The sequence below is a fragment of the Rhinolophus hipposideros genome (genome assembly GCF_964194185.1).
Source record: "Rhinolophus hipposideros genome assembly, chromosome: 17".
Taxonomy (NCBI): Eukaryota; Metazoa; Chordata; class Mammalia; order Chiroptera; family Rhinolophidae; genus Rhinolophus; species Rhinolophus hipposideros.
Genome location: NC_138063.1, coordinates 261446 through 331789, shown reverse-complemented (window position 1 = coordinate 331789; position 70344 = coordinate 261446). Strand labels below are relative to the sequence as shown.

At 53.6% G+C, this 70344-nt stretch overlaps 1 protein-coding gene across 3 annotated transcripts; it reads left to right on the top strand.

The window, feature by feature from the left end:
* The first annotated feature begins 21301 nt into the window (after nucleotides 1-21301).
* Nucleotides 21302-61691, top strand: CTDP1 (CTD phosphatase subunit 1). 3 transcript variants are annotated; one of them, XM_081078275.1, is made up of 13 exons: nucleotides 21302-21532; nucleotides 25887-25970; nucleotides 26641-26734; nucleotides 28040-28168; nucleotides 29884-30034; nucleotides 32528-32618; nucleotides 34445-34611; nucleotides 35416-36393; nucleotides 36665-36806; nucleotides 37648-37851; nucleotides 44056-44215; nucleotides 54185-54372; nucleotides 61018-61691. In XM_081078275.1, exons 2-13 carry the CDS (start codon nucleotides 25930-25932, stop codon nucleotides 61151-61153), a joined length of 2481 nt encoding a protein of 826 aa, XP_080934401.1. In that variant the 5' UTR covers nucleotides 21302-21532; nucleotides 25887-25929; the 3' UTR covers nucleotides 61154-61691. The 3 variants fall into 3 exon arrangements, 2 of the variants coding, with proteins under 2 accessions (XP_080934401.1, XP_080934400.1); XM_081078274.1 differs by having other exon boundaries at nucleotides 21308-21774; XR_013995252.1 differs by lacking the exon at nucleotides 44056-44215 and having other exon boundaries at nucleotides 21322-21774.
* Nucleotides 61692-70344: the final 8653 nt, after the last annotated feature.

Here is a 70344-nt window from a genome sequence, read left to right as displayed (position 1 = left end):
CTCAGGGCGTCCACGCATGTGTCAGCACAGAGCCCTCTGTGGGCCAGCCCACCACGGCTCAGGGCGTCCACGCATGTGTCAGCACAGAGCCCTCTGTGGGCCAGCCCACCACGGCTCAGGGCGTCCACGCATGTGTCAGCACAGAGCCCTCTGTGGGCCAGCCCACCCCGGCTCAGGGCGTCCACGCATGTGTCAGCACAGAGCCCTCTGTGGGCCAGCCCACCCCGGCTCAGGGCGTCCACGCATGTGTCAGCACAGAGCCCTCTGTGGGCCAGCCCACCACGGCTCAGGGCGTCCACGCATGTGTCAGCACAGAGCCCTCTGTGGGCCAGCCCACCACGGCTCAGGGCGTCCACGCATGTGTCAGCACAGAGCGCTCTGTGGGCCAGCCCACCACGGCTCAGGGCGTCCACGCATGTGTCAGCACAGAGCCCTCTGTGGGCCAGCCCACCACGGCTCAGGGCGTCCACGCATGTGTCAGCACAGAGCCCTCTGTGGGCCAGCCCACCACGGCTCAGGGCGTCCACGCATGTGTCAGCACAGAGCGCTCTGTGGGCCAGCCCACCACGGCTCAGGGCGTCCACGCATGTGTCAGCACAGAGCCCTCTGTGGGCCAGCCCACCACGGCTCAGGGCGTCCACGCATGTGTCAGCACAGAGCCCTCTGTGGGCCAGCCCACCACGGCTCAGGGCGTCCACGCATGTGTCAGCACAGAGCCCTCTGTGGGCCAGCCCACCACGGCTCAGGGCGTCCACGCATGTGTCAGCACAGAGCCCTCTGTGGGCCAGCCCACCACGGCTCAGGGCGTCCACGCATGTGTCAGCACAGAGCCCTCTGTGGGCCAGCCCACCACGGCTCAGGGCGTCCACGCATGTGTCAGCACAGAGCGCTCTGTGGGCCAGCCCACCACGGCTCAGGGCGCCCACGCCTGGCACCAGGCAGGACCAGGCTGTGCAGCAAGTTCACTGACGGAATGTCTCCATCTAGTGGCTGACACTCGGTACACGGAGAAGCAAGCTCCTGCTCCGGTGATGGGTGTGGGTTTCCTTTAGGGGATGGAATGTTCTGGAAAGACAGTGGTGATAGTGGCATGACTCTGTGAATGTACTAAAAACCACCCAGTTGCACACTTTAAAGGAATGAATTATATGGTAGAAGCTGTATCTCAATTTTTAAAAAGAACTATTGTGAAAAGACTCAAAATGAACAGAAAGCGAGCACACTCACACCCTCTTATGGCAACACTGAACCTTGTAAGCATAGTGGGTGTCCTTCTTTTTGCTTTGTCTTTGGGGGCATGAAGTTTACATGCAGGAACCGGAAGTCTTAAAACAGAAACTCTCATTCGTGGGTTTGTAAACCAAGCTACAGTTCCTCTTAAGCGGTTTCCCCAGGATTCATTTATCTGGTATTCTTTACAGTTGCTGCTCTTTATCTTTAAGGCCCGTTCTCCCTGAAAAGTGCTTTCGAGCTGCAATTACAGCATCTGAGCCAGCGGCATGTGCCTGCTCTCCCTTCTCGGCTGCTTGTGGGTGTGGCCAGATTACGATGCGCGATTCCAGGGGAGGCCAGGGGACATCTGCTGCTTGATGGAAACCATGTGTTATTACAAGACACTACGTCAGGCGTGTTAACACGATCTATTCCTCACAATTACACTCACTAACAGAGCACATTACAGAATCCCACAATGTTCCCATCACACACCAACTCGGCTCTTCCCCTGGAACTCAGAGGGGATTGATCAGTGCAATTATTTCGTAACGGTCTTTGTCAGTGATGCACAATCACCAGAAACAGTAATTATGATGACTTAGGGTTCGAGCATTCATTTTCCGGCAGAGACGCGGCCTTCGCACACACACCCACAGGTGTGGGCGACGTGCTGAACAAGCTGTGTGCACGGAGCAGAGCCCACAAGGAGTGTGCTCCCTTGCAGCGCACTGGAAACGTGGCCCCGAGACCTGCAGAGAATCTGGACACCCCTTAGGCCTGCCCCTGCCACTGCCCGGGTCTCCAAAGCACTAAACTCGCCTCCCTGTTTGTGAGCTTCAGGGGACGTGCCTTCCTTCATGGAGGGAAGGGGGGACAGAAGTGCCAGCCCCCGCCCTCGGCTGCAGGGGCCACACTCCAGTCTGGGCAGGCAGCCCCACAGCGCTACTCCCCTGTCGGGCCTGCGTTCTCTGCTCTCCTCTCACAGCTCTTGGGCCGGGACTCCCCTCACACCTCACACCTTGAAATCCACCTGCATGTCAGCCCCAGTCCACAACGCACTGCGCAGCCCGCCACACAATTTCTGAGCCCGAAACATCAACAGTGGTGAGCTTGAGGTACCCTGAGATCGACTAACTAAGGAAGCTAAAGTAGGGTTTCCAGGCAGGAATTCCTGTCCGTTCTCAGGAATTCTTTTTTGCTTCCCCATTCCTGAATCCCAAGAAAAGTTGGTGGGGAAATCGGGGAAATCGGCTCCTTGAACCCAGGTGGTTGGTAGTGTCGAGTATCACTTTGTGGAAACCATTCATCGTGGAAAACAGAAAAGTTCGTATCTCGGGATTCAGGAATCGGAAAGTGAAAAAACTTCCTGAGAATGAGCAGAAATTCCTGCTTGGAAACCCTAGGCTAAAGAATTAGCCACATTGGCAATGAGAGAGGGACTACCCACCACCACAGTGAAAATAAAAGGATTAGAGGGGAATATTATGAACAACTGTATGCCAATGCAGAGGAAAGGAACAAATTCCTAGAAAGATACAAATGATCAAAACTGACTCCAGAAGAAATAGAAAATCTGAAAGGACCTATAACAAGTAAAGAAATTCAACTGGTGATTTAAAATCATCTCAAAGAAAAGCAGAGTCCCGCCGGGCTTCACTGGTGAATTCCATCGAATTATTTAAAGAAAAAGTGATACCAATCCAAGCAACTCTTTCAGAAAAAAAGGTGGTAACACTTTCCAACTCATTCTGTGAGACCAGATCACAGATACCAAAGCCGGACAAAGCATTACAAGAAAACTTCACACCAACATCTCTCATGAACATCGACACAAAACATTAGCAACTAGATCCAACAGCATATTAAAAGGATCATAAACCATGACCAATGGAATTTACCCCAGGAGTGCAGGTTAAGTGACATCTGAAAATCAATCAATGATACATGTGGAAAAATATAATTGGCAAAATCCAACCCCTATTCATGATTTTAAAAACTCTCAATAAACAAGAAATAGAAATGAACAAGAAATGTGCGAGTGGACATGTCAACACCCCGCAGCCCACGTCACAGCCAGTGGGGCCTGAGAGCTCACTGCCTATACACAAGGCGGAGGTCTGCTCCCTCCTCGTCAGCTCCACACCGTGCTGGGGGCTCCACCAGGGCCAGCTCCACCATCCAGAAAGGAAGCAAGGAAAGAATGAGAGAAAGGAAAACAAATTAAACCATCGATATTGAAAAGCAGAAATATAACTATTTACAGATAGCCTAATCCTGTATGTAGAAAAATTCTAAGAAATCTGCAAACAACCTACTAGAACTAATAAATAAATTTGTCAAGATTGCAGGATACAATATCATTATGCAAAAATCAATTCTATTTTCATACACTATCAATAAACAACCTGAAAATGAAATCAAGAAAACAATTACATTTACAATATCATCAAAGAGAATAAAATGCTTAGTATTAAATGTAACAAAAAAGTGCAAGCATGTTTTCCCTGAAAACTATAAAATATTGCTGAGGGAAATTATAGAAGATCTAAATAAATGGAGAGACACCCCATGCTCGCAGGTTGAAAGGTTCAGTGTCGTTTACAAGTCAGTCCTCCGCAGATTGCAATAGGTTCAATGTGGTCACTATCGGAATCCCAGCATATTTTTGTAGAAATTGACAAACTGATCCTATTATTTATATGGACATGAAATGGACCTAAAATACCCCAAACAATTTTCAGAAAAACACAAAGTTGGAGAATTGACACTCTGGGATTTCAAACTTCCTCCAAGCCACCGTAACCAAGATTGCCGGGTGTTAGCAGAAGGACAGACATAAAGATCAATGGAACGGAACTTGAAATTCTAGAACAGTCTTGTCTATATCGTAAACTGTAACACAAAGTAACAATTTAAAGAGTCACTGGAGAGAGATTTCTTTCTATTAAGGACTCTTAAACCCCATGGTATATTCTCATGTCTGTTTTCTGCTGGATTCAAAACAGAGAAGGAATTGACAGGCAATCACTCCAACCCATTCTCTGTTTTGAATTACATAAAGATGGTCATCTTGGGACTTGCTTTTTGTAAACTCTCTCTCCAGTGGCTGTAATGGAAACTTGGCAGCCATGAGATGAGAAGCAAATTAGAAGGTAATTCATACATAAATTACACATGGAATTTACACAAATTATTTCCTCTCACACAACATTTAAAATGTTTTTACTATGAAAGTTTTTAAATACATGCAAAAATCCTGATGTTCCTATGACCCCTCTCCAACCATTACCAGTACAGAACCTACCTTGCTTCAATCATACCCATGATTCCCTAAACCAGATTATTGAGAAATAAATCTCAGGTGTCCTATCATTTCATCTGTAAATACTTCAGTATACACATCTAAATAGCCAACAGCCTGCTGCCGTTCTTGTGCCAGTGTGAGCATGCCAGATGAAATCCGTGAGTGAGAGTTGACCGTTGGCTCATGCCAGTGAAATGCAGTCAGTGTGTCTTAGGTGCTAGAAAAACTGCAAGGGGCCTAGAAGCTCTCAGTCGAGGACAAAGGCTTACTCTCTAGTTCTGAACTTGATCAAGTGAGTTTGAAGTGCAAAAAGATGGCCTGGAGATGTGAGTCAGATTCACTCTGAAATAGTCTCTTAACACCTGACTTGAAATAATAAAACTAAACCCGAGCCACGTGGGACGTCTCAAACAGTAAAACGTTTCAATGCCATCTCTACTCTGCTATTATAAACAATATGCCTGGGGAAAATTCTGGGACAAGATCGCATCTTCCTAACTCTGTGGCCTGCCCGAGAATCATAATCCTATGGGATATTCCAGTAACCACGAATTTTATAGCATTTCCCTTTACTAGGAAGTATAGCAATAAAAAGAAAGAGGAGGAGAATTACAGCCTGTCTATTCTCCTCTCATGATTACCTAGTTGGTTCAAAGGACCAGAAAATCTTCCTGGGAAAGTCACTGTCAGGATAGCATGCCTCCTACAGGGTTCTAAGGTGGCGGAGGGAGGGTTCTGCTGTGGATTCCATCCTAGCCCACTTGTGAGATGATTTAAAAGGAATGTTTCTGACAATGGTTAGAAATCAGCACGTTCTATCCTTTACTCCAATCAGCCCGCACAGCACGCAGTTGCTCTCGTGAGTAACAAACCACAGACGCTGGGACCCTGCCGTTTGCCAGACAGCAGACGGACCACTTCAGTGCTCCCAGGCGTCTCTCCCTTTCCATATCCACACAGTGTACTACTGCCTCCTTTGAAAAAAAAGGAGCGTTGTTCCTTTTAGCCAAAATACCTTTGTTTTCATCAATCCTATCTTCTCTAAGAGCCATTTTACTGAAAGCACAGTGCTGTGCAGCCAAGCCCATGGGGCTGAAAACAGGCAGTAAGTAGCTGATTAAGCTAGAATGGCCCTGGAGCTACACGCTTGTAGAATAGCTGTAATTGGTCTGTCTGGTGGTGTTCAGTGCAGCTGTTGTAAAGTTAACCTATCATGAAGTAACATCCTACACGTACACGTATTGTGTGTTTGCAGACACCCCGTCTCAGGGGGCCCTCTCCTCCAAGTGACTTGAAATTCTTATGTCAAAAGTATCTCTTTCTCCAGACACGGCAATGGGGCCCTTCCTCTACCAGGACTTTCTCTATTTCCACCGTTCCCTCTGCCCCATGCATCAAAATAAAAAGGACTGTGAGCACATCAGTCCTCAGGATCAGTGCTATATCCTGAAAAACAGGCCCAAGGAAAAGAAGAGAGAGGAGAAGGGGGCTGGCGGGAGAGGGGACGGGGGAGGGGAGAAGAATGGTTTCTCCTTTGGTCTATTTGACCCACTTAAAAACAGACAAGAAAATCAAAGAGAAGAACTTCCACTTTGGGCAACATGGCAGCCTAGATACTCTGAAGAGCCTTCCCACTACAAAAGAAGTAGGCTCTCAGACTTCCTTTTCCATGCCAGTATGGGCTTGAAGGAAGGCTCCCAAACCAAGGAAACCCTTGAGCTGAATCTGGGGCAGGAAACTCCCGTCAGAAAGTCTAAAAGCGGGGTTGTCTCAGAGAACATTCCGTATCAGAACTGCTGAAGGCTGGAAAGGCAGGAGGGAAGCCTCGGGCTCGGCAGCAGAGGTGAGTTCCAGGCTCCTACCCTGGAAGGATTCAAAAGTGCCCCACCTCGGGCCACACAAATGTCACCAGGATGCCCACAGATTAACATCAAGCAAATACAAGGTCACAGTCCAAGGCACCAGCCACGAAGGGAAAACACTTCTACGAATACAAACACAATACAAACACAAGACAGATTTTAATCCCACAAAGATGTCAATTATTCGGTGATCAGATTCAGAATCTTAAAAATTAGGTACGAACAAGTAAGGAAAAAAGATAAAACTACAAAGACTGAGCAAGTAAAAAGAGACTGTAAATGAACAGACATATTTGAAAAATATCCAAATATAACCTTAATAAATGAAAATTACAATTTTTGAAGAAAAGCCTCAAAAGATGAGTTATCAGATTACACATAGGTAAAGATTAATAAACTAGAGGCTACATCTGAAGAAATTTCCCAGAATGCTGAGCAGAGAAATAAGAAGAAAACATAACAAGGATGACAGAGATGAATTATAAAATAAGAAGATTTAATAAATATCTTACTCAGAGGGCCAGCCTGGTGGTTCAGGTGGTTAGAGCTCCATGCTCCTAACTCCGAAGGCTGCCCGTTCCATTCCCATATGGGCCAGTGGGCTCTCAACCACAAGGTTGCTGGTTCAACTCCTCGAATCCCACAAGGAATGATGGGCTGCACCCCCTGCAACTAGCAACGGCAACTGGACCTGGAGCTGAGCTGCGCCCTCCACAACTAAGATTGAAAGAACAACAACTTGACTTGGAAAAAAGTCCTGGAAGTACACACTGTTCCCCAATAAAGTCCTGTTCCCTTTCCCCAATAAAATCTTTTAAAAAAAAAAAGATATATATATATATATATATATATATATATATATATATATCTTACTCAAAGCTCCAGAGAGACTAAAAAGGAAGAAGAAATGTTTAGAGAGAGAATGCTTGAGAATTAAGAACTAATGAAATTCATGAATCCACAATGTATTCCAAACACAATAAACAGAAAGAAATCCACCCTTAGACAAATTGCAATGAAATTATGGAACACCAGAAACAAAGACAAAGAGAGGACAGATCACCTGCAAAGCCACAACAATGAGACCAACGTATTTCAATAACCAGGAAACAAGAATCCAATGGAGTATGTATTCTAAATGAAGAAGAAATGCAGAACAAGAATTTGGACAACAGTGTGTAAGTCTGCAGGAGAGCAGAGGCATAGTATTTTAAGGTCTATATACTGTTTGGAAGGAAATTGGAATATTAACTTTAAATATATTAAGTTAGGAATACAAGGTAAAATTTCAATGGTGATCACCAAAAGCATAAAAATGGAATAAGAGAAAATAAGAAAATAAACAGAAAAGCAGATCTCAGTATATCCCCAAGGCAGAGAAAAGGATGATACAGGAGAAAAAATATCCATAGAAAAATTGGAAGGTTAAATATAAATGTTTTGGCCTTACCAGCTAAAAGATAGAGATTGTCAAAATGAATAATAAAAGTCTTGCTATGTGTATAAGAAAAATATCTAAACTTAAAGTATAAAAAAGACTAAAAGTGAAGAATACACCAGGCAAACATTTATGAAAAGAAAGCTAAAGTAGTCATTCTAATAGATAAGCGTTATTTAGGATACAGAGGACTTTACATGATGAGAAAAGGTTCAATTTGTCAGGGATATAAAAGATCTAAACACGTATACCTTTAATAACAGCCTCTCTCTCTGTTTCTCTCCCTATTTGTGTATATGTGTGTGCACCACGTGTGTACATACATTATAAAACTATACTTGTATGTATGTATAGTTTTATATATATACACACATATATAGTTTACATATATGTATATATATGTATAGTTTTACATATGCATACTGGGGGTGCCAAAACAATGTATACAAGTGGACACTTTGGTCAGCGTTGCTCAAGCGGTAGTTTGCTGTAATCAGAAGTGTCTGGACGCTGATGGGAACCACTTTGAGCACCTCTTGTCATTGCAGAAGTCAAACGTGACTTATATTCATCTTTTGTTATCAGAATATAGAGTATTACAATTTTAATAGTTTTCTCCTTTCTTAAAATATATATACATTTTTTTGGCACCCTCTGGATACATGTATTAAACTACAGGGAGAAATTGTCAAGTCACTATCATAATGAGAGACTTCAGTATCTCTCTCAATCATTGCTGGTCAATCAAAAAAAGCAAAACACAAGAAATTTGAATAACACATTCAATAAGCTTGATTTATTGGGTAGATATAGAATCCTGAATCAAAGAAGGAAAAAGTACACATTATTTTGGAGCACATACTAACCATATACTGTAATTACACTGACTGCATTAAATTTCAAAGAAATAATATTATATACATTATGTTATCTAACCATAATGCAATTAACTTAAAAATCAACAATAAAAGATGGAGAAAAAGTCCCATGCATTTTGACATTTTAAAATGTACTTCTAGAGAGATCCAAGACGGCATAGTAGATACACGCTGTGCTTGCCTCATTAAACGAACACATCAAAATCACAACTAAATTATAGAACAATCAACCTGGAGAACCATCTGAAGTCTGGCTGAACAGAAGTTTTATAACTAAGGATACAAAGAAGCCACATCGAGACAGGTAGGAGGGGCAGAGATGTGAAACGGGCGGGCCCAAACCTGAGTGGCAGATGAAAACTGGGAGGGATATCTCGCCCACAGAGGTTTCCCACGGAGGAGGGAGGGACCTCAGCTCCACTCCAGGCTCCCCAGCCCAGAGTACTGGTGCCAGAAAGAGGAGTCCCCATAATATCTGACTGTGAAAAACAGTGGGGATTCCAACCATCCAGGTGGGATGGAAGGTGGCAGGAAACCCAGGTGTCTTCTTAAAGGTCCAGCGCACAGACTCACTCACAGGCACTCACTTTGGGCTCCCACAGAGGAACGGTGACTTGGGGGGTGTCAGAGGCATATGGGGGGGGGGCAGGAGGCAGACTGATGAGTGGCTTCAGAGTGTGGATTGAAAGACACTCACTTTCCCTGTGAAGGGTCCTTCTCCACTGCAGCCAGCAGGTGGATGCCATCTTTCCTGCGTTGAGCCCTTTCCCCATGGCAATGGCCAAATCTGAATCTGATTGGCCTGGTAACTCCGCAGGTCTGCCCTGCTGACTCCCTGGGACCCCACCACCCAACTCCATGCTGCAGGAGACCCCATCGGCAGCTGAACCATATGAAAGCCTGCAGGTGGCAGCAGGCCTCCAGGTCCCCTGGCATGTTGCAGAGCGACCCCAGGCCTGGTACTGGTGGCAGCCATCCTCAGTTCACAGCATGGCTTCTCCCACATGCCTCCAGGTTTAGCACAGGCGCAACCAACTTCAGATTGCTTTATAGCTCCTACCAAGTAGTCCCCAGCCCGTCACAGGCAGTGGGTGACTGTGGCCTGCACTAGAGCCCCTCACAAGAGGCCCCAGAACCAACATAGTTGGAGGTTGGCTTCAGACCACAGCAGAACACCACCCAATTAGCCCCACAAGCAGCACACACAAAGGGTGGTCTCAACAGGCACCAGAGCTCAATGGGGTGAATCCCACTCAGTGGAGTAAACACCCCCCCACAGCAGCCTGTAAGCTGTGGACGTGGCCAAACCCCACAGCCAAACAGCCTGAGGGTCATTCCCACTCTCTGATGTGCCGATAGCAATTAAAGATCAACTGTAGCAGGAGGGCACACACAAGGGACACTCCTGGAGCACCCAGCACAGGTGACATGGCCACACTGTGCCACTGGGCCACACAGGGTACCTACTACACATGAGGTCTAACAATTAAGTTCAGAAACCCATCCTAGAAAAACTGCTACACACCTCATTGCTGAATATCGCTACAGTCACCTTCAACATCCTCCCCTTGGGAATCTATGAATCAATACCAGCTCCTACTCCACCCTTTAAAGCAATTTTAGAACTCTTTTTCTGGAATGGCCATCAGAGCCGTCGTTGTATTACCGTTGATGTCCTGAATGTCATCAAAATGTCTTCCTTTCAATATTTCCTGTGTCTTTGGGTAAAGAAAGAAGTCATTGGGGGCCAGATCAGGTGAGTAGGGAGGATGTTCCAATACAGTTATTTGATTCCTGGCTAAAAACTCCCTCACAGACAGTGCCTTGTGAGCTGGTGCATTGTCGTGATGCAAGAGCCATGAATTGTTGATGAAAAGTTCAGGTCATCTAACTTTTTCATGCAGTCTCTTCAGCACTTCCAAATAGTAAACTTGGTAAACTGTTTGTCCAGTTGGTACAAATTCATGGTAAATAATCCCTCTGACATCAAAAAAGGTTAGCAACATCATTGCAACAAGTTAACAAACTAATTGTTAGACCTCATAAGGCCACCTGGCCAAGACTAGGAGAGGTAGAAGATGTCCCTAATACATAAAAACAACACAGGGAGGCAGCCAAAATGAGGCAACAAAAAAATCCATCCCAAATGAAAGAACAGGAGAAAACTCCAGAAAAAGAACTAAATGAAATGGAGGCAAGCAAGCTACCAGAGACAGACTTCAGAACGATGGTTATAACAGTGCTTGAGGAACTTAGTGAGAACTTCAACAAAGAGATAGAAGCACACACACACACACACAAAGACATCGAATCCATAAAAAAGAACCAGTCAGAAGTGAACAATACAATAGCTGAAATGAAGAATGCACTAGAAGGAATCACCAGCAGACTAGATGAAGCAGAGGATCGAATCAGCAATTTGGAAGACAAGGTAGCAGAAACCACCCAATCGGAACAGCAAAAGGAAAAAAGAATTTTAAAAGATGAGGACAGTTTAAGAGACCTCTGGGACAACATCAAGTGTAACAACATTTGCACCATAGGTGTACCAGCAGGAGAGAAAGCAAGAGATTTAGAACCTATTTGAAGAAATAATGACTGAAAACCCTTCTACCCTGGCAAAGGAAACAGACATACAAGTCCAGAAAGCGCAGAGAGTCCCAAAGAAGATGAACTCAAACAGGCCCACACCAGGACACATCATAATTAAAATGGCAAAGGTAAAAGACAAAGAGAGAATCCTAAAGGCAGCAAGAGAAAGGCAGCTAGTAACTTATAAGGGAGCTCCCATAAAACTGTCAGCTGATTTCTCAACAGAAACTTTGCAGGCCAGGAGGGACTGGCAGGAAATATTCAATGTGATGAAAAGCTGGGAACTACAACCAAGGATACTCTACCCAGCACGGCTAACATTTAAAATCAAAGGACAAATAAAGATCTTCCCAGACAAGAAAAGCTAAAGGAGTTCATCACCACCGAACCAGTATTACAAGGAATCTTAAAGGGACTTCAAGATGGAAAAAAAATCAAAATTATGAATAATAAAACGAATAGCTAGATATCTATCAACAATTACTTTCAATAGATTAAATGCTCTGATCAAAAACATAGGATGGCTGAATGGATAAGAAAACAAAACCCTTACATATGCTGCCTACTAGAGACTCACTTCAGATCAAAAGATACGCACAAAGTAAAGGAATGGGAAAAGTTATTTCACGAAAATGGAAATGGAAAAAAAAAAGCTGTGGCAACAATACTTATTCCAAATAAAATAAACTTCAAAACAAAAGCTATAACAAGAGACAACGAAGGACCCAATAATTCCATTTCTGGGTATTTATCCAAAGAAACCTAAAACACTACTTCGAGGGGACATGTGCACCCATATGTTCACTGCAGTACTGTTTACAACGGCCAAGATGTGGAGGCAGCCTGCATGTCCATTCATCGATGGATGAATGGATAAAGAGGAGGTGGTACATGTATCCTATGGAATATTGCTCGGCCATGGAAGGAAATGGGTTCTTGCCATCTGTGGTGGCCTAAGTGGACCTGGAGGGTGTTGTGCTGAGTGGAGTGTCAGACAGAGAAAGACAGATGCAATGTGATTTCACTTACTCGTATATGTGGAATCTAAAGAACAAAGTAAACAAAGAAAACAGAGACAAGCTCATAGATACATTTTGATGGTTGCCAGATTGGAGGGGGGTTGGAGATGTGTAAAAAGGGGGAAGGGATTAAGAAGCACAAATTGGTTGTTACACAGTTGTCAGGGGGATGTAGGGTATAGCATAAGGAATATAGTCCATAATACTGTAATAACTATTTATGTGTCAGATGGGTGATAGATGGGAGGGGTCTTGGGGGCAGGGTGAAAAAGGTGAAGGGATTAAGAAGTATAAATTGGTAGTTATAAAATGGGGATGTAAAGTATAGGGAACATAGTCAATAATATGGTAATAACTATGTATCGTGCCAGTAGGGTACAAGACTAGTCAGGAGGATCACTTCTGAAATTATACAAATGTCTATCAACTGTATTGTATATCTGAAATTAATGTAAAATAATATTGAATGTTAACTGTAATTGAAAAATTTTAAAAGGGGAAGAAAGTTGAAGGGGAATAAGAAGTTCAAATTTCCAGGCATAAAACAAATAAGTCATGGGGTTGTAATCTACAGCATAGGAATACAGTCAATAATATTGTGATACCTGGTACGGTGTCAGAGGGTTGCTGGACTTACATTGATCACTTCTCTAAGTTTATAAATGCTGAATAACTATGTTGAATAACCCTGAAGCTGGTATAATGTTGAATAACCCTGAAGCTGGTATAATGTTGTATGTTAACTATATTTTTAAATAAAAAACTTTAAAAATTAAAATAAAATTGTAATCTAAATAACTCATTTTTGAAAGAAAAAGATCATAGTGGATTCAAATAATTGAATGATTGATAATGAAAAGACCACATCAAAATAAGTGAGACGAAGCAAAAGCGATACTTCATAGCACACTTATAGCATTGAAGTTTTACTTTAAAAGAAGAAAGGATGTATTAAGCGTCCAATTTACGATGGTACAAAGAAACAGAAATGGATCCAAAGAAACTGATAAATTCCTAGAAAATGGTTTCCAAAAATGACTCAAGATGAAATAGAAGGTCTGGAAAGATCTATAACTAGGAAATAAATCCAACCACGATGGTAAAATCCTCCCGCAAAGAAATATCAAGACTGAAAGGTTGTAAAGGCCAGTTACACCAAACATTCAAGAAATAGATCATTCCACACTTAAAAACCCTTCCAAAAATCAAACTAGAAACAGAACAAAGGGAAAGCTCCCCAGCTCATCCCATGAGCCTAATATGGCCTTGGTAATAAATTCAGCAAAGATGACAGAAGAAGGCTACTTTTCACTCATGAACATGGATGTAAAAATATTAAATAAAATATTAGCTAAGTAAAACCTAGTGACTGAATAGGTTTATCCCAGGAATGCATAACTTAAATTAGTTTTATAAACAGAATTCATCTGTGTGTATGCATGTATAATGTGTATGTACATTTTTCACTATATTAACAAAAGAGAAAAACCCTATGATTACCTCAGTAGATGCAGGTAAACATTTGATAATATCCTAAAATAGTCATAAAAATCTTTTAAGCGACTAAAAGTAGATTGAAATTGCTCTAACCTGATAAAGAACACACCAAAAAACAAAACAAACAAACAAAATAACGCAGTAAGCATCTTCCCTAATGGGAAATGTTAGAAACAGTCCCCTTAGAACAAGAAAACAGTCAAGCAGAGCCATGGAGACTGGTCCTACCCATCACTGCAGTGTAGGGATAAACTAGCACAAAGGCAAGAAAAGAAATGAAACTGGAAAGGAAGTAATAAAATAGTCATTATTTGTACATGGTATGACTTCTACATAGAAAACACCAAAGAATCTACTGACTGCCATTCAAAACAAAAGAACTTGGTAAGGTAAATGGGTATAACATCAGTTCAGAAAAACCTATTGCATTTTTATATACCAGCATCAATTAGAAATGCTATTTTTTAAAAATTATCAAGTACAACAGCAACAGAAAATATAAGGTAACCAGGAATAAATCTAGCAAAAAACGTGTAAGTCCTATATTGAGAAAATTATAGCATCTTACTGGAGGCCTTGAAAGAGGATGTAACTGGATGGGTGACATGCGGTGTTTACGGATGGGAAGATTGAGGTCACAAGATGTCACTTCTCGCCAAATTGACCTACAGATTCCATACAGTTCTGATCAAAACTCTAACAGCTTTTATCAATAAACTTGACACTCTAATTTTAAAATTGATGAAACAACAAAGGCCAAGAATACCCACACAAAACTTCTTACGGAACTGGTTAGAGGAGGAGCCATTGTGGGCACCTGCCCTCTCAGATAGCGTGACCTATTATGAAGCCATAGTAATTGAGACAACTCAAGAATAAACCAGATTAGAAAGTCCAAAACAGGCTCATAGATTTATGGAGACTTAATGTGCATCAGACACGGCATCCCAGACCTATGAGGACAGGATAGGCTGTTAAATACATAGCACTAGGGCCACTGGTCACCCCCACGGGCAAGTTCCCTGCCTGTACCACATATAAGATACCCATTTCCTGTTATTGAAAGACTTACCTGTGAAAGGCAAACTTTTGCAAATTTTAGAAGTGAAAAAAGAAGCTATCTATATGACCTTAGGTTAGGGAATGCATTCCTAAATTTAAGAACTTCTATTCATCAAAAGATCTCATAAGAAAATGAGAAAGACAAACCAAAGCTTGGCAGATGAGGGGGTAACAACAACAAAGGGTTTGGATTCCGAAACCATAAAAAACTACTACAAACCAATAATTTCTATCACAAATCAACCCAATATAAAAATGACCAACAAGCATGAGTTGTCATTTCACAGAAAACACAAAAGGAAAAAAAAAAGGAAAAGATACTAAGCCAAATGGTTATTGAAAGAATACAAATTAAAACCACAAATTTTGATTTTTAACACATTTTCACCTCCACTGGCAGATTAAGAAGGCCTGATACCAAGTTGTTGAGAATGTGCTGTGACTATAGAGATGACCATTCTGGAAAATAAAGTGACATCACCTCATAAATCGGCACATCTGCATTCTCCATGATTCAGCAACTCCACTCCTAGGCACGTGCCCTCCATACCTGAACATGCATGCACCTGTGCCCCGAAACTCGAGCCAAGGGGACTCCCTGCAACCCTTTGCATGTGCCAAAAAGCAGAAACCATCCAGGGTGCACCTACAAGACAATGGACAGATGGCATCCCGTTACATTCACACAAGGGGCTACCACACAGCAGTCACAGTAAAAAGACCATCACCACATAAAATAATATGAATTTTGGATCCATAGTGATGAACAAAAAAGCCATTCACAGATTTAACAAAACAACAACACATACGTGATGCATTTTTATAAACCTTGAAAACAATCAAAACTAAGCAATATATCTGTGTCAACAGCAGGTCCTCGAACAGCATCATTTCACTCCACGTCATCTCCTGATAACACTGAACCAGATGCCGGAAGAACCTAACTCCTGTTTGTATCAATTAGCCTGCGGTAAAATTGGTTTCATTATATGTCATGTCACTCAGTCGCAGAACCCGTCGACGACACTGAAAACTTACCGTGGGCACATACACATGCGGGAGAGCACCGCGTGAAAGGAGCATGACCAACGTGAGACTGAGGATGGCGGACCTCTCTGCTGGGGAGCCCAGGGACGGGTGGGATGGTAGGGAGTGCACAGCAGCTGTAGGGACACTGGTAATGTTCTAGATTTTAGGTTGGCTGAGGGATTACACATACTCATAGCCTTGGGTATGTATATAATTTTCGTAAGTTTTAAATGGGGGACAGAAGAAACAAAGGAGACAGATCAAGATTGAGACACAGCTGACGGCCATTAGGTGTCACTACTGGGTGGCGATGTGTCTGTGGTCCTCACCTGTGCTCCCCACACTTGTGTTTCACACAAAAAATGGCCCTGACTCCCTCCAAGACAAGCCTTGCTCTTGCCAGTGTTCCCACCCAGCCTGGATCTCCCACTACAGCTCCGTCCCGACTGGGAAACAGCCCTTGGCCCTAGTTGAACTCTCCACAACGGCTGATGCCACTGACCCCTCCCTGCTCACTCACTGCCTAGGAGATCCCTGGAGTCCCCTTTCCCACACAAGATGCTCCCATCACTTAATGTCATTTACACAGGAAAATGCGACATTGGTCCTGCTTTCCCACACACTGGTGATTCTGATACAGGATAGTTAGCATGTCCCTAGGTAGACAGGGAGGTCCCTGGTGCAATAAACAAGACATCCATATTCTAAAACTCCAGGTTTTGAAATCACTCTTTTGCTCCAGGACAAAATATAACAAGGCCTTGAGGTTAATCACAAAATTCCTTTTGGCCTGACAAACGGTGCAGATCTGATAGATAAGAGTGGGTTACTTTGCTAATTCCTTTAGGATGGGCAAGCAGAACAAACCTGGTAGACGAATTTCATTAGGAGGCGTCAGTTCCGTTCTTCAAACAGCTCCCCTTCCCCAAGCAGGCAAAGGAAAGTATAAAAGTAAGAGATTTTGCCTCAGTCACGGGGCACCCCCATTCGGGAGCCCCTCCCGCTCGGGAGCTCTAACTCTTTGCGTTCAATAAACTACCCTCTTTTTAAAACTCTTTGGGGGCCGGGCCCTGTGGCTCGGGCGGTTAGAGCTCCATGCTCCTAACTCCGAAGGCTGCCGGTTCTAGTCCCACATGGGCCAGTGGGCTCTCAACCACAAGGTTGCCGGTTCGATTCCTCAAATCCCACAAGGGATGGTGAGCTCTGCCCCTGCAACTAAGACTGAACACAGTACCTTGAAGCTGAGCTGCCACTGAGCTCCTGGATGGCTCAGTTGGTTGGAGCGCGTCCTCTCAACCACAAGGTTGTGGGTTCGACTCCCGCAAGGGATGGTGGGCTGCGCCCCCTGCAACTAACAACGGTCAGGTCAGGACCTGGACCTGAGCTGCACCCTCCACAACTAAGACTGAAAGGACAGCAACTTGACTTGGAAAAAGTCCTGGAAGTACACACTGTTCCCCAATAATGTCCTGTTCCCCTTCCCCAATAAAAAAATTAATTAAAAAATAATATCTTTGCCTCTCCTGCGTTCTTGTTTCCATTCTTCGGTCTCACAAGACCCAGAAACTGCCTGCAGATCCAACATCATCGACATCGTTTGGGGACTCACAGGAAAAATATTCCTCCATCAATTCTATCACAGGCTCAGGAAACTCAGACGTAAGGACCCCAAGGGCACTCACAAGCTCTCTTCCCCACATGCCGTTCCCCGCTGTTTCTCTTGTTAATGTGTCCTCTTCCAGAGCCATTTTTCATTCCTTCTCACTAACCTGACAAACAAGTGACAAAACCTGCTGGCTGTAACTCAGCAGCTCTCCCTGCAAACACTCCCCTCTGATCAGACAACCTCAGAAGTGGGGTCTTTATCTCCAGGTTCTCTCAGCCCTTAGCTGCCAGCGTTGTCTTAAGCACAGATCAGATAAGCTCATACATCTGCTCAAAAACTTTTCATGACAACCCACTGCCTACCTTGCTACACATTCAAATAACCTGGTAAGCAAAACTCTCGATACTCAGATCCCATCCCAAACTAATTAAGTCAGAATTTTGAGGGATGGGACTGTGGCATGTGTCATTTTTCACATTCCAGTTCTTTGGGTTCTGGCCACAAAGGACTCTTATTAAAGGAACCCCCACCCAGAACCTCACCCATGATGGGTCTTATGCCCGGAATGCCCATTTCCTCTTTACCTCGTGTCAAAACCCCACTCGCTGTCTTCTTCCTCAGGTATCCTGCAATAACATTTTCCTGCAATAACACGGGAAAATGAATAATTGCAGATATCATGTTTTAGAAGACATCAAGGCGCTCTGGAGAATAAGAGGATGAAAAGAAAGAAAATCCCAGAGAGAGAAGAGCTGTCCCTGGGTAAACTGCCATCAGTGGACCTTTTCTTCTCCCAGCCATTCGCTGAGTATGGGCAGAGTCTGAGCTCCAGCTTGACACAGATGGAGAGATTTGGCCAAAGGGGAGATAAGTCCTCTGTGTTGGCTTGTGTGATGGGCTGGAGAAAAGGAGCCCCATATACACAGGTGGTTTTCCTCCCAGGACATTTGCTTAGTGCTGAGGAAGCATGTGGGGGTAAGGTTGTGGCCAGGCTTTCGAGACAGTGTGAAACGTACAGTTTGGGGTAACTATGAATGAATAAATTCCCACCAGCAAAAGGGCCTGCTATTACACACAGGAAGTCTCGCTTTTGAGATATTTGATGCCAAAACTGGACTGAGTCAAACCTTAGACTCCAGCACAGCCCTGACAAAATCAATTCTTGATTGTATTGAGGTGATCAGCCCTTCAACGTGTGTGCCCATAGGAGAAAGGTCGAGGTGTTCTCTGTCTATGCTTCTTCTATGCATGAAGTCTGGCATACTAATAATACAAACCATCTTAATAGCTGTATTTTGTGTTTTTGTGTAAGTTCTGGTGAGGGCACTGGGCCTGGCGGGCCTGTGCAGAAGAGAAGGAGGGACACCAAGGAGTGAGTCCTGAGACGCTCCTTGGCACAGCACTCGAGAGGCGGCAAGAAGGCTTTTTGGAGCACAGCAGAATGGCCTCCTGAGGCTTCCATGACTGTTCAGGGTAAGTTTCGGGAGGGCAGCAGCTGAGAACTTGCAACTGCCGCTAAATCTGAAAAAAAGCATGTTTTGTGACAGCTCGAGTGACCTGGGGGTGGTGACAGGGACTGAGGTCATCTCCTTTTGTCAGGAAAAGGATTCAAGCATCACAAAAAAATGAAATGCCACCACTGCAAGGTAGGTAACATTATAGTCACCGTGTGGCTCAAGCATACAGGGGTTGGAAAGCGCCAACCACCTCGTGGCAAAAACATGAAAATTGTGGTGCTGTTTTCTAAGGAACAGGGTCAAAATCACTTTAACAGAAAATATGCTTTCACCAGAAGGGATAGACTGTATTAATTCCAGAAAAAGGAAGCTCCTTTAAGTGAGGTGGACTTGCTTCTTGGATAACCAGAGGAAGAATCAGCAATAGCTCCATCTAGCTGGGGAGTGTGCCTTCCTTTAACACCAGCCAGGCCTGAAGACCTGGGCTTGGAAAGGAGCTTCTGGAGAAGGCTGTACGGGAGGACCGCAGGTAAAGCCCCCGGTAACGCAGGTGGGGAAAAAACAGTGTTGATGTTGAACACCCTCTTCGGAAGCTCTGAAGTCCATGAGGCCTTTTTTTAACACTCACAGAAAATAAGTGAGATTAGTTCTATTCACATGTTGTAGGCTTACTCCTATTTTCTATTTCTTCCATTTCTGTATGTTTGTTTTTCTAGGAATTTTTTATGCATTTCACCTAAGTTATCTAACTTGTTGGCATACAGTTGTTCATATTATTCCCTTAGAATCTTTTTTGTTTTTTGCGAGGTCGGTAGTGCTATTTCCTGATCAATCCAGCTAAAACTTTGTCAATTTTTTTTTAATCTTTTCAAAGAACCAACTTTTGGTTTTGTAGATTTCCTCTACTGTTTTTCTATTTATTTTATTTCTGCTTTAATCATTTCTTCTCTGTTTGTTTTGGGTTTCGCTTGTTCTTTTTCTGATTTCTTATGGACAAAGGCTAGATTATGAATATTTGTTCTCTTTAATATATTAGCTATTTTAGCCACGTATTTCTAAGCATTGCATTAGGGGTAGCACACAAGGCGTAGTACACTTCTGATTACTTTCAATCATAAACGTTTTGCTGCTCCGATTTCCTGATACATCGGTTACTTAGGACTACTGTTTAGCTTCCACCGGCTGTAACGCTCCCACGCGGGTTTCTCACTTAATTCCACGGTGCTCCGAGACAGGCTTGGTGCGGTTTCAGCCTTTTCCACCTCCGAGGACTGTTTCCTGCGCCGGCGCTCGGCCGCCCTGGACAGAGTCGCACCGGAGGCCGGGCGCAGGGGCGCGTGCCGCTCGGAGGACCGCGGCGTCCCGGCCCCGGCGTCCCGGCCCCGGCGTCCCGGCCCCGGCGTCCCGGCCCCGGCGTCCCGGCCGGCAGTGCGCCCCGTCCTGGCCGACCTTCCACCCGGCGGCGGTGCCGACGCCGACGCTGGGCGTGAAGGGCACCAGGCCCACTGTGCGCGTGCCCGCCTCCCTGTCACTGTCGCCCTGTGCCTCCTGCGTCTGACGCTCTGTCGCTGGGGCAGGTGCTCCGTCCACACTGCCCGGGGGCGGGGGCAAGGGGGCGTGCGGGTCTTCACTGGTCGTGAGGAAGGCCCTTCGAGGAACCAAGGACGCCACTTCCAGAAACTGCCCCGCACTCGGAGGCGGCGACAGCGCCGAGGTATCGCCGCGCGCGGCCCCCGCAGGACTGCGGCTCAGGGCGAGAGGCAGGGCCCGATCCGAGAACACCGCCAAACACACAACCTGGGCGAGGCGCAGGGCCCGGCGAGCATCGCCCTCTGACCCCGCCTGGGCACCCGCAGGCGGGGACCGCCGCTCCGCGACGCCCGCTGGGCAAACCAATGACACCGGGTCTCAACACGTGACGGGACTGCCGCTCAGCGTCCCGAGTTGCATGCCGGGACTCGTAGTTCTCGTGACGACCGCCTTCGCGCGCGAGGGGAATGTCGGCCGGCGGCCCGCGTTGTATGCCGGGAGTCGCAGAGCCTGACGGGGATTCCTGGTGTGGCAGCGCGCGGTGCATGGCGGGACTCATAATTTAACAACGTCCGGGCCTCAGCGCATAAACGGGGTGGTGGGACATTAGCGAGCGTTGCGTGCCGGTAACCTGTACTCACGGGGTAAACGGCGTAGGGACACTGTCCCCGCGGGCCCAGCCCCGCGGGCTTGGTACTATGGCGCCTACGGCACCTGCGGCGGGCGCAGCCACTCTCGAGCACGGTGCGGACTTGTTTACACGCGGGCCGCACGGCGCACGCACGCTCGCGACGTACGTGACGTCACGCGTCGTCCCGGAAGTCGGCGCGGACCGGGGCGGCGGGTGGAAGCCGGTGTCGGAGTGGGAGTCGTCGCGCAGCCGCCGCCTCCGCCTGGGCCGGGGTCGCCCGCCCGCCGGCCATGGGCCCCGGTGCCTGAGCGCCCGCCCGCCGCGCTTCCCCAGCGACTCCCTGGCCGGGATGGAGGCGCCGCCCGCCGGCCGCGTTCCCGCCGAGGGCGTCCCGCCGGCGGCCGTGGCCGAGGTGCGCTGCCCGGGCCCCGGGCCGCTGCGTCTGCTCGAATGGAGGGTGGCGGCGGGCGCAACCGTGCGCATCGGCTCGGTGCTGGCCGTGTGCGAGGCCGCCGCCTCCGCGCAGCCCTCCGGACCAGCCCCTCCGCGCGCCGGCTCGGGCGGCTGCGTGCGCGCCGAGCGCCGGCTGAGGTCGGAGCGCGCCGGCGTGGTGCGGGAGCTGTGCGCGCCCCCGGGCCAGGTGGTGGCTCCCGGGTGAGTGGGGCGGCGGGGCGGCGGGGGCAGGGCCGGGGCGGGGCCGGGGCCTTGCACGGAGGACGCCCGCAGCCGCGCCGCTGCCCGTGAGCCGTCTCCCGGGGTGGGGTGTCGAGTCCCGGGTGTCACCGCGCCCCTCCCCGGGGCTCTGCCTTGGCGCCCGGGCCGGCGCGCTCGGAACACGGCGGGGGGCGGCGCAGCGCGGGACGCCGTCAGCGGGGCGGGCGCTGCCTGCGGTCCTTCCAGGCCTCTCCGGCCCCGGTGCTCGCTTCCCGTCCGAGTTCGCCGGGCTGCTGCTCTGGCGTCGGCGTGTCCCGTGTCGGGAGCAGGCAGCCAGCGCCGGCAGCGTCCCTGCGCGCCCGCCGAGCCCGGCGTTCCTGTGCCGGTGCCGCCGGCTGGTCCCGGCTCCTCTCCGTGGCCCGCTCTCACCCTCCATCCCTCGAGCGTCTCCCCGCCCGGAAGCCCATGACCAGGGCAGGATGGCATAGGACCGGCCTCCGGCCCGGCCCGGGGAGCCCCACCCTGCGTCCACGCTCCCACTCATCCCTCGGAGGACGGTCCCTGGCCGTCAGCTCAGGCGCCCACGCCCGCCCAGTGGATGCGGTGGGTGCGATGGGTGCCGCCTGGGTGCTGCACCCACGGCAGCCGTCTGCCTGGCTTCCTTTAGAAGGGAGGGGCCCTGTGCTCTGGGTGACACACGCGTGCTGTCATCATGACTTCGAAGTCACGTCTTACCTGACCTTCTTGGGCGCTAAGCGGCCTGTAAACCCGCCAGCCTGTGAATGGTGGACATGAAGCCCGTGCTGCTGTATCAGCGTGTAGAAAACCCCACAGGTGAAGAGGCTTCTCTGTGCCGCTCTGCCCCTCTGGTTGTACAGAGAAGGCCACCGGGGCCCAGACAAGCTAGTCCATGGGCAGCTCCACACGCAGTGCTGCGAGCGCATCAGCCGGCCAAGCACATGCAGGTGACCAGTCAGTCCATTGTCTGCCAGTCCGCTGGGTACCCAGTGTGATGACAGGTTCCCAGCTGGGAGTCACTGCTGCTTTCGGTGTTTCAGAGTCTGAGCCTTGGGGTGCCCACTGCAGGGGCCCATCACGGGCTCTTTGAGAGTTTGGTGACTGACAGCGTTTCTCCTAGAAGGTAGGTGTGAGCGAGCATGTGCTGCTCCCACGCAGAGCCCGGCACCCCTGGCGGAGTTGTTCGTGGTCACTGCCATCAGCAGGAGGCATCCTGGCCACCCGGGCGGGGCTCACTTTCAGCAGTGGACAGTTCTAGAAACTTAGGAATGGTGGCTTTCTACTGTACAGTTTCTCAGTGAGGACTTACGGGCTTTTATTCAGCGGGGTATGTTACTATTATTTGGTTTAATGTTCACATTATCCCACCATTGTTCAGTGGGAGCCCCTTCAAGCTGCCTCCTCCGACAAGGCCCCGTGTCGGAGCACCACCCTGCTTTCTGACTCAGTAGTATTTAGTTAGGCTCTAGCTCTCGCAGTCTCCACCCTGGAACCAGCCATTAGACCTAGAAGTGCTGTTTCCTTGTGGTGGAGAATGGCGTTTAGAGACAGCCGTGTGCGCTGAGTTCCTTTTCCCAGTACGCCCCTATCCGCAGACACTTCACGGTCAGCACAGATCCCTGATATGTTCGAGGAAGAGGGAGGTGGGGCCCACCCGGCCTACTGTTTAACAGTGACCGCTCCCTAGCAGAGTTCAGGGTACCCAGCCCCAACACTTCCCTTACTGCTGTGGCCCTCAGACCTCCCCATTACAGCAGACACGAAAGCTAGTGAAGACAGACATAGCGGGACAGTTTGGTACTTGTGTATTTGGGGGGAAATAACTTGTTTGAAAAGCTCATTTCATGATTTGCCTATGGATTTCCTTCAAGGACCAAGCATAAAAGTTAACATTTATTGGTGACTGACTCGATGTCCGGGCTGGTCTCCTTGGCTAAAGCGAGGTATTTTTGGGCTCGGGGCACCACTCCCTTTCAGGTGTGGTGATGCTGTCTGGTGGGTTGACAGAAGAGGCACTGAGATCCTCTGGGTACCTGAACCCCTCTGTCAGTATCTGCAGAGAGGAAGCTGAAACAGCACACTCAGAAAGGACGTGGCTCTCATGTCTTTTCTGATTACCTTTTCTCTCTTGGCCATTCCATCTTTTCTCTTTTTGAGAATGTTTTTAGCCTGCGCGAAGCTGCAGAAGAAGTGTGCTGGGATCGTGTGGCAGTCAGCTCTGTCCTTGCAAGGCATTCTGAATCATACTTGAATTGAGATAGAACGTACAAGCTTTTTCCCCCTTTTTAAATGTGGTCTGGATAGTTATGGGTGCTGTGCCCAGGACCTCACAAGTGTCAGTGAGTGGGGGTGGAGGGCGCACATGGCTGAGTCTGGTGACGTCACTACGTCACGGCTGTGCTTGGGCAGGGCCATCTGTGTGCCTGCGCGTCCCAGTCCAGCTCTGGGCCCCAGGCCCCTCCTGCCATCCTCCCCGAGCTGCTCCAGGAACTGGCTCGGTGGGCCGTGCAGAAAAGGTCTCTCTGGTTCTTTTGCTAACAGCCCATGTATTCGCAATTTCTTTCGCCTTTCGGTGCGGGAGGGCAAGACAGGCAAGGGAGGTACCCCAGTGTCGATGGAGCCTGAGTGACACAGTGTCCGTAAGGGGCTCTGGAAAGGCAGGTGGGGCCCATGGACGGTGAGCTGTGCACAGAGCTGTGGGGTGTCCGTGGGAGGGCCAGCTGCAGGGCCTGGGCGTGGAGGGTGGCGTGGGGTTGGAGGATTGTGTGCAGGCGTTCCTGTGGGCTGGGCGAGCATGGGTGACTGGGAGGACGGCACTGCATGGGAGGTCCCAGGGCCCCGTGGCTGCAGCGTGGAGCCACGCGAAAGGAGAGGGCAGCTGGGCCAGGGTCCCAACGCCGGACCCGCCAGCTCTGGAAAGCAAAGGCACAGGACTCAGCAGTGAGGAGCGGGAGCGATGCCGGGTGCCCGGGTGGGCAGCAAACCGGGGCAGGCGGGAGCCCAAGCAAGAAGGCGTCCTTGGCCAGGCTTCACGCGCAGGTCATTCCGAGCAGCCATGCGGGGTCCAGTGCAGGCTGGGCCGTTCCTCTTGTTGTTTATTTAAGACGGGAAATTGGGGCAGACTTCTGGGTGGAGGTTTGGGGCTGCAGACATACAGTGGGTCGTTAGGCCTGGGCCCAGTCAGGGCGCCCCGATTGACTGGTTGTGAGCAGTAAGGACAGAAGGGAGGGGAAGAGAGAGGCCCTTGTGAGAAGGGGCCTGTTGCCCCTGTCCACTTTGGGGTACCCAGTTGGTAGCTCTGTCCACCATGAAAATCAGTGGCTGTCCAGAGCCTCTAGGATAGAAATGGGTAAGGAAGGGGGTGCGAGACCTCCCCTGTGCATGGAGCACTGACTGGTGGACTGGCTCTCTGACCTCAGCGAGGGTCCCTGTGTTTCGCGCCTTGTGTTGCGAGGAGGGGCCCCAGCTCACAGACACTGGGGGGCTGACTCACGGTGCTCGGATCGCCCAGCCAGCAGTTCACACGCTGATCGGCCCCCTTCTCAGGCTGCTGCCAGGCGGCCAGGCTTTGATGCGAATGCACAAAAAAAGCAATAATTTCTGTGTTTATAAAACTTGAACGTTCACGATACTCTGTCGGGAAAATTGAGATTGAATCATAGCGTCTCCCTGGACTGGGGCTGGGGGGAGATAGTCACTTATCACCTGTTGGTGTTATACCAAGTCTTTCCTTAGCGTGTGAACTAAGTTTCCATTTTTATATGTACACTGTTTATCTGGAATTTGAGACGGATTCCGTTACTCCCAAATCTCCTCTTCTGACGACCTCCTCAGTTCTCTCAGCTGACCCGTGTGGAGTGGGGTGTGTTTTACGGGCGGGGCTGTAGGTGAGGCAGCCCTTTGTCCACTTGGCAGCCAGAGAGATGGGGGCCTGGAGGGGTGCTGTGACCTGCCTGACGTTAGGCAGGGTGCCGGGGGAGTGATACAGAAGCCGGGGGTCTTCACCCCCACACACGGGCTCTTCCTAGGGTGCTGTGAGCAGCCCAGAGGCTTCATGCTCTTCCTAACTTGTGACTCTTTGATGCCCTTTCTAGAGCGGTCCTGGTGCGGCTGGAAGGATGTAGCCACCCTGTTGTTATGAAAGGTCTGTGCGCTGAGTGTGGCCAAGACCTGACCCAGTAAGTACCAGAGCTCGGGAGTGAAAACGGTGCCTCTGGGTTTGAGGAGTGACCAGTGGGGACAGAGACATGAGATGCTAAGGGACACGGCGAGAGGGGGACCTGACTGTGATTGCAGGTGGCAGACAGCCTTCCCCAGACCCAGCCATTCTTAGGTCAGCTCGCCTGCCTGGGAGGCCGCCCGCCTGGCTTTAGTCGCTAAGTTCTGCAAGCACTGACTTCTGCCTGACACTCACCCCAGCGAAGGGAGGAAAGTGCTGGCAGGCTGAGATGGATTTCTCGCTCCGCCCAGCGGACTCGCCTCCCTAGTGTCAGGAGCGGCCCCCGTGAAGACAGCCTGGACGTACGTGTCAGCCCCGGTGCCCCGCGGTGTCACCCTGGGCCAGCACCCCACCCGCAGCAAGTGGCCACCCGACGGGATACATGCAGAGCTCTGTGCACTATTCTGTGTTGTCAAGTTCGAGAGGCCGTTTCTGTGTGGCCATCCGTTTGTTTTCAACAAGAGCTTTGAGCATGACAGCACTTGACTTTTTTCACCAGTTTTCCTCTGTTTGCAGCACTTTCCAGCAGCGTGAGCTTCTGCACTGGCAGCAGCAGCACATGCCAGCACAGATCCCGCTGACCGTGCTTTCTGTGTGCGGTGAGCTCAGCAGCCCTTTCGCCTCCGCAGGTTGCAGAGCAAGAATGGGAAGCAGCAGGTGCCACTGTCCACAGCCACCGTGTCCATGGTGCACAGCGTCCCGGAGCTGATGGTCAGCTCCGAGGTGAGTCCGCCACTGGGCGGAGCGGCTGGGAAACACCCGCTGAAAGCAGTGTACAGAGCGCGGGGACATGCCCGCTCTGTGGTCGCCATTGCTTCTGAAGTAACCACCGGTGGGACGGCGCTGGTGCAGAGTGTGTACCTGTCCTGTCCCAGCGTCCCCCCGGCCTGTGCTCCATGGGGTGCTGTGCCTGCCGCCCTGGCCCCTGGAGCAACACAGACATGGGCTGGGACCCCATGAGCAGTGGTCTGTGAAGAACAGATCTGGTCTGGGGGCAGGGATGGGCAGCTGTGGGGCGCGTGAGCTGCTGCTGGCGGCGTGGACGTGGGCGCAGGGAGGGCTGTCGCTGCATGGGGACTCAGGGACTCGGACGGTGGCTGAGCAGAGGATAGGCTTGGCCTTCCACCTACCCGTGCGTGCCCACTGCTTCTGAGCGCCAGGAGTCCCCGGGCAGTGCCATCAGAGGCTCCCTGACCTTGCCGGCTTGCACAGGTCGGGGCCTAGGTGTGGGGGAGAGTGAGGCTAGAGCCCAGAGGCAAAAGCTGTCTCAGCTGTGCATTGTTGTAAGCCGGTGATACACCTGCAGCGTTACCATTTTGTTAGAGTTGTGCCTTTAAGTCATAGGTGTCTACTTTTTGTGAGAAAGATGAAATACCAAATATGTGATTCTGATTTTTCTGAATTACTGGACTATAAACAGAGGTAAATACTTGCTAAAGATAGAGAACTAGGAATTTTGAGGATAAGAAAGGAAGTCGGTATCCCCTCCCCCACAGCCCCTGCCGTGACAGGGTAACTGTTGGCCTTGGTCCCTCTCAGGAACAGACAGTGGACTTCTCCCATCCAACCTCATCAGGCCAGGAGTTTGTTCACAGTAGTGAGTGATGACAGTTCAGTGAGACGTCACGGGCTGCAGGCTCCCGAGCCTTTGTATCGGCTGAGAGTGGGAGGGCCGGGCGTTCCCTGGAAGGGCGCCCCGGCTGCCCCTGCCTGCCCAGCAGCGTCTCCCGGCTGTCCTGCTCCAGGAACCTGCAGCTCACTGCTATGGAGCTGCTGTGTCGCAGTCAGCTGCCTTTCACCCCCTTTTCCATTGCTTTACGTACCGGACTACACTGCGGGGTTAGGACCCCAAGGCAGAGTGCCCTGGGGCGGGCGGGCCTGTGGCCCCGTGCCCTGCACAGCACAGCAGTGGGGGGGGGTGGAGAGCATCACTGAGCTTCCTCCGCCTGTTTCTCAGTAAAACCGAGGTATGTTTTGGATGCAGATGTATGTGTGTCGTGGCCTGTCCTTTTGTCTTTCCAACCTCAGCAAGCTGAGCTGCTCGGAAGGGAGGACCAGCACCGGCTGCATCGGAACCGAAAGCTGGTCCTCATGGTCGACTTGGACCAGACCCTGATCCACACCACGGAGCAGCACTGCCAGCAGATGTCCAACCGGGTGAGTGTGGCGGCTGCCCCCCCCAGCCCAGAGCAGGCGCCGCGCCCTCCGCGCCCGTGCTGTGCCAGGCCCGGCCCTGGCCGTGCTAGTTACTTAGCAGGGCCTAGGGTTCGGCACTGGGAAGGCCCAGGGGCCAGCAGTAGCGTGCACAGCGAAGCAGGGCGGTCGGGGGTTGGGAGGGATGAGCAGGTTGGCTTGTCCTCAGGAGTGTGCAATCCTGGGCCAGTACAGGCCAGAGGGCACCTGGGCTACAGGTAGAGGCTGGGCGCCGCCACGTGAGTTCTCTGGGAAACACAGAGGACGGAACCCTCCTTCAACTCAGTCCGCAGTTTGGAGCCCGACAAGTTGAATTTCTGGCCCTTCCAGAAGGCTTTTAATGCCGGCTCCATGCAGGTGGCTCTCCAAAGGCTGGTGCCAGCTTAAGCTGTCATTACCTGTAGAGCCTCGGCAACACTGAGCTTATCACCTCTGGACTTCCTTGCTGTTAGACGGGTTGTGGGCTCCTGTGGGAGCTCGGGGTCTTGGCGTCTGCAGCTCCCATCATCCCTGGTTGGGACAGCACACAGAGAGAGACGCTGCTCACAGGCAGCGTGGGTGCTGGTGTGCCTGGGGGGGTGGGGGTGGGGCTGAGTCCCTTCACAGGGCAGTTGGACTGGGTGCAGCGTGCCTGTCTCAGCCTGTGTGGTCTGGAACGCGAGGGCGTCCTCGTGTCTGCATGGCCAGTCCTCAGCTCCTGCTGGTGGCTTCACTGTACCTCCACCCACTGGCCCCATTCCTGGCCTGGGCTTGGGGACAGCGTGACGAGCCAGCTCCGCCCAACTCTCAAGGAGCGACACCCACGGCTAAGCCTGGGCGCTGCTGGCAGGTTCAGGAAGGTGCACCTAATTCTTAACTTTGCAGATCCGGGCGCGTGTTTTTAAGGGTGTTTATGTCACAGTTCACAGACTGTTTTAACTGTTGAGCGGGCAGAAGGTTGTTTATACAACTTGACGAGAGCCTCGTCATGAGAGTTTTGACTAATTCAGAGCGAGTGAAAAATTAGCTACGCCTGGGGTTGTTTGCCTTTCCTTGTTGGTAGTTGTTTAGAGTATATTTACTGAGAAAGTTAATAAACAGGATTAAAAGGATCCAAGTTTAACTTCCTAAGGAGGGAACGACGTGCATGTCGCTCATGCGTCAGCAGGCGGTGCTACTGCTTCAGGTTCTGGGCTGTGTGTGTAAGTGACGAAAACTGTCTGAAAATGGCCTGTGAGTTCGGCTGGGGGGGACGTCCAGTTTCCTTTCATCGATAGCTGAGGGGGACACTGCTACCTGGCAGATGACTGCGGTCTGTCCAAAGCCACCGGCTCTGCTGTTGACAGACACTAGTTTTTGAAGAAACTGACGCGGATGACATCCTTGGGGACACACCTTTGTGTCTATGATCAGAAGTGGGGATGAAACAGGAAGTACGAGGCTCTGCTGATGTCCTCATAGCCCTTTCCTGACGCCCATAGTAACCAGTAGTTAGCTTAGTTGCCATAGGTGGGGACGTGGTTGTCATCGCTAGTTCCCTGCTGTCGTTGCTAGTGGCCACAGCAGGGAAGGCCGAGTTCACGCCCATCGCTTAGCTGCACAAAGCATTTGTGCCAAGTGGGGCTGCCCGCCATGGGCCCCGGTGCTGACTGGAGCGTGCTGCCGCCCAGGCCTCCCCTGACGGCACTCGCTCTGTGCAGGGTGTCCTCCACTTCCAGCTGGGCCGAGGCGAGCCAATGCTGCACACGCGCCTGCGCCCACACTGCAGGGACTTCCTGGAGAAGGTCTCCAGGCTGTACGAGCTGCACGTCTTCACCTTCGGGAGCCGGCTCTACGCACACACTATCGCAGGTGAGTGGGAGGCTCTACCCGGGCCCAGCATGCGCTGGGCCTGAAACACTCACACTGGTTTGGTTCTCATTTCCTTGACTTTTTCTTGAAGATGAAGGAAGCTCGGTGCCAGCCTTACTTAGAACCGGCCTCCTGGGGCAGCTAGGCAGCAGCGTTGAGTAAGTCTGCGGGTTCAGCCCCTTGTCTCCTGGGGGCACAGGAGGGGCTCCCTGCTCTGCTGGGACCCCACGGGCCAGCCCAGATGGGCCGGCCACGCAGCACCGCAGGCCAGTTTGGAAGTCAGTCAGGACCACAGCCACGTGGGAAGGAAACTGTCTGTGTATGCTTACTGAAGATGGTGTGTGTGGGTTGTCAGGAAACAGCCCTGGGGCCACGCTGTTTCTGTTGGTTACACTCACACTGCAGGTGCAGACGCAGAACGTTCTCTCCCTTGGAAACAAGCACCGTGACAGTCGTCCTGGCACAGACGCCGAGGCTGTGCCAGCCCAGCTCTTCTGGTGCATAGAGGCAGAAGCCCACGATTGGCAGCCCCGCTGGGGACAAAGTTAGGGTGTGTCACCAGCTAGGGACAGCTGGGCTCCAGCCCCTCTGACCCATTGGTGGATGTTGGTACCTGCAGTGTAACATGGTCACAGCTCCGTAATGTTAGACACTGGTCGTTAAATTCAGTCGTCCTTACAGCCTGGTCTTGGTCTTTGGTTTTTGATGGAGACGTGATTTCACATCCCCCATTAACACTGCCTGTTAGTACCTGCGTGGGAAGTTTTAACCACGACCACGAAAGTGACATACTCAGGTTAATTCATTTTGTAACCAAAACTCAGCATATTTGCCTTGAGCGTGTGGCTGCCCGCGAGACAGGATTACACTGGATGAATGTGACTACTTTGGGATTCTCACACCCCAGGTGAAAAGAGTGTGTCCAGTCCTTCAGGTGCAGACCTCGGGGACTTGGGGCTTCCCCTGTGGACCCTTGGCATCTCTCGGTGTCAACACGTAAGGCACTAGAGGAACAATACCGGCTTCAGCAAGCGCCTGCGGGCATCCCGGTCAGCGCGTCTGCAGGACTGTCTCCTGGTCCTGAGGTCCTCGACAGCGAGGCCCGCAGGCAGCCTGAGCCTTCTCCGTTCCAAGCTCTGCCTTGTACCTTAGAATTCCCACGTTCCAACACATGCAAAGACGCCACAAGGAGGCCAGTGTCCCAGTGGAGGTGGGTGCAGCAACCCTCAGCTCAGCAGAGGGCCCTGCGGCTGCTGTGTGGCTGGGCTGGTGAGCCTGATGACATTTCACACCCTGCGAGGACACAGGAGGAAGCCCGTCGCCCACAGACACCGCGTGGCTTTGAGTGAGGGCTGGGGCTGGGCCCGAGGGGTCCCACAGCCTGGGCTTCGAGAAGATGGAGTTTGGCGGCTACCCACGACCCTAGTGTTGTGGCTGGAAGGAACCGGCAGGTTATCCAGGCAATTCAGTTGTTCACGGACGACAACCGACAACCGGAGGCTGACTTTCAATCTGATAACCTGGTCGTTCTTTTTAACAGTGGTGGTTTCTGTAGCTTCCTCTTTTACCAACTTTTAGTTGCAAGTCACCGTTTTCATAGAATGTGCATTTTTAGTATAGTTAGGGTACAAATATTTTTGTTTGGCCTTTTCATTTTATTGTAGAGACGCTGTGAATCTATTAATGAGTTTTAGGATTAACCATCGAGTGGCTTCAGTGTGCATACGGAATTTACATGTTCTTTGTCTAGTAAAAACGCTGCAACATTTCTACGAGAGCAAGTCGTTTCTGTTAATGAGATGCTCATGACTCAGTGGGCCCAAGGATTTAACCTCTACAGTGTAGCACACGCAGGCAGCGTGCGGGAGCCGAGGTGCCCAAAGGGCTTGTGTGACTGTGGTGTGTGTGTTTCGGCCGACAGTGGAGAACAGTGAGCTACGTGTCGAGTTTGTGACTTCAGGGTGTCCAGCAGGCTGTGTGTGGCCGGGCTTAGCTGATGAGCCAGTCAGAGAAATGGTGCCCAATGACGACAGCATGGGCAGTGCTACTAGTGTGGAACCTGAAAAGCTCTTCAGAACACCCGGTCTGTGTTGGCAGAGGGGATTCAAGGTGCTGCTGGTGTCAGCTCACCCCTTTGCTGTAGAAATAACGGGGGGTGCAGGAGACAACGCCTCGGGACCACCACTCATCCGTAGCGTGGCGGGTGGAAATGACCTGGTCACCTGTTTATGCTTCCTGGGGGCTGACTGAGCTGTGTTCATCCCGCGTCGTCTGTCCCTCACAAAATTCCAGGTTGTGTGAAATTCAGTGAACATGTTGTGAACACCGTGAAATAAGAGGAAAGGAAACATAGCGATGGTGGTTTTCAGTGAGGAGAGTGTGCGGCCGCTGTGGGATGCTGTGTGTGACGCCCTGAGGAGACGGGCTTCGCCATGTGTGGCCAGGCCTCAGTGGATCGTGCATGCGTGACCTTTGTCCTGTTTTTTCCCAAAGGCTTTTTAGACCCTGAGAAGAAGCTTTTTTCTCATCGAATACTGTCAAGGGACGAATGTATCGACCCGTTTTCCAAAACTGGGAACCTTAGGTATGTACCCGGCTGTTTTCATCCCTGGTGCCTGCTGTTCACTTCTCAATGGAAAGGCTGGGTTTTGAGCATCAGAGCAGCAATTCTGTTTATTCTCCATTTCTGCCGCCACTGTCATCGCAGCCGTCTTCTTACCAGACCCCTTCTTCCTGCTTCTCCCTGGGTGTCCAGACAGTGGGGAACTCGAGGCCAGAGCCCAGGAGGGCACCGGTGTGGGGGGCGGGGGCTGAGAGCAGGCCTTGGGGGACGGACGCAGGAGACGAAGGTGGCAGAAGAGCACCCAGAGCTTCCCCGAGAGCAAGGCGGGCTGGGCATCGAGTCACGCGTTTAAAGAAGGTGTTTTGGCCTTGGCGTTGCCGTGCGGGTTTGTATTTCCTCGGAGCTTCCTCCTGTTGGTCCTGCAGGTTAGGAGGTGCGGGTCATGTCCCCATCTGCCTGCTCGCCGTGCCCACGCCTCCTGTCACCACGCTTCATTCCTGTCTGCGCTTTGCGACAGGGCTGTGCCACCCTCACGACAGGCTGCTTTCTATTCTCGGAAACGTTTTGCTCCCTCCGAGTCAGGAAGTCCCCATTTCTACCCCGAAAGCCAGGGCCCCATTATGACCCTGGATCCGGTAGAACCTGTTGTCCCGGGTGGTGACTCCCAACCATCCTGGATAGTGACAGCTGTGGCCTCCTGGCTGGTGTCGACCACCTCATCTAACACTCCGTGTTCAGATCCGGGTGTCCACACAGACTGAGACCTGTTCCAGTGAGTAGGGACTGAAAGGAGAGTCTGCAAGTAGTTGTTTCAGAAACAGACCTCGTGTGTGCTAGTTAGTGTCAGTGAGCAGAGGGTGGAGGACAAAGGAACATGAGAGCATGTCAGTGACTTCCCAAGGGGCAGAGTCACCCCAAAGGAGCATGTTGGAGAACCCTGGCACCAGCGACGAGCACTGGCAGTACCTCCTGGAGTGAGACAGGCCGCAAAGCAGCAGCCACAGGCTCTGTCTTAGCTCCCTTATGTCTTCCCTCTGGAAAACAGACTTGGGAGACACACGTGAACGTTTTCTTCTGGGTAGCTTTAGCCTCTTATTAGCGGCTTGAGAACCTGAGCAATGGTGAGCATTTCTCCTGGGTGTATGTCCCGGTCCTGGAAGGCAGGCGAGAAGCAGTCGTCCTTCTGAATTTTGAGTGCTGCCAGCCTGCCTGTGAGAGTCTGACTGTGGACAGGACCACGTGAGGGCAGCAAGCAGGATGCCTGTAGCCAGCAGTCACTTTTTGGGCCCTTGCTAACATTTCCACTCGCCCTATCTCCTACTGGCTTTGGGGGATACAGGAGTCACCTTCTTGGACTTGAAAATCGACATCATGCAGGCACACTCCACGAAACGAAACGGGTTGTTTATGTCAAACAGCTGAGGTTTGAGCAAGGCTGTGCCCTGGAAGCCCTCACCTGTGGGAGCAGGTGTCAGCGGACTCTGGTTGCAGTTTCATAACTTGGGTTTGTAAATACAGCTGTGCTGGGACATGGCCACACCCCTCCATTTAGTATTGTCTCTGCTGCTTTGCTGGGACCAGCGTGTGGCCCCCACACACTATTCCTTACTCTCTGGCCCTTTAAGGAAAGGGTACTGACTCCTGCTTTAAGAAGTATCAGTGGAGAGGACTGTAACTGTTTAAATGTTACTTTCTCTGGAAACAGTTTAAATATGAGCTAGACAAAAGTCCTTCAAGCGTCTGCAGCTGTTTCTGATTAGTCTCCTGTCTACTGGTTACATGTAAAACATTATTTTACCTGTTTCTTGTAAATGGTACTAGTAGTTCTGATACATTTTTACTTCTAGAAATCTCTTTCCTTGTGGAGATTCAATGGTTTGCATTATCGATGATCGAGAAGATGTCTGGAAGTTTGCCCCCAATCTGATCACCGTGAAGAAATACGTCTACTTCCAGGGCACAGGGGACGTCAATGCTCCCCCTGGGTCCCGGGAGTTGCAGGCGAGAAAGAAAGGTGGGTGACCCCCTTCTGGTGCTCAGAGAAGGTCGCGTTTGCTTTCCTGTCTGTTTCCTTTTCTTGTTTCTGTTGTGACTGCTCTAAATTCAAGGTCGACTTTGTTTCTGTTTGTTCATATTTCAGTAGTTAGGTTGTTGGCTTTATTTGTGTTACACTGAAAAGCATGTTATTTGGTCTCAGTTTGGGCTTGTTTTTATGGTGTGACCTGAACGGTTTTTTCCAGTGGAGTAAGGGGTAAAGAAATCTGCTTAAGTTAGTACATCTGAACACTGCCTTTTCATCCCAGTTCTTAAAATAAAGTGTGATCCTGGGAGGTGGCCGCGTGTGGCATCCCTTGCAGAGAGGACACTGGCCTGTGGGTCGTGGCCCCAGCCCGTCGGTGGTGACACTGCACCCGCAGGACCAGCCCAGCGATGTGGTTGAACCTATCGGGCAACATGAAGCCCATCTCTCAGGAGAAAACTTAAAGTTTGGGTTTAAAGTGATTCTTGTGGCCTTTAATTTTTAAATAAAATACTTCAAGGCGCACCATTACTACTGCAGCCACTGAGCTAGAACTAGAGGTCTAGGCCAGCAGAAAGTGGGGGCTGAGGGCGTGGCCTGTGGGCTGAGCCTTTGTGCATCTTTGAGTATTGTAAGAACCAAAGCAAAGTGAGCACGCGTGGCCCAGGAACCCACACTCTCCGCCTGCGCCATGCTGTGTGGTCGGAGCCAGTAGTGGTGCGTCCTGCGTGGACTTTAGCCAGCGGTTTCCCATTTTGGAGAAGCCACAGTAACCTCTCCTCTCGTGTACACATGCAGGGGGTCATCCTCTTAAAGGTGCCGACGTTGCAGAGCAGGCCCCTTCTGCCAAGGAGCCAGAGGAAGGCAGGCACGTGGCCGGGGTTGAGCAGAACAACGGCCTCAGCAAGCCCGCGAGGGAGCTCAACGGGGATGGGCCGCCGCCTGGCCAGGCGGAGGAGAGGGCCGCCCGGCCTGCCGCCCGCGTTCCTCTGGCCGATGGTAGGGGGCCCACAGTGTGTGCGCGGCAACACGGTCGGACATCAGCAGAAAAGCGGCCAGTTCTGAGCTCGGTGGGCAGCGACCTGGACTTCGAGTTGTCCAGTGATAGCGAGAGCAGCAGCGACTCAGAGGGTCGGCCCTCTGATGGCGAAAGCGGGGGGAAGAGAGGCCAGAAAAAGCCCCAGGCTGCTCGGGACCCCGGGAAGGTGGTGCCGCAGGGCGGGCCCCCCGGCCCAGGTGGGGAGAGGCCAGTGGGGGCAAATCACTCCTCAGAGCCCGTTCCCGGCGTCCAGCTGGATCCGCAGGAGGACAGTGAGCGGGACGGCCTGTGCGGGCTGGGGAGCAGCTGTGCCGACAGGAAGGAGGCCGAGACCGAGTCCCAGAACAGCGAGCAGTCGGGCATCACGGTGGGCGAGTCTTTGGACCAGAGTGTGGAGGAGGAGGAGGAGGAGGAGGACGCAGACGCTGACGACCACCTAGTCCACCTGGAGGAAATCCTGGCCCGCGTGCACTCCGACTACTACGCCAGGTACGACCGCTACCTGCGTGGGGAGGCCCAGGAAGCCCCCGACATCCGGAAGGTCGTCCCCGAGCTCAAGAGCAGGGTGCTGGCAGATGTGGCCGTGATATTCAGCGGCCTGCACCCCACCAACTTCCCGGTGGAGAAGACGCGGGAGCACTACCACGCCACGGCCCTCGGAGCGAAGGTCCTCACGCAGCTGGTGCTGGACCCTGACGCCCCAGACAGGGCCACCCACCTGATCGCGGCACGCACCGGTAAGCGGCCGGCCCACTTTTGGGGCCTGCCTGGGTCCTGCCTGTGGGGCGGGGGGCAGGGAAACCCTGGGGTCTCCTGGGACAGTATCCGCGTTGACTCCTGAAAAGCGAGCATGTTTCAGGAGCCTCTTCCTGAGGGCTCACCTGTTGAGAGTATCTTGCTAATTATGGGCCTCCACATGCGCATGGGGTGTCCTGTGCGTGTCACACTGTAGGTACGGGGTCCCATCCACAGCAGTGCATGGAGCTGAGAGCTGCTGTTCCATTGCAGGCACGGAGAAGGTGCGCCAGGCCCAGGAGTGCGGACGACCGCATGTGGTGAGTCCCGACTGGCTGTGGAGCTGCCTGGAGCGCTGGGAAAAGGTGGACGAGCAGCTGTTCCCGCTGAGCGATGACTGCGGCAAGCCACAGAGGTGAGCGCGCCCGCAGGTGCCCTGGGGCCTCTCCCGAGCAAGCACGCCGGTCAGAGGCCAGAGTCCTGGAGAGCTTGCCTCAGCCGCCAGCCTCCGCTTGGAGCTGCATGCACGGCGTTTCGCAGGCCAGGATCATTGTCCCTGGTGTGCAGGCAAGGACGGGAGGCTGGGGCGCAGGGCGCCGCTTCCCCTCAGCCCGCCCACCTGTGCCTGGCCGCCCCGCCACCACTCCTCCAGGCTTCCCACACACAGGCCATCTTAAATACGTGACCATGACCACCTAGGAAAGAAATCAGCTGGTGTTTATTCTACACAGGATGGCTTTTAACAGCAAGTCCTGGTTTGCGTGTGTTTGTTTTACGGCTGTGGGTAGTGAGCCGCACAACATTGTATAGAGGCGTGTGCCAGGGGGACGGTGACCAGAGCCAGGGGCTGGGGGGTGGCCACTGTGCAGTTGTAAATACTCAGAGGTGGCGGGTGCAGGAAAGAGGCGAGAAATACATGGGAGGGCCTGTTTGTGTTGAGAAAGTCTTTGGATGTACTTCCTTTTCTTGGGTGGTGTGAACGTGCGTTCAGAGGGAGTCTGAGATGGACGCAGCAGCAGACTCAGCAGACGCAGGCTCTGCGCTACCATTCTCGGCAGGGCACGCGCTCCTCCTGGCGCATGGGGCCGGTCGGTGTCACTTCGTGCCCAGTGCTTGTGCCCTAGGATTTAAGAAGCCATGTCATGACTTCATCCACATGGCTCTCAGCTCGGGTGGAGGGAGACCTTAGTTGCTGGGCTTGAGCAGTGGGCACCCTGTGTGCCAGCACTTTCTTACGGGCCCTGCTCTCACTGCAGGGAGGACGGCCCGATGGCTTTTCCCGACAGGCAGGGTGCACTTCCCACTACCTTGTTCCACCCGACGCCCGTCCATCCCAGGGCCCAGCCTGGCCCCGAAGCCCGGATCTACGATGCCAACACGGGCAAGCTCATCCGGAAGGGCTCTGCGGGCCCCGGGCCCCCCGGCTGCCTGCCGGTCCACGCGGAGCACTCCTCTTTCAGGTACGTGCATGCGCACCTGGGCTGCTGCTGAGTAGCAGGGTCGTCCTCACCGTGTCCTGTGCAGTGAGGGGTGTGCCCAGTCCTGGCTGAGGGCTCTGGTTCCCATCTCGGGGAAACACCTGACCCACGTAGGCATTAGGCCTTTCTCCATATTCTTCTGTCCCGTCTTGGGTCCCGAAGCTGGAACACACAAGTCCACGGTCTGTCCTGTGAAATGTCCTACAGATGTGTAGGGGGGCACATGTCACTCGTGGGCTCAGTGCTGCCCGCCAGGAGCGGTTTCCTTTGCTGATAAGGCACATGCTCTGACACAGGCCCACGTTCTCCCAGCAGAGCACTGGCCTGGGAGAGGCTGGACCTAATCCCTGACTATCTGGTCCTCTTTACCTGTGCAGGGAGCTGGTCTCCCTGGCCATCCTACCCACTCCACACTCAGACCAGACAAGGGAGCTGGTGGCAATGGCCCCTTGTAAATAGGGATATAAAGGAGAGAAATCTAAGTGGATTCGGCCCACTGAATGGGGAGAGGAGCGGAAGGGAGGGGACCTGTGGCCAGGGAGCGGAAGGGAGGGGAAGGCGGGGCGTGACTGCCATCGTGTGCCCCTTCCCTTCCCGGGTTGACTGGACATCCTTCTCATACAGCACTTTGTAACAACCGCAGGACCGTGTCTGAGATTTAAATGAGGCCTCGGAGGTTTTGTTTTCTGAAGAGTGGTCATTGGTTGGAAATTCCTGTGGTCGTCCACTCATGTCTCTGCTCCTGTCTGGAGAGCACCGCCCGCACTGCGAGCAGCCCACTGGTGGTGGTGGCATTCCTCCCCCCCTTCTCCTGGCAGGCCCCACCCGGGTGCTCTTCAGGGATGGGCAGTGACACCTGGAGTCACTTGTCTGGCCTCCCCCAGCCATGGAGACACCTCAGAACCTGACAGAAGCCAGGGTTCCCTCAGAGTGGACGTGGAGTTGCCCCCAAAGGCTGGGTTTAAGAGTTTGGTGGTGACCTGTTAGTTCAGGTGAATATTTTTTAGGTGCAGTCTTTGCTTGGAACTTGTGCATAGCGGGTGTCTGACAGTCGCTCTTGGCAAAGTGGCAGCTAACCAGGTCGTTGAAAGTTCAGCCGAAGCACGTGATGGACTTGACCGTCATGTTTGTGGAGGTCGTGCAGTCAGGACAGAAATGCTTCCTTGGTATCTGAGAACAACTTGTCCCAATTACCCTGCAAAAACTTGGCTTTGGTCCATAGCTGTCACTGTCCCCGAGAGTTTCGGAGGCTGGTGGCCTCCCCCTGGTCGTCCGTCCTCTTCCTTGGGCTCCTTGAGCCTGATGTGCATCGGCTCCAGTTTTCCAGAATGGGCTGTGTTCATCTGCGCCCAAGTAGAGTGTGGCGTGGGTTCCTTTTCATTGCTGCAATGCTCTTTAAGTGGTGAGGTCATCGTTTCTGAGTTTCCTCTGTTTGAAAGTAGACCCAGGGAGATATATGTGCAGGGTGCAACTCGACTGTGTGTCTCGAGCCCCTTCTGGGCACCCGGCTCGGCTTTGCCCTGGGACGTGGGGTGCTGCGGTCCTGCCCATCGTGGCCTCGTGGGTCCCAGGAGGGATGTTGAAGGTTGGGGGCCAGAGGCGGTTGAGAAGGGGCTTTGCCAGGAGAGTCTTTGGAACAGTGTACATGGCGGGGGAGAGGGGAGCAGCTTGGGAACAGTGGGTCCTTCAGGAGATATCCTCTGATACTCAGATATCCTCTGAATGTCCTGATTTCTCCTGTACTTTCACAACAAGAAGGGGTGAACCTCCATGTCGATTGGGCCACTGTTGTGATGGGCCAGCCAGAGCCCAGTGGCCATGGTGGCCGATCCCCTCAGCAGCCAGGTGTGAGGTGCCGTGTGCGCCCTTGCAGAGTCCCCTGGACCCAGTGGGGACTTCACGGCACCATGGGGGTGGCGGTGCCGAGTGAGGAGGGAGACTAAAGCCCCAGCTGGGTAGACACTGGGCCATGGGACCAGAGCGGGGAGGGGCCCAGGATGAATCAGGGGGTTTTTTGTTGGGTAACAGGAATGATGACAGTCACAGAGGTGAGAGCGTTCCAGTTTTTAGGAAGTTGTCCTTGATGGACTGAACCTTTCAGTGTTAATACACGTGACCCTTGAGCAACAGGGGAGTTATGGGTGCTGACCCCTGCCGCACAGTCGAAAATCCATGTATAGCTTGACTCCCCAAAGACCTAAGTTGTCCCTGGTCACCCACGGGGGTTGGTTCCAGGACCCCCCGCAGGTACCAACATCCAGGTGCTCAAGTCCCCACTCCCAGTCACGAGATCAGTGCGCTATCGGGCCCCCGTCCACGGCCTCCCAACCACGGATCAGAACCAGAACATTGGCGTCCAGCAGGACCCGCTTTGGTCCAGCCCATGTTCAGGGGCGCACTCTACCCTAATTAATCTCGGCAGCCCTCCCGAGACCACCCTGACTGAGATGGTCACTGCCGAGGTTAATTAGGGTGACTTATGGCAAGAGTAACGCTGATGCATTACATTCAGCAGTGAAGGGACACGAAGCCAGGCCCCCTTCTCAGTGTTGCCTTTCGCACAGGTGCCCCCAGTTATGTTGGCAGCTACATCCCGCAGTGGGTGTAGTTTGAGTCGGTGGAAGTGTGATGCATGTCAGGTGTGTGCTGAAGTGAGGCACCGGGTGAAGCCTGTCAGCTGCAGCTCTCGGGAGGGCTGCGCCTACCGGGACGGGGGTGGGGCACAAAGCCCCTGTTCCCTGGAGGGGCACACCTGAGGGCAGGTGTGCAGGCTCGTCGTCACACGCTGTTGTCAGCAGGCCTGTAGTTTCTTTGGCAATTCACTTCTGTGGAAAAGTGAGGCGTTCCTGGCCTCGTGGCTTCTAATCAGGTATGACCGGCCTACACGTCCCTTAGCTCTTACCTCTGGGTTGTTTGATCCTTCGTTTGGTGGCCTGTGTGATTCTTAAGTGGGAGCGTCTGCTCTTCACACTGTCAGGAGTAAACTCACTTGTTTCCCTTAAGTGTAAAGAACAAAGGCGTGTTGTCTGAAGCGTTGGGGATGTTTAACAATTGGATACAAAAGTGGGGGGGGGTTACGCAGCCTTGCTGAAATGCCGGGCAGTGGGCTAGGGATTCCGGAGATAAGTGAGGAGAAGTCATGGATCATCTGCAGACAGACTTACAGGCGATAAGTTGAACTTCAGTAAAGTTGAGCTCTTCCTTTTTGCTTGTATAACACAACACTTTTGTCCAGGAATGTGTCTCGTTTATGTGAAGAGCAGTAATCCAGTTTCAGGTGATACTAGAAAGACAGGTATTTTACCTCTGCCGTCTTTTCTAAGGGAAACATGCTAGACATTAGTTTCTTATGAGTTGACTTCTGATGACATTTTCTTCTTTTTTGAACTGGGAAGTGTTATCTCCACCAAAGTAATAATTTTCTTATGTTATTGCCAGCCCATGTAGACGCACAAAAGGGTGTTCATAGAATTCATTAAGGCGTGCGTGTCATATGAACTGGGCAACAGAAGCAGCACGTTTCGTAGTCTGGTTCATCGCGTCAGAGGAGACCCACGACTTGTTTCCAAAATAACCTTTGTCATAGGCCTCACTGGTAGAGCCAGGAAACTGTACGTTCTCCTTAAATTAATGAATGTCTGTACAGCTTGTTGAGAGTTCTGTTTTTAAAGTTGATGAAATGGCCAATTTTATATAAGAAAAAGGGGATCTGTCTTAATACCACCCACCCCCACCACCACCGTCTCAACAGCACAAGGACTCAGGAAATGGCCCGTGCAGGGGCTGGGGGTCTTTTCATGAGCCTTTGTGTCTGCATGGGTTTGGTTACGTTCCTGGTACAATCAGGGACAGTTGAGCTGTCGTATGTTTTACCTTTGCCGGGGGAGGGAGTAGTGCGATCCCACGTCTCTCTTGTCTCCACAGCATAGAGGAAGTGGGGTTTCCAGGTGGTCAGCCCTGGGCTGTCTGAGCGAAAAGGACCCAGAGAGGGTCACTGCTGTGCCGTTCATGGCACAGGCAGTCCCAGGCAGGCTGTGTTCTGTCCACCATCCAGCCCTCTGTGTGTCTGTCAGGGTCTCAGGGGAGACCTGTCTTCTGCCAGGGATGGGGGGGAGGCATTTCCTCCCCAGAAGCACAGTGAGCACAGGTCCTACTTAAGATGTGAGAAATTAGAAGTGAGACATCTTTAAAACACTCATTCACTCCTTTTTAAATAATAGTGAAATGTTACATGTTAACACAATAACACTTTTTAAATGAAAAGTAACTTTTCTAAATCAAAAAGAAACACAGAAGAGTGGCTTGTTTGCACTTTGCGAACCTCTGCGGCTGGGACAGTGGCCCCACCTCCTGTGGTAGGTGCTCTGCGGGCGCTGCGCGGGCTAAGGGGGTGACTTGCAGGTGCCCTGAGGGGTCTTGGGAACCCTCGGCTTGGTGACCGATTCACGGGGTCTCACAAGGCGAAGGGCGTTGTGCCTTTTCCAGCACTCGTGCCTGTGGAGCCAGCCCAGCTGTGGTCACTGGAGCCGGGCTGCAGACCGGGCTCCATGCAGCCTGAGCTCCCAGGGCCTCCGGGGCAGCTTCCGAGGACGGGTATGCGTGGCCTCACGTCTCGGGTTTTTGTTAGAACTAGGAAACCACTCTTCTGATGGGGGAAATATATATATTTGTTTTTGTCGCTTTTCCATATTCATTTTCAAACACCCGGTCAGTGGGTCTGAACTGAAATGTGTCCTGTATCCGCGCCGGAAAATGGAAAGTGAGGCACTGGAGCTGTTAGCACTTCAGGGCACTGACCCGTGAGCAATGTGGGTACTAGGGACACCAACCCCTGTGCAGTTGAACATCCACATATAGCTTGGCTGCCCAAAAGCTTCAGTTGTCCCTGGGCGCTCCTGGGGGAGGGTTCCAGAACCCCCCGCAGGTCCCCAAGTCCCCACATAGCGCGGCGAGCTCAGTGCAGCCCCCCACGTCTGCGGCCTCCCAGCCGCACATCAGAAACAGAGAGTTCACATACAGACGCACCCATGCAGTTCCCACCCGTGTTGTTCAAGGGTCCACTGTAGTCTGACTTGTGACTAAGCGGAGATCAATACTTTTTAGGTAGTCCTTAATGTTTCCAGGTTAAAAAAAACTTCCCTTATTTGGATATAGGTTAGCTTAATGTATTTGCTAGTTTTTCATTTTTCATTAGATATATGGTTAGCTTAATACAATTGCTACTTTTTAATTTTGTGGTTTAGACTTAATCGCCTCATTTTCCTTCAAAATACGAGTTTATTTTGACACGGTCAGTGTCTCAGTGAGGCGGCTCGTGGTGGGTGGGTGACAGCAGTGTGGCTAGAGGTTTCCTGGCCCGGCTGCCTACCCCACAGAGGAGCCAACTCCAGGAACAGCCACTCAGAGGAGACTGTACCGAGCAGCTTGCACGAGTCCTTATAATTCCGATGGTGGTAACATCCGTGAAAGTGTGTGGATGAGATCTGACAGGTTGAGGTGAAACTGTGCATACCGGGATCCTTAAGAAACTGTTTCAAATGGAACTGTAATTAATGTAAATCGACAAATGGGATGTGAGTGCAGTTGGCTCTAGGGTGCGAGCACCCGGGGTCTTTCCTGCTTGGCGTGTTAGGTTCCTATTTCATAGTGGGACCAAACAGTGGACACAGCCTGGAATGGCCTGCCCCGTCCTTCGTGGACAGGGCACTAACTTCCGCTCAGGTTAGTGTGTTCCTTAAATTCACCATCACGTTTCTTGTTTTTATAGTCTGGATAGTATAGATGCAGTTCTGTTTTTCTAATTGTGTGGCTTGCTCGACCTGATTTTGAGGATCTATCACCCTTCCTGCCAGCTTCTAGGAAACTTTTCCTCATCTCTCTTCACATCGCCCTTTGTTCTAAAACGAGCAAAGCCACACGGATGTCTGTGAACGGTGCTGGTTTGTCAACAGCAACCAGGTGTTGGCTTTGAACAGAAGGAAACCAGCATGCTCTGCCCCTCAGCCCGGCTCAGCCAGCAGACCCGAGTTAGCTACCAGACGAGCCCAGTGTTTCTGGAACTAAGATATTCTCTGGTTGTGTGCATGTGTTTGCTTGCCTGTTCCAAGAGTCAGGAGTCTGATTCAGGGCTGGAAAGGTGAATTCAAACTGACCTTCCTCATGTGGGACCTGAAATGTTCATTTCAGAGCCGTTCAGCCACATCAGCAGCAGTTTGGTGAAGAGTGGCCAGATAACCCAGATGGAGAGCAGCCTGGTCCTTCTAGAAGAAAGCGACAGCCCAGCATGTCAGAGACACTGCCGCTGTACACTCTGTGTAAGGAGGATTTAGAGAGTATGGACAAAGAGGTGAGCCCCTCGGCCGCAGGGCCGGTGCCCTCAGCGTCGCACCAACAGGCCTGAACATGCTCATGGCGCCTGCGTGTTTGGAACTAGCACTTTCGTTTCTATTAAAAGAGACTGACAACAGTATCAAGCGACGTGTCAGGGTGGCGCCACATTTGGCATTAAGTCAGCATTGTGACTCTCGGCCGGGCCCTCCCCGCCCCTCCCACTCCCTGCCTTACCCCAAGGGTGCCTGACAGCGTCTGGGGTTGTCATTAAAAGGGGGTGCTCCTGGCGTCACACAGGCGGGGCTCAGGGATGCTGCCTAGCAGCTGGCCGTGCAGGGTGGCCATCCGGTGCCCACCGGCTCGGGAGAGCATGGAGTTTAAACACACAATGACAGCGTGGTTTCCCGTGGTCTCACGGCCGCGCACCGCTGTCGTAGGCAGCGTACGTGGGGTTGTTTTCCGGTGCTTGATGGGATAACGACAGTGGGGCCTGCATCCACTTTGAATTAGATTAAATACAGTGGGTGCTTCCCTCAGGACCCAGACTGACTACAGAGAATTGGGTAGTCTTGTTGTCTGTCTCCTGGCTCCCCTTTAAAACAACAGAAGTTCTCACCCCAGCCTGTCCTCAGCCCCGTGTGCCCTGTGTCCCAGCACCCCCCAGCCCTTACGCCCCCACTTCCTGTCATAGGCCAGGCCCCTTGGTTTGTAGATTGTTAGTACGCTGTCATTCTTGGGTGGCTGCTGATTGAAGGGCTGATGCAGAGAAAGTCAACAGAGCAGTGCTTGGGCCCTACCAGGCTCCTGGCTGAGACGGGAGCGCCTCTCCTTCATCTTAGAGACAGACCACCGGCCGCAGTGTGCACCCATTCGGCACACGGGCCTGCAGACAGGCACTCGGTTCTCGTTGGGAGAGCGCTTAGGAGGAAGGCAGGGTTTCGGTTTATTTTCAACAACAGCACTAAAGTGTCAACGGCTGGATTCAGTGTAGTGTTACCGGAACCTCAGATTAGCAGCAGACGAGTTTGTCTTGTGATGGCTGAACCCTGCTTTTGGATGAGCCGGCTTCCTCCGGTGGCCTGACAGATGCTTAGCTGGTTAGTACGTGAGCTCTTTCCATTTCATGAAAATGTCTTCTCTCTGTCCAGACCTAGGTAGGAGGTCCCCTCTGGGGGACGCCCCCCCCCCAGAAGGGCCTGGGAGGAAGGACCCCTGGGGCCCTCACTGCTCTCCTCCTGGCCGCCGTCCGTCCTCCAGATCCGTTGTGGGGTGACTTTTCTGCTGTGACCAGTGCAGACACCCTGTCCAGTTTGTCAGGTAGTGAAGACATTTTGGGCTCTTGTTTATTCCCTGTCAGAGAGACTGAAATCCTAACGTCAAATGAGAGTGTTAAATGTCACTCACTCTGAAATCTAATTTTCTTACAGAAATAAAAATTAGCCTTAAAACTTTACTGCTTTCGGGAACAAGAGGAATTGAAGGCGACAGCCATCTCGGGCTCCATCCCAGAGAACTTGGGGCCGTTGTGTTACAAATGGGAGAGGGACTGGGGGTGTTGGGAGACTCGGCTTCTGTTTGAGTCCCAGTGAGAATTTACTCGCGTGTGTGTGGGCAGCGGGTGACCCAGGAAGTGGGGTTGTGGTCAGTGTGTGCCGCCTTAGCGGAGCCAACCGGCCCTCCCCTCCTGGGCTGCTGGGGTCTGGGGGTTGTCCACACCTTTTCTGTATGGCATGATGTGTAGTGATGGCCTGGCTGCCATTCCCACAGCTTCATGACATAAGGCAGGATCCCCATGGAGACGCCCCAAGAAGCTGAGAGAAGAGACGTTTGCTCTCCCTTAAAATTGACTGAGGCACACTAGCCCCGTGCCCCTGGCTGCTGGAGGCGCTTCTGGGCTGGCTGCCTCCTGGCATCACTGAAGGGGCACTTGGCTGCTCGTGCTGCAGGGGCAATGAGGGGGGCAGCTGCTGGCTCTCCCAGTCCTCTGGGCCCACCTCGTCGGAGCCCATCCCTCAGTGTGCCCCCGCGAGGGGGAGCACGGCAGGTTTGTCGCCCCTTCCTGACGCCCCAGCCTCAGGCCACGGCACAGCGCAGCTGCGGCCTGACAGAGGAGACACACGTGGCCCTGGGGCAGCTCGGCACCGCTGTCTGCATCGCGTTACGTCGGTGCCGCTGGTCTTGCAGCCCTTGCTCTGCGAGACCTTGAGAGGAAGCGCAGTCTCCTTCCACTTCCTGAGTCCACGAGGAGCTCTGCGCTCATGCGAGGAGCAGGTTCAGAAAGGGGGCTGTACAGAGGGAAAGTGCAGAGAGGTCAGCTGTCCTCCCCACTCGCCTGTCACAACACAGCCTGTCCAGGCGGGCTCAGTTCTGCTCGCCACTGAGCGGGGACAGGAAAGCGTGACACTCGGAGGAAGTGTTGAAATAGGTTCTGGGAGACAAGCCCCAGGTTTCTTGGAAACGGACCCATTGTCAGAGAGCTGTTGTGTCCGCTGGAACGTCCGGGTTCTTGTGTCTGAGGTGATTCAGGATAGAATCCTGAAAGATCCCATCACTGCTTTCCCAGCTTCGTTCTGCTTTCCATAGTACATCCACTGGAGACTTCACTCAGGTAGGCTGCTCCGGGCACATTCAGGCTTGATTTATCAGCCAGTGACTAGTCTTCTGCAGGAGTTCCTTCAGTGGACTGTTAAAAACGTGTGTTTCAAATATACTTAAGCTCTAGGCATTGTGACATCTACCCCGGTCACCTGGGCTGATTTCGTAGTGACTGGCAGTGCTCTTTACTCACTGCAGTGACTGGCAGCTCCCAGGAGATACGATTGTGAAGTGTGAGCTCGCTCAGCTGAGCTGTGTCCCAGGGCCCTGCGCTCACCTGTGCCGCGACTCCAAGCCTGTTGTAGTCGTATTTTAATCCACCAGAGGGGGCTCTTCAGATATGCTGTGACCAGTGTTGACTGGAGATTGGTTTACTGTGTCCTCACCTGCTGGAAACGGTCAAAACCACATCTGGTGTCTCCAGGCCCAGGGTGTCCTAGCCTAGACACCGCTTCCAGCCCCCCAGCAGCCCTGGCCCCACCATGTCCGTCCCCCCTTTGTTCTGCTGCCAAAGCTGTCTCTTTAAACGCAGCTCAGCTGCTCTCGCCCAGGCAGCACATCTCACAGGTGACGGTATTGCTCTGGGACTTCCATGGCTCCCCAAGTGCGTGTTTATTAAATACTTGTCCTTGTGCACCAGGCGGCATGCCAGCTTTTTAGATCCGCATTGCAAACCCAGGGTCTGAGACAGATCTCTGTTTGCATTTTGCAAAGAATTATAAAAGTATATACATGTAGTGTGATTACCTGTTTGGTGCAACTGGTTACACTTTGTATATTGTAGTTCATACAGAAACAGCTTTTCATCAAGCCTGGGAGTGCCATCAGTGTTTGCAGGGCTCAGACGGCAGTGGTGAGGGCACTGCCCAGCACACATGTCACACGCGGTGGCAGCCGTCTGTCCAGCAGGATGGGATCCTGCTGTCCTGTGTGACTGTGGACTGTCATAGTTCCAACACTTGGTTGCATTTGTAAGTGTGTCTGTGAGCATAGAGAGCTCAGACCTCATTTCCTGTCTGCACATGTTAACAAGTGTCGTTAGTGGAAGGGGGGCATAAATTTGCTACCTGTTGGGTGAAAGGGCGTTTGGTGCAAGTCAGGAAGTGTCCTGAGGGACCCTGAGAGGCCACAAAACACCTGCACCGTTGTCTGCCTGTGGACTCGCTCTCGCTGTTTTATCAGCACTCCAGGCAGTTTCGCGGTGCCAGGGACCCAGAGGGTGACTTCAGCTGGCGGCTGTCACCCCACACCCCGGTGCCGGCGTACATGGGGTTCTTCAGAGCTGCTTTTCCAGCCTTGCTGGTGGGTCTGTGGTGCATGGCGGCCGGTTCTGCCTGTCATGATTTTGTTCTGAACACCGCAGCACAGTCCCACCGGCCCATAAACGTTGACATGAAGCAGGTTGTTATGCGTGGTCTCAGCTCCCGCTCCCTGCGCAAGAACGCAGGACATGGTGAGGCAAAAAAGGCACACCCACGGAGCCACAGATAGGGGAGTCAGACCACTATAGTCCCGCTGGCGGCTGGGCTGGAGACACAGGAAGCAGGAGCCACAGGATCCACAACCTGCCGTCCACTTGTCTCTGCCAAACAACCAACCGCCTGGTGTAGCCACAGCAGTTATATTAGTAGCTAATGGCTAACCGGTAACAGCTGATGACCAAATAGCCACAGCTGATGGCCATCTGATTACAGCTGATGGCCACCTACTACCCGAGCCAGCACCTTTCCATGTGAGGCCGAGAGCCTGGAAACTGCTCTCTGGGACTGTCCCCACCCAGGTTCTTCTGGCAGCTGCTCAGCCAGCAGCTTTGGGGGTGTCACGTGTCCATGCTGGTGTGTGTTTGTGTTCGTATCGCGTTTCCCTGAAAATAAGACCAGGTTTTATATTAAGTTTTGCTCCAAAAAACGCATTAGGGCTTATGTTAAGGGGATGTCATCCTGAGAAATCTGCGAGGGTTATTTTCCGGCTGGGTCTTGCTTTCAGGGAAACGCGGTAGGACGATTGTTAATGCGGCCCTCACGCTCCTTCACCCCAGTCTCACTCTGAGAATTAAAGCTGTCTTCCATTCCACGTGTGACTTTTCTGGAGGTATCCTTTCCCAGGGGTGGGTGAGCATACGGGGCTCCTACACACAAGAAAAGCACGGGAAGGAGCCTCAGGGATTGCTCGAAGGCTGAAAAGCAGGTTTGGGGGCAGGATGTGTGTGTTGTGGAGGGTGCAGCTGGCGGGGGACCTGCTCAGGGCTGCAGGGCCGGCCCGGGGAGCTGAATAGGGGGGGATTTGAGGGGCGAGAGGAACGAAGTGCACACAGTGCGCCCTCACCCCCGGCCCTCCCCTCGGGCACACTTACAGTTTGTCCTCAGCGTGTCCCCTGCTCCAAGGGAGCACACCGTGTGGCTGCAGGTGCCTGCCCCGCCTGGGCCCTCTCTGGTCTGTTTGCACGTGTGCACACATGCCCGTGTGTCCCGTGTGCATGCCCATGGGCCGCCACACCGTGTCTTCTTTTATTGGCTGTCCGTTAGAAATGGATGCCTCTTTTGTTCCTTCTCGTTCTCTTTGTCGACTTACCCTGAACTGGCCACAGACTTGAACTTGATTGTTTGCGTCATTTTCTGAGGTAGACGAGAAGTTTTTGTAGTAGGACGTGTGCGTTACAGGCTCTAAAATCGAAGAAAAGTTCCACTTTGGAGTAGCAATTACGAGAAGTAGGAATTAAAGATGAAAGGTTTAATTCCATATGAAACATGAGGTTTGCTCTTAGGACCAGATCATGAGGCATCAGCCCTACATACTCAGAGAACCAGTCTCTTCTTTAAGAAGAGACTTGACCAGGGGAAGGACAGCGCGCCGTTGTGTGGGGGGAACAGAAGCAGAGCAGGCTGTGTTGGGCCGTGTGGGGGCCAGCCTCAGAGAGCAGGAGCCGCAGTACTCCGCCAGGGGTCCGCGCATGGGGCGTTGGGGTACATGGGAAGAGCCAGTGGTAGTGGGCTTCCTGGCATTTTTCCTCCTGTGTCTGGGTCTGACCCCCATATTTGTTTGGGGTGAGTTTCTCTTTATCTCCCGGCTCTTGGAGCGGTCCTGCCACCCTGGGCAGGTGCCTGAAACACAGGGTCCGGGGAGCAGAGCTTGAGGGCGAAGAGGGTGAGGGCACCCTGTCATTTATTTCTGCTGTCTGTCTGCCCCGGGGCCACACAGACCTGTACACTAGCTCTGTCACCCTTCGTTCTGCGTACTGGCTGGCCCAAGCCCCAGGCTCACCATCGAGCACACAGATGTGAAACAGAACCAAAGAAATGAGTCACAGACAGTGAGACCTGACCTGCTGTGGAAACCAAGGGCGTGGGACGGACAGAAGGCAGGACAGAACTTTCCATAGTAACCTAACCAGGCTGGTCACACACTAAAGCACAAAAGCCGTGTTCTCCGTTTCTAATGGGATGTGATATTCGACACGTCCAGGGCTAATAATATGAACGACGTTACTCCATGGTCAGAAACAGGAAACGGGCAGATTCCCAAGAGAAGGGCAGCAGTTGCCCCAGGTCAGCCCAGACGTGGGGTTGTCGGACAAACCCTCGAGGTGGGGCAGCCTTGGCGTGAACGCACACTGGAGACACTCGGGTAAGCAAACTCTGAAGGTCACTGGGAGGACGCCAGTGGGATGGAGAGGATGAGGAGACACACTGACCTTGAAGATGGCACCGAAACTGCAGCTCAGTGAGGACACAGGTTGGGGAGAAGTGAGCCTCGGGGGCACCGGGCCGGGGTCAGCAGTTCTGCGCTGGTGTCATCGGAGCCCCAGAAGCGGGGACAGAGGTTGGGCAGGAAAAACACTTGAAGAAGTGATGGCTGATGACCTCTCACACCTGGTGAGGGGCGTAACGTGGCTGCTGCTTGTTGCTCCACACTGGTTGGCCAGTTACAGAATTTCGTGAAACCAGGGTCACGCGGTCTGCACTCTGTGTCAGTCCTTTTGGCTCCTTCGTCCCCGGGGACCAGAGCAGGCTCTGGGGAAAGTGCCACAGTGGAGAAGGCCCTGAGGAACATTTCAGGTAAGTCAGGAGTGCATACAGAAGGTCATACCCAGTCTTCACGCCACAGTGGGTCTTGTGAGTCTGACCCTGTGTGTCTTGTGCGTGTTTCACTCGGTGTTTGCAAAGCTTTGTTGTTTGTGTCCTCGCCGACCTTCACCTTGGTTGACCAGGCTCAGTGTGCGTGGCCAGAGCGGCCTCACTGTCAGCGTGAGGTCGGCACTTTCCCTGGCAGTGACCAAGCTCTGAGATGGGGCAGGGACACCAGGTGAGTTACCAGGGGACCCTTCTGTTAGCCTGCTTCCGTTTGGGCAGGTGTTCGTGGAGTTAATTGAGTTGTGAGACTCAGGCGTTTGTGGGTGATTCTCCCCCTCCCCCCAAAAAACACAAAAAGCAGAATTCTGTGTCTTAACCTGTGTTGTGTCTTAGGACACAGGCGGCTACTCCTTTGTGTAAGTAACTGTCACGAACTTCAGTGCCTTGGGGTGATTCACACACTGACCTTTATGAGAAAGTTGGCTAAAGAGGATACTTTAATATTATGGATGTTTTAATATGATGATAACGGGATGGGGACATGTGTCATAATTTACTCGTCATTTTCCAGAGTGCCAGCCCCTGTGGGTGCTGCCAGGTCGGTCAGCAGATGAGCAGGGGCCGCAGCCGCAGTTCCGGGAAGGAATTGCTAGGAGCGGACAGCTTAGCTGAGACCCGGCCTCCCAGGCTGTCTTCTGAGGACCAGCGTGGGCCGAGGGTGAGGGCGAGGGCGGGCCTCGTCCCACTGCCACCTCCCAGGCCCACGGCAGCCCTGTGAGCAGGCCTTTGGTGGTGGTGGCGTGCTTGCTTTAAAGACTTAGATGGACTTGGGCAGACCGCACAGGCTGCTCACCTCCGCCTCTTCCCTGGTCTGCACATCTCAAGGGAGGTAACTTCCATGTATCCAGACGCTTCCAGTTTTATTAACCGAGTGCAGCATATTAGAGAGAAGGGCGAGGGTGTTTGTTCTTCTGACCAAGGAGAAAACTACATCTGTGTTGGGTCCAGATGCCTTTCATAAAGCTGGTGTCGTTGGAGGCGTACTAGTCCATTCTGAGGCTGGAGCTTGCAATTCATGTACTTGGCATCGGGATGGTGGCCTGTGTGAGGAAGCTCCCTACGGCGGGACGTTCACCTGTGTCTGTGCTTATATCGGTCTCCCCCCCCCCCCACGGTTATCCCAGAGTCACTGAGATTGAGGGTTTTTCCCTCTCTAATTTCAACCAGTGTTTATTACAACGTATTAATAATGTCTGCAAGGCTGGCAGGGACTCTGCCCACATATGTCAGATCCCCTCTCCTACAGCTTCCTATAAAGTAAAGGAATGGCAGGAAGAGGAAAGTGCGAGAACCGGGGGCTGCAGTGGGGCCTGGAGGGGGGTGCGGTACCTGCAGGGCCAGCCCGCCCTCCCTGCTGGGTCTGCCCTGTGCTGTTGCCACGTCTTCTCACTGATTCTCTCAGCTGCCCTGTGTCACCGCAGAGTGTCCCCGATTGTCCGTGGGTCTGCACCTTCTAGGTAGATGGTGAGAATATCCAGCAGCATCTGTTTGGGAGATTCGGCACTTAACTCAGTAACAAGTGAATTTTGTTTTTCTCTTCACATACTTGGTTTTACGTTTCTTCTTAAGATTTAAAACTTAGGTTTTGTGAAGTGGGCTGAGGGAGGCAGATGGCGGCACGAGCCCACGGTCATGGTGCAGCCCTGGCTTGAGTGCGGCAGCACAGCTCGCTGGGCGGTAGCTGTCTGCGAGACGCCAGGTGCTGGCGGCCAGGGCACCCATTCTGGTTGGGGGCACATTACTGATGGGGCTGAGGGGGGCGCGTCCTGACCTCTGAGCCGCCAAGACTGTGCACTTGGCATTCAGATTTACAATATCTGGTTTTTAAATTCCTTTTTCCTCTTGGAAAGGCATGACGCAGGCCATAAGTATTCCAGACAGGATTTAATAGGGGATTCTAATAGGTTTGCTTATCAAAGTAGAATAAATGAGTTCAGTAAATGTGCCAGTGACTTCTCAGAGCTAACCAGCTGCCTTTAGCTGAAGAGCGAGCCGGTAACGCTGTGTGGCATTGAAAATGATGACCTGAGGATAAAGCCACCACTTGGTGTAATTACTTGGCGGTCAGAGTGTTTCTCCATCGTAACGTGTGCGCTCAGGCTTTGCTGTCTGTGTCTGCTTGACGCTGGAGGCCCAGAACCTGAAGGAGTTGACATCAGCACGAGCTCCTTCGTGTGCCCGATGGTTTCTGGTCAGAGCTGCTCTGTTCTGGGAGCCTCAGTGGTGTCACTGTGTCTTTGCAGCCTGTCACAGCCCCACAGCACTCACAGGGAAGCTTCTAGGCCCACTGCAGGCGGTGGCCTGGGTGCCCGGAGAGCCCCCGGGGCAGGCGGGAAGGACTGCAGGGTCCAGCTTGGCGCGGAGGTCCTGGGCCCTCCCTGGCTGGGGGCTCCGCTGGAGGTGGGTGATTGCACTGCAAGAAGGCAGGGTTCTCATGAGCTGAGCACACGCCCCAGCCTTCCCCACGGTCGAGCAGGTGAAGGGCAGGACCCAGCTGAGACCCTGCTCCTGTCGGCGCTCTCCCCAGTCACGGAGTTGTAAGCAGGGCTGTGCTGGAGGCAGGCACCACGGTGAGGGGGCCTCACTCCTCGTCTCCGGTGCGTGTGCAGGTGCAGTGCAGGGGCCTGGCTCACCCTCCCTGCTCTGCCCTCCGAGCCCGTAACCTCGTCCTCTGGGGAGACGACAGCCCGCTGCCGCGCTGCCCAAGCGGATGGCCTGGCAGAGGGAGCTGAAGGAGTGCCGCCCTGCCAGCCTCTGCCCTGTCCCTCCCGCTGTCCTGCTGGCCGCCTCCCCACGACTGTGCTTTCGGCGCCCTGACTGTGCAGGTCCCTAAATGTTCAGGCCTAAGCACAGGCGCCCTCTCATGGGCACCCCTCCCAGACTCGGGGGTGACTCGGTGGCCTGGCGCATTCTACAACGATGCCCCCCATGCACTGTAAAGTGTGCTCCCGGCGAGAGCTGAATCCCCGTTAGGGGTTGTCCCCTCGGAGGACGGGACAGGATGGGATGGCCAGGGTGCCTCTCCCTCCCGTCACCCGCCCCGCGAGCCTCAGCGCTGTTGTGGGTTGGTCCAGCTGCAGTCCCATGTTGGACATGAAGCGGGTTGAATGCACGTCCCGTGGAAGCTGTGCTGGATTGTGTGTGTGCTCACGGAGCGGGGTCTGGGCACCATTCATGTGGGCGACGTTTTCACTCCCCCAGGAGGGGCCATGCCTGGACACTTAGCTGATGTGTGAGCCCTGACTCTTGCCCTTTCTCAGGTGGATGACATCCTAGGAGAAGGCAGTGACGACAGCGACAGCGAAAAGAAGAAGCAGGAAGAGCAGGAGGAGGAGCGGGACAAGGGGCCTCAGCCCAGGGAGCCCAGGACCCCAAGGGCCCAGAGGGAGCACACGCTCGACTTGAAGCCACCCAGCGAAAGGAGCACGTTGGATGGCCGGGGCCCCAGGTGAGGGGGTGCAAGGGCCCGAGGGAGGGGAAGCGACGTGAGGATGGGCAGATGCGTGCCCTGGGGTGGCGGGCAGCTTCCGTCCTCAGTTCTCAGAGGTCACGCTCGCTCGCTCGCACCCCCAGCCCTGTCTCCACACGGCTCACAGCACACCCTGCTGCCGGATCGTTGGCAGCCAGGGGAGACCCGAAGACGTGTGTGTGGGCGGTGCTGAGGGCACAGCTCAGTCTTCTGCTTTCTGAGACGTGAAATCACATGGGAGTCTCCCAACTTGAACATTCTCAGGATGGTACGTTCGTGGTGGCAGGTCTGTGTGAGTTCAGATGTTTATGCTTCACAGGTGCTTTGTGTGTGTCTTGTGAGTGGTGACGTGTTTACACGTGTGACCCAAACAGCCCCCAGGCTGCGCGTTGAGCTTCCCCCTTCAGTCCGGGCCTGTCTGGGGGGCTCCTGGCTCCCGTTGTCAACAGTGGGCACAGGCACGTGCGGGAGCCCCTGGGCTGAGGCCGGCTCGACCCCGGCTGACTCTTCGTGCTTCCACGGCAGCCCCACGGTGACGCGTGTTTCCCCAGAACCGCGTCCGGATGCCTTTGGGGCTCTGCGTGCGCTGAGTGTCTCCATGGCCCATCTGGTCTGACTTGTGAGCTGAGGGTGAGCAGGCGAGAGTGTGGCTTACGCTTCCTCTGACAAAACAGGGTTGGGCCGGAAATTCCATCAACAGATGCAGACATAGATGGCCCCTGTTCCATGTGCAAGAATTTCTCAGAGAAAATGAGTTGGTTTGCCGCTGTGCAGGAAACACGCAGTCTCTGGGGCAGCCACTGTATTGAGCTGCTGGGAAGCAGGGCCTGCCAGCCTTAGGGGGACACTCACTGTCAGGACGCAACTTGGACTCTGTGTTGGGTGGTGACAGGCCACACACGCTCACTCTACTCGCTGTGTCTTGGTCTCTGAGGGAGGGAGCTAAGGAGCGGTGCCTCTCAGGCGTGACCCCCGGCTCTGAGCCTCTGGATTGCTTTACTGGCAGCGCCCCCAACATGAGGTGCCTGCTCACTGGTTTCTAGCGTGCTCTGGTTAAGCGTTTCTTAATCTCGAAGCATTTTCTCATCAAACAAAAAGAAACTCGAAGCGTTTTTCAAAGACTCAGAAAGGACTGGCTGAACCCACAGGGTCTTTCCTCTCCTGCAGGCAGTGGTGGGAGTGGGGCTCGGACTGAGCAGAGCGCGGGGGCCAGCGTCCTCTGTTTCTGTTGTACGAGATTCCGCACACAAATGAAACAAGTCAGGACTGCGCTGGGATGGCACCTCTGCTTGGATGAGGTCGGGGTGGAGGCAGCAGCATCTGGGTTCAGTCCCATGTCGCTTGGCTGCCCTGCCCATCTGTTGTCAGCCCAACCCCAGCGGAGACGTTTCCCCAGCGTCTTCCCCCAGCATCGTGGAGGCCGTTCTCTTAAGTGCCAGTGGGGCAGCCGGACACGTCCGTGGGCTGCACTGGGCTCCTGAGCCTCAGAGCCCGGGGTGGGGTTGGGGGTGGGAGGGAGCCGGACGTTGGAAGGAGCCCCCGTCCTTCCTGTATCGTCCTCGTCCTGCAGCCACTGTTTATTGGTCTGAGAATCTGAGGGCTCACTGGGGCGTCCTCGGCCCTTTACGCTGTCAGAGCTCCCTTTTGCTAGTCACCATGAGCAGCTTTCCTTGCCTTTCTGTGCCACTGACCTCTGACCTGGGCTCCACATGGGCTGGGACAACACGGGTTTGGCCAGTGCGCTTTCCTAGTGAGAGTCCATTCTAGTAGAACCAGAAGTATGGATTTTTAACAATTTTAACCAGTAATGTTTTATTGGAAATTAAGTGAAACGTGCTTTGGGTTCTCTTTTGTGCTTGTGGCTCATTTCAGTCGTGGTGGTTTTTCCCTGGGGGGTGACACGCGTGTCTGTGGGCAGCACATCTTGCCGATCCAGGCCACATCATCCTGAGGAATCGGAGTGTCGCTGAACTTGACGGCGAGTTTTCGTGGATGGGGGGGAAAGGGTCCTTTTTCTTCTCTGCCAAGAATGGACTTGTTCTTTCAGATCAGCTGCAGTAAATGCCTGTCCTGTCTGTGTGCAGTGCTCAGGCGACCACGAGAGCGCTGCATGTGTGGAGTGTGTGGACACACCACAGTAGCCCCACATGCAGCAGCCTGAGGGCACCTGCTGGGTCCCTGGAGTGCCGGCTGCAGAAGCGACCTTGACGTGACAGTCAGCGGGCAAGGGAAAACAGCGGTGTCTCGTTGCCTGCCGAGGCTGTGACGTAGAGGTCAAAGGATGGGAGTGACAGTTCTCCATTGTCCGTGGACGTTCATGGCACCAGGGTTCCTCACCGATGACTGTGCTCCGAGAGCAAGACAGTTACAGCCGTGGCCGTTGCCATCCACAAGGAGACCGCTCCCGTAAATAGGGAGACCAGGCCACTTCTAGAGGCCGAGGTCCTCACACGTGGGTCGTGCACAGAGCATGTTTCAGTGAGGGGTGACAGCCGAGCCAGATACGGGGGACAGTGTCATTTCTAAAGTGGACGAAACGTAAAAACTCCATATAGTGTGTTACCTGGGAAAGCCACGGCTCCTTGCGCAGCATGGCAATTGTGGGCTTCTGGGATGCTTCTGCTGTCACCTGCTCACACTTCACTGCGACAGCGGGAAGGTGGACATTGAACGTGTCCCCTGGGCACTGGCAGCGCTGCGACTGAGGGGCTGCACCCAGGAGGGTGAGTCCCCTCTGTGCCCACACGAGGGGTGTGCTCGTGGCCTGACCTGCTGCTTCTCTTTCATGCTCTGTGGCTGTCCGTCATTTTTGTGTGTACAGTTTGTATTCAGCCTGCTTCCAACTTGTTTCCAGTCTCCTGCTGTCACAAACAGTGCTGCGATGGGTGGCCCTGTGCACCGATCATTTACTTGTGTGACTTTATCAAGTAAATTCCTAAACGCAGGATGCCAGGTCAGAGGTGGTGGCACCTGTAACCTGACGGCTGCGCTCCCGTCAGAACAGGTGACAGTGCTCATTTTCCACACCTTCCACAGCACATGACAAATAAAAAGTGGTGTCATTGTTTTCATGTGGGGACAGCGACTTCACCAAAACAGTCCAGCCAGTCACTAAACAGCAACAGTTGACAGGCCCCAGGGAGCAGGGAGACCAGGACTAGAGCTGGTACATCATAGGAACTAAAATGTCCAGCTTCCAGTGAAAAAGAAATTGTGAGACGTGCCAAGAGATAGAAGAGTGTGACCCACACACGAGGGAAAGCCGATGAGCAAAGCTACCTGTGACGGCGAGCAGGTGACAAGGTTCACCGTAGGACCGCAGAGGAGGAGGTGCGTGGACAAGGCCTCTTCAGGGAGATAGTACCAGACGAATCCTGGATAGAAAGGCATAATGACTAAATGAAAAGTTCACCAGGGGAGCCCAGTAGGAGATTGGAACCAGCAGGAGAATTAGCAAGCTTGGAGCTAGAGGAGCAGCGGTCATGTGGTAAAAAGAATGGAGAGGAAGGCAGTGTCCGCTGTGGTCACCATTAGACCCCAGCGCATGGCAGGGGTGCCGAGGACAGCAGAGAGGAAGGGGGCGGGGAAAGGTGGTGGCCGGAAACCTCCCGAATCTGAGGGGAAGATCTAACACATCCCGGAAGCTCCGCGAACTCCGAGTAAGCTCACAGCCCCAGGCAGACACACGCCCGGCACAAGTGCGGGGAGCCAAAGACAAGGAGAAAACGCCGTGGGTTTCCAGAGGAACCTGGAGGAAGAACAGGCTTCTCACCGGCAGCGGGGGCGTACACAAAATGTTCAAGGAAATCGTCAGCCGAGAGTCCAGCAAAGCTACCAAAATGACATTCCAGCTAAAAACAGGATTTGCTGCAGCCGGCACGCCTCACAGGAAACGCTAAAGGAAGCTCTTCCACAGACGTCAGAACCCACGCCAAGAACACGGCCCTGGTGTGGGGGCGCACACGCGCGATTAGCCGACGGTGTGATTGCATGTTTTTCTCCACTCGTCACTTAACTGGATTCAAAAGCAGATGTGTACGGTTACGTGCACATAGTGGTGTTGGGCCTAGAGCGTGTGGGAAGGTACTGTGACGGAGGGCGCAGAGGACCAGGTGTGGGGAAGGTGGTGAGGAGAAGGCTGACGTGACGAGCCCTGAGTCCTGCTTTCCTCCCTCACGTCTCTTATAAAGGAACAGTTGTGACCTGGGACACAGACACACACAGTCTGCGGAAGAGTCACAACACAGAAAAGCAGGCAGGGGCCAGAGCTGTGGCAGTGACGTTTCTGCCTGTGGTCGACTAGTGACGTGCCGTCTGTGTGGCCCTGCGCCCTGGACGTGATGGAACAACATCCCGTCACTGAACGCATGGGAAAGCGGGAAAGGGGCAGAGGGGCCGCTCGGTGAGGGCCAAGAAACAGTGAAATGCTGAGAAATCAGGGCAGCCGCTGTCAGACTCTCAGACGTGAGCCAAGTCTGCCGCCTACAAGACACACTCAGTTCAGCTACACGGGCACCAAAAGGGAGATGCGGACATGCAGACAGCCCCCAGGCAGGCAGGGCCCTCAGGCTGACAGCAGACAGAGCGGACGGGGCAACAGCGTGTCACGGGAGGAGCCGTGGAGGTGCAACAGTGTGAACGGTGCGCTGGAGAAAAACCAGCGACCGTTGGCTGTCGCGTGCGGCAGGACCGGCAGGGGCGTGGAGGACGTGAGCAGCACAACCCCGACAACTCACAGACCAGCCCTCCAGTCCCCAGGGACGCGCAGCAGTGGCCGAAGCCATCCTGGGAGCGGCGGGTCAGCACGGCGGTGGTGCAGTGGACCCGAGAGCCCATGAGCCCACACGTGCACGGTCAGCTGGTGTCTGGCGGGCGCCAACTTCCTGGGAAGAGCTGAGCACGCCGCCTGCAGGAGCAGACAGACTGCCCAGGAGCAGCCGCCTCTGGGGTCTTCCCTCGGCCACCAGACGCACAGATGTATGTCCCTGCTGTGGTCACTTCCGTGAGAAATCTCTGCTCAGAAGCCCCTTTACACCAGTTTTTATTGGGACGTTAAATTCTGTTTTCGTCACTTCAGAAGTACATTAATTGAGCATTCTTTAAACCTTAATTTCAGATATTAATAGCAGAAAGCTCACTTTTCACATCAGCTTTGAGCCCAACTCCTCAGTTTTCTATAACAAAACTCAAGACTGTTTCTTTAATAGAAAATACTATTTATTCCCATTACCGCGAAATGCTCTATTCTGAGTCCCCACCTGCAGGTGACGCACAGAAGGGCTCAGAGGGGACCTGCTGTGCCGAGGACGAGCTGGGGCTCAGATGTGGAGGGAACTCTCCCGGCATCCCTGGCCTCGTCTCACAAATAAGTTACGTGGTTTTCCTAAGAGCAGCATTCACATTTCAGATTCTTGGTGTGCTGTAGTGTGTGCATGTGTGTTACATGTATGTGCTGTGTCTACTCCGTGTTGTAGATTTATACACATTACATGCATCACGTCTTGCATGTGCCGTCTGCACCTGGTTCTGTGTAATACACGTCCCAGGTAATGGCCACCATCACCGCACATGTGGGGCTGATACTACCCAGCTCCCCCGTCGGGAAACTCAGGACGGGTTCGTCGGGCACCATTTCTAGTGTGTGGCTGAGTCCCCTCGGCACATGGGACACCTGGCAGCCTGTGAGGGCCTTGGAGGGAGCCGCGAACCGGTCATGAGCTAGTCGGACTCGCTGCTTCGGCCGTTTCCCGGGCTCATTCTGGTCAAAGCTGCCGTGTCACCACTGGGGCCGAACCGTCTGCAATGGCTCGTCGCATAGGGTCACCACTGCGCTGGCTACGTAACGTGCTGCCCTGGACTTCGTGCTTCGTGGGGTATTAGCTGTGACGACTGCCTGAGCGAGTGGCCACTGTGAGTCCATGGGACAGCACCAGGGCTGAGACCGCGACCATGAGCACAGCGGGGACCCCGGGAGACGGCCTGTGTCACGGGCTCCCTCACACTCGCTGGTCCTTCATGCTGCGTCCGCGGCTGTGCTGGCAGGATGGTGTTTGTATGGGCTCTTAGATGGAAGCGTCATCGTGGGAGCTGTGACCCTGCACGACAGCTGTCTGTCGTGTGTGGACAGGACGCCGTCCTCAGTGGGAAGTACAAGAGCGGTTCTGGGCCTGGACTAGTGTGTCCCCTCCTAGCCCATTGCTGGCCTCTCGTCTACCCGACAGGTGACGTCCACCTTCTGTGTGGGCGGCCTCGAGGCCTTGTGCCGTGCAGGTCCTGGCCTGTCTCCGGGAGGCCGGGCCAGCTCTGGGGCCTCCTGCTCCTCTGCCCTCCTCTCTCTCTTGCCCTGGTGACAGGTGTTGTCCTGTCTGTCCACTGCAGGTCCTTTGTTGTGGTTTCATGACTTCCTGTTGCATCACCGACTGCCAGTGTTGTTTTCTCCAGCAGCATTGCTGGACTTCAGTCGTCCCCACATCGCGGTGCTTTGAAATGCAGAGCCTGGCGGTGAAGGAAGCGAGGGAGCTTGTGTGTCCTGGTCCCAGGTTGGGTGGCTCCACGTTTGTCCTCGACCATGGAAGCCCCGTTGCGAGTGGCTGAATGACGTGCGTGTGTGTGCTTGTCTTCCAGAGGCCACAAGAGAAAGCTGAACGAGGAGGACGCTGCCAGCGAGTCCAGCAGGGGCTCCAGCTGTGAGGACGAGGGGAGCAGCTCAGAGGCGGACGAGATGGCCGCGGCGCTCGAGGCGGAGCTCGACCTCATGTGACGTGCATGGCGCCACCTCCCTCCCGTGCCGGCCCGCGACAGGTTTTCTTTTCCCAGAAGGACGTGTATATTTGCAGAGCTCCACATACAGAAACATTATTTTGCAGAAGTAGGTGTTTTTAGAAGTTTTCCATGGGAAAGATGGGGAAGCACTGCGCCCTGCCTAAGACCTGCCGCCCCGCGGAGCACAGCCCGGAGCTGGGCCGGGCGCTGGCCGGGTGTGGGGTGCCCTCGGGTGGCCCTCTCCTGGCCACGCGCAGAGCCCTGTGGGGATGGCCGGGCATCCTGTGCTCTCAGAGCCGAAGCCCCCGGGATGGAGAGCGTCTCCAGGTGAGGCAGGGCACTGTGTGGGCGGGCCCGTGAGCCCTGCTGTCCTCAGGTCCCTGGAGCTCTGCTGGTGACCAGGTTCCAGCACAGGGTCTACTCCACACAGCCTGGCCGTCCGCTCCGTAGACAGAGCTGATGTAAAGTTTTGTATATCTGTTTCGTATTTGACCCACCAACAGCTTTTTCTTTCATTTAATAAAAATCCTTTTTGTAAGCTCTGCTGTCCGGTGCATCCGTCCTGGGGGACCCAGCTTACGCCCTGAGCTCTCGCGTGTGCTGGGCGAGCCCCCCCAAGCACATCCCCGTCACAGAGATTGTAGAGCAGGGAACTCAATGTGCCGGCAGGTTCCAGGTGAGCTGCCCAGCCTCGGGGACTTAAGTAGGGAGGGAGGTGCCTGCCTCGTGCTCGTCAGCGGTCCCGAGGCTGTCGGTCTGGTCGCTACAGCGCTAGGAAAGCAGAACCTCATCGTTGTTTCTAATTGTTGGATTTATGAGAACTGGCTCTAGGGATCTGCGGGCACAGGGCTGGGCCGACCGGCATCCTCACTAGCACGTTACAGAATCGGGTTCATCACATGCGGCACGAGACCAGCGTGAGGTTGGTCTCACGCTGTCCCATTGTCCACGTCCCGTTGTCCCGAGACCTCTGGGCTGGCGGCGGGGAACCTCTTCCTCCGTGATCCCTGCTGGCTTCGAGCCTGGTGGAGGAACCCAGCGGCCAGGGCGTGCCCAGCAGGGTGTCGGTGCCTGGGGCAGCCACCAGGCCATGCTCCGACGTGGCAGCAGCAGGAGTCGCTTCTCCAAGCAGCGAGGGCTGCTCTCCTGCCCAGTGGCATTTGTTGCTGAACACAGTGCCCCCTGGGACAGGAGAGGGAGTCGCCTGAACTGGTACAACTGAAGCCTCCCAGAGTGTCATCGTTCAGGGAACTCCTCTGACTTGGGGGAGGGAGGTGGCGGGCCTGGTGGCTCCAGTGCCATTCTGCATGGCCAGGTGTGGTTCGCTGTGGCAGGTCCCAGGCACCTGGCCGGCCCCAAGCCATCCCAGTCCCCGCCCTTCTGGGCCTCTCCCTGGAGAAGCTCCTTCCTGGGAGGGGCTCAGGCAAACCCATTGGCACACAAGCTGCTGCTTTAAGGTGGTTTTAGGAACTGCACACGTCTAGTGAGCTCAGCTCCAGGAGTCGCGATTCTGCAGCAAACAAATTCACGTTCCTCCAGGAGTTTTTGCATTGGTGATACCTGTGCCCAACCTTCTGGTGAAGTCTGTTTTGTTTTCAGTTTGTGTTTGGCGAGGTAAAGCTCAGCGTCACCAGCAAGTGATGGAGGAAGCCCGCCTCACAGCTGCCGGTGCAGGCACTGGTCCTCGCTCGTCACGGGTCCTCCCACCTGTCACTCAGTTCCCCTGGGGGGAGGTTTCCCAGTCACTGAAGGAGAGGGGACGCAACCACGCCATGCTGGGCAGAGTGGCTGCTTTGAGCATTAACTCTGGGTGCCCCAGAGAGGTCTGCCATGCGAGTGCCACCAGAGGCGACACTGCGGCAAGGTTGGAAAGGAAGAGGTTCAGGTCCCAGCTCAGCCACTTTTCAGCACGTTCCTCACCCCTGAGGCCAAGTTCCCTGGTCCACAAAATGGACACAGTAACGGACGTTTAAGGATTAAAACGTGACACGAGGCCGTATGCGGAGCAGGTAGGGGAGGTTGCTCGGGAGCAGAACTGACCCAGCTCCTCACAGCACGAGGCGGATGTGGGGTTGTAACGGTTCACACCGATCAGGCACTGTCGCGGTCACTGTCATCACTATAACGACCATGGCATTGGATCAGCCATCAGGCTCCACCAGCACACGCGCACACGCGTGTTCACACAGGCACACACACGGAGCACACCAGCACATGTATACACAGCACCACTCGAATTGATGGGTTCCTGACCTGGAACGCCCTGAGCCCCGGCCGCCCCCGCCCCAGCCGGATGGAACAATCCGCGTGGAAACGAGAGCTGCTGACGGTCTGGCCTTTGACTCTGAGTGGGCCCAGCAGCGTGGCTGACACGGCGCATTCTCTCAGGTGGGGCAAGGTTCTAAGGTGGTGTGGCATTGCAGGGCTTCAGTGTGCTCCAGGACACTCAGGACAGCTGCCTCCAGACTCCCATCTACCCGGAGATGATAGTGCTCCAGAAAAGTCAGTCAGACTTGAGACAGAACTCAGAAAGGGGACGTCCTGGCCTCTTGTTGGTGTTGTGGGGAGGGCCACCTGGGGATCAAGGTCAGGACCAACCCAGCTCACGCCATGGATGAGGTGCCTCGGGAAGCCCGTGTCCTGGTGGTCACCTGATGTGCCTGGCAGCCCTGCAGAGTCTGAGCATGGTGGGTGAGGGTATGTGCCAGGGTATGTGCCACCCAGGGTATGTGCCACCCAGGGCATGTCAGGACTCTTCTTGGCCTGGCAGACCCGCCGTGGCCCTTCTCTACGGATGGTCTCAATTCCAAACGATATGCCCAGTTCACCTCACACTCAGCGTTGGGCCAGGCGCTGGGTCCCTGGGCAGACACATCCCCGCCCAGCACACAGGCCAGTGGAGAGACACTCGGAGGCAGGTGCTGTCCAGTTGCATTTCTTTGGCCTGCTGCCCAGCTCTGCCCACAAGCATCATTGCTAAGAAGGGAAATGGACACTCGAGGCCAGCTGGTGTCCTCTGGGGGTAAGGGGACAGCAAGTGGCCCCCTGGAGGCTCTGCCCAGCTGGGCCTGGCCCTGCAGAAAGCCATGAGGCAGCACAGTGCCCAGCAGGTCCCCCCGGAAGAGAGGCAGGCGAGGGAAGCAGCCAGAGGAGAGGGCCTTCCTCCACGGGCCCCTCCCAGGAGACGCCAGGTGCTGGGCAAAGGGCACATGGGACAGCTGTGACGAGCACCCGTAAGCAGGACTGTAAAGGTCCCCAGGGACGCGAACGTGCCCAGATGTGCCCAGCCCCGCGCCCACGCGGGCACGCGGTGTGGGGAACAGGCCCTGTGTGATGAGACGCCCAGAGAGCCCTGCTATCTGGAAACGGCCCTGCGGCTGCGGTGCTCAGGTCATCTGTCTTTACACGGACGTTCAGGGAGGAAGAGAAGCTGATGCCCAGGCACAGACACCCACTAGGGCGTTGGCCTTGGGTGACAAAGTGCAGCCGCATTCAGAGGACAAACTGATGCCACCATGAGACAGCTGACTTCCAATGAACTGCTGAATTGCGACGTGACTGAGCAGCGTGGCTGGGGGTTGAGAGGGCCATCCACTCCCCCACTCTGGCGGAGACTGCTTCCTGCGCCTGAGGACCTGGCTCGCTGTGACCCCTGCCATCTTGCTTTGGGGGAGGGGGCCCTGTATGGACACCTCTTGTCACTTGAGAACGCCACGTCTTCAACTGCTGTAAGTTCAGACTTCACAGTCGATGTTTGCAGCAATTAAGGAAGATTGCTTGCTTGCTCGTACAGTTAACGAGTGTTTATTGGTGCCGCCGTGCGCAAGGCCGATGGGCCTGAGACGGTCTGTGGGGGAGCGATGTGTCATCGCACAGCAGGCCCACAGCAGTCCTGCAGCTACTGCTGGGCGGCGCTGACCCTCCGCGGTTTCCGGGGGACGTGTATCCTCCACGTACAAGTGAGCAAGACAGGCCCCAGGCACACACGGCCACCAGGCTCCGTCCCGTAATTCTGATCGCAGGCTGGGGGCTGAGGATGGCCCTGATGACGGGTGAGTTTTGAGTCTGGTTTTAAACGTAAAAATTGAGCTGCCACGTGGACGTGCTCAGAACAGGGACAGAGCCCAGGAGAGGGTGTGGACTCCGTGCAGCGTCGGCGAGTGGGGGAGGCCCTGGGGAGCTCGGGGCTGGTGGGGTGCACACGCCCAGGACGAAGAAGCTGGGCTGACACACGGGAAGACCAGGTGCCTTCCGCCTGCGACACACACTCATCCTGCGGGAGGACCCCACTGCCCTGCAGGGCAGCCCAGGGGCCGGGCTGGGAGCTGCCCTGCTTTCTGCCCCCGCACCACCTTCCTGGGAGTCTGTGAAGGCTAACCTCTTTCCAGAAAGTTCCCTAGTGTTCACTGGCTAGGCCACATGTGGAAACCAGCGGGAGGGCTGCGCTGCCGTGAACCAGTCGGGGCGGGGGTGGCGGGGCTCAGGGCTCTGCTCAGCTTCCCTGTGAAACGCGGGTCTGCAGCCCTCAGCAATCACCACGCCCAAGAGGAACGGGAACCTCTTGCACGGCCCAGCCACAGGTGAGACCTCTTGTGGCGAGGTCTGGGTTGGGACGCACTCAGCCATCACTGGGGGGGAGGGGGTAGCATAAGCTGATTGGAGTTAACCTCCCCCCTGCGCTGGTCGCAGGCCCACACGGTCACCTGTGTTGAGCAAAGATAACGAGAAAATGCAGGACTGATGAGCTTTGTTCGTTAATACACTTTTGCCAGGAAGTTTATGAGAGGCAGTCTGCAGTGCTGGCTGTTTAACGTGGCCGGTAAAGTGGTCCCCCGACACCCCCGCCTGCACTGGCCCCGAGCCGCCTGGGATGAGCAAAGGTGCTCAATCAACGCTTGTGACACATTCGCTTGCTCTGCTGGTCCCTTTATAGCCTCTTAAGAGCCTCTCTTCATAGAATCAAATAAAGGTAGAGCTGGAAAGACTGGAGGTGGGGGGGCCAAGCTTCTGGAACTTTCTCACGTTGGATCCTGGACGTCTTGTGAAAGGGTTGGGGTGGGGCCTGAGAGTCCGTGCTGGCAGCAGCCCCCACTGGGCAGCGTAGCCCACCCACCTCCGGTCATTGGAGATGAGGGGCCAGGGCTCCAGAGCCCCCAGAACTCCCCAAACCGTGTCGCTCGCTAGTTGTCCCTGCTTCAGTCACCTTGCCTTCATCTGCCTGTCTTCTTACTGAACTTGTTACAGACTCGCAGCTCTTTTCAGTGCACTCATGTACATACACTCAGACAGACACCCCTACAGGCCACTCACCACACACACACAGATACTGGGCAAACCATGAGACTGGTGAGAAATCCCTGTGTGAACAAAATGGTGCCCAGAATATGTTGACATAATGACAGGACACGAAGCCTGCGGCCCAGAACTCGGGAGGCACATGTGCTCAGGGTTTGGGGCCTGAAGCTGTGGGCTGCTCTGGAACCGCCCCTCACAGCAGCACAGGCAGTGCCTGGCCAGCCGGCTGTCGAGTTAGCAAACGTCCCAGGTTCCAGACTGAGCAAACACCCGCCTTGACGAACACGGCACAGCACACGTGTGAGCACAGGCGCCACGTCCCCTGCAGCCTGCGCCCAGCGGTGGTCCTGCCACATCCTGGCCCGTCTTGGCCCCGTGTGTGTCCCTGCGTGCCGCTCCTTTGCTGCAGCACACACCTGCCTTTTCTGGGCACCAGCGTGTGTACCCTGCCAGTGGAAGGAAGCCGAGATGTCCATCCCTCTGTGGGGACACTGGAGCAGACTGGTCATGTGCAGTGTCCGTTTCAGAGGCTGCAGCTGAGGACGCTTATCCTTAGAGGTGACTGGGGGCACAGGGTGACCCCACCAAGTCCCGCCTCCTGGGTGGGGGCAGAGCTGGCAGGGAGCAGGGAGCCGACTTCGGGAGGTTTCTCCCCTCTGTTTCATAACAACACCCGTCTCCTGCAAGACCTGCTGCTACTCCCGAACCAGTGGGCTGTTGCATTTCCTTCTAAAACCCTGATTTTCAGTTGTATAACTTGGCCCAAGTCCAACATGACAAAAAAAAAAAATGTAAATCTAGCAGCATTTGGTGCTTTTTCCCAGCAGCCCCTGGTCTACTAATTGCTTTGGCTGCGCTGGCAGCCCTGGGAGCCGCGTCAGAGCAGAGTCTGGGGCCTGATCTCTGTGCCGTTAAAAGCGCGGGTGTCTCTTTATTTTTGGTTCTGGTAATTCTACTTCGTGGGTGTTGAGTGACAGGGAATTTTCCAGTCGTTCAACAGCAGATATAGAAAAATAAGTGAACGGGACAACCGCTCCAATCCAGGCCTCTGCCTGTCAGGCCTCTGTGCCGTGACTGACCAAGGGGCCGGAACCTCCAGGATGCACTCCCGTGAGCCGGCTGCCACAGGCCCTGGAGGGGCGATGGCCTGTGTTTCACCGGCTGACCTGCTCCGGCACCCGGCCAGTGCCCGGCACAGGGTGGGTCCTTGAAGACTACCTCCTAGAGAATCAATGAGCAGACAGGTCACCTGAACAAAACAGCATTTTTCTAGACGTCTCCCTTTGACAACACTGTCATGTGTTGGATGACTGGGCTTCAGAGTCACCCTGGCGCTGGCTGCTGGCGCTGGGAGCAGACCCGCCTGCCGCTTCTCACCTGGGCTTGGCCCTGCCAGCCAAGAGCTGATGGCACCCTGGTGATGTCACAGGAGATACTGCACAGGCTGGAGCCCATAACCCATCCCTGTGGTCACCCATCCAGAAGTCCCCAGAGAGCTGCAGGAGATGTAATGTCCGTATGTAAGTCACACGGATCTCAGAGCATTCCTACAAGGGCCACCACCCCACTGCTCTGTCCTACAAACACGTCTCCCCCTGTGGACTTGGCACTCCCGACACCAGGGACCCATCGGGCTCTCCTGCCATTTGAAAGGAACCTTCTCGTTTTCCATCCTCATACAGAGTCCTCCTGGGGGGGCCCTACAGGAAGGGCTGGGGCAAAACAAAGAGAGAATGAGACAAGATTTGTGCGGGGCCAGCAGATGGCAGGGAACCCAGCAGAGCCTGTCACCCTCCGACAAGTCTGCACGGGTCTGTCCCTGGACAGCACCATCCATGTAAGACCACTCTCACTTCTGAACCACTTGCCAGTTCGGAGTCCCACGGCTGCCCTCAGATTGGACGCAAGCTCACAGAGAGCAGTCCCACACAGGGTCACAGTCTGCCGATTTGTCGTAGGGGAAGGGCACAGATGGACAGCAGCCCAGGCACAGCACATGCAGAACTGGGGGGTGCCACACTCGGGGACTCCATGGTCCCTCCACGGAGCCCATCAGCGTTACTGCCCTGTGTCGGCGTGTGGCTCTGGGGGCCTAATCTCTGCACCATCACACTATCCACCTGCAACGTCACCCGTGACACCTATCTAAGGTCTGTCTCCCCCAAAATAGCAACTTCTTCCTGTGACGTTGCCAGGGTCACATTCTCTTCCTTGCAATGGCTAGTCAGCCCTGAGACAATTACAGTGAACCAGGGTCCTGTCTTTTCTGTCCTCCAAGGTGGACAGACAGGCTGACTGTCACCTTGTACCTGCTGGGAAGTCCCCTGGGAAGCCAGATTCCCTTCTTTCCCCCGACAGCATTTTGGTGTCTCTGTGGTCTTGGTGTTTTTCTAGTTGCACTTGGTCTGTATGGTCTCTGGTGGCAGCGATAGGATGGGTGGAAGCTAGGATAGGAGGAGATGACTTCAAAAGTCCAGGGGAGATAAAATGGGCAGGAGAGCTGCAGGAGGTTTTCATTCATCTGACAAAAAAAAGGGCTTCGGCAGAAATACCACATGAAAGACAGCGGATGACAGCAGATGAGCCGGTGTGTCACCTGGCCAGGAAGTGTATGGCACACCTGCCCCCCACGTCTGCTGGCTGCCAGACACCGGTGGCTCCTAACTGTGTGTTTGTGGCTCACTGTCCCGCCCATCAGAGCCGACGTGACTGCCCTGCAGAAGCAAAGCTGGAATGCGAGTTCCGTGGCACCAGCCGTCATGCTCTGCGGCTGATGGGAGCTGTGTGTCTTACACACCGCGGTTCTGCACACACACGTAAGAGGTGAGAAAAGCAGCAGTGGCTGAACACGTCGGAGCGCTCGGGTACTGGACAGCATGAGTGGACAGCTTGGTCAGGCTAAGGACAGCTGGGACAGCTATGGGACAGCTGAGCAGCTGGGAAAGCTGCTTGTCACGTGGCCTCACTTGACTGGGGCCGATCACATCCAGTCCCGACCTGGCTCAAGCAGTGCTGTCCCACAGAGGCCCTGCCAAGGAGTTCCCAGTGTCCCCGTCACCATGCTGTCTGCAGCCCAGGGCTCCCGAAGCGGTTTTGTCCAGGGCCCTTATCTTGTGACCAGAGCCCTTCTAGTGCTGTAGGCAGGACGAAAAACCCTAAATTGCTCAGATGTATCCCATGTGCTGAGAAAGGAGTCCATCCGAGCCGTTTCCCTGAGGCTGACTCGCAGGAAGTCACGTGGGGAGTTATGTTCTCTTGGTGGCAGATGCTAGCAGGATGGCCACAGATTGAAATGTTGTCAGAACTACAGGAACGCCTTGTAATTAAAATCAGGCCTTGAGGGTTGATAACGTTATTCCTCAGAAAGAACCAGAGCCGGCATGTGGCGCCTGGAGCTCACGCCCACGCAAGGCTCCCGTCGCCAGTGCTGTAATTAAAGACCCGCGTCTCTGGACACGGTGAAGTTGGACTTGTGCAAGGGGACTGTCAGCCAAGGTGCAAGGCTAAACATTCATCCAAGAAAAAAGTCAAACAATAGGACATTTCTACCTGGAATACCACACATGTGTTTAAGCAGTGGTCTTGCTGTTTATTTGGGGAGAAGGGACATATTTTTTTTAAGGTAAGTACAGGAATAATGGTGCCAAGTGCAAAATGACTGGCAGGGCCAGGTGACAGTCAGTCGTCTGAAGGAGGGAACGAGCACTGTGGGTGAGGCCCATGGGCCTGAGCGAAAGGGCTGCTGGGCCTGGAGGTGCCTTCAGGAGACCACCCGAGGTGGAAGGAGCGCTCACAGCAGCCAGGGGCAGAAAGCCACGGACTTGTCATGTCTGGCTGTTACTATGTTGAGGTGTGTTCCCTCTACACCCTCTTTGTTGAAAGTTGTTATCATAA

Bases quoted from the DNA above. Each gene is read 5' to 3' on its own strand.
- CTDP1 (XM_081078274.1), top strand. From the start codon at position 21,470: ATGGAGGCGCCGCCCGCCGGCCGCGTTCCCGCCGAGGGCGTCCCGCCG. The intron at 44,216-54,184 runs GTGAGCCCCTCG...GCCCTTTCTCAG, and splicing joins TAGAGAGTATGGACAAAGAG to GTGGATGACATCCTAGGAGA. The intron at 54,373-61,017 runs GTGAGGGGGTGC...CTTGTCTTCCAG, and splicing joins TTGGATGGCCGGGGCCCCAG to AGGCCACAAGAGAAAGCTGA.